The sequence below is a fragment of the Lactuca sativa genome, chromosome 5 (genome assembly GCF_002870075.4).
Source record: "Lactuca sativa cultivar Salinas chromosome 5, Lsat_Salinas_v11, whole genome shotgun sequence".
Lineage (NCBI taxonomy): Eukaryota > Viridiplantae > Streptophyta > Magnoliopsida > Asterales > Asteraceae > Lactuca > Lactuca sativa.
This window is the reverse complement of record NC_056627.2, coordinates 152,820,273-152,892,361: the sequence shown is the minus strand read 5'-3', so window position 1 is coordinate 152,892,361 and position 72,089 is coordinate 152,820,273. Positions and strand designations below refer to the sequence as shown.

General features: G+C 37.1%; 1 protein-coding gene and 1 non-coding gene across 2 annotated transcripts; both read left to right on the top strand.

Moving 5' to 3' along the window:
• Positions 1 to 36,713: 36,713 nt before the first annotated feature.
• Positions 36,714 to 55,292, top strand: LOC128134238 (uncharacterized). Its single transcript, XM_052771748.1, has 2 exons — positions 36,714 to 37,160; positions 55,194 to 55,292. Exons 1-2 carry the CDS (start codon positions 36,714 to 36,716, stop codon positions 55,290 to 55,292), a joined length of 546 nt encoding a protein of 181 aa, XP_052627708.1.
• Positions 55,293 to 68,212: 12,920 nt separating this feature from the next.
• LOC111890480 (small nucleolar RNA R71) lies at positions 68,213 to 68,319 on the top strand. The gene has a single exon (XR_002849882.1). It is a non-coding gene; the product is annotated as a small nucleolar RNA R71 (small nucleolar RNA).
• The last annotated feature ends 3,770 nt before the right edge of the window (positions 68,320 to 72,089 follow it).

Sequence of the window (72,089 nt, the reverse complement as noted above, 5' to 3'; positions counted from 1 at the left end):
GGTAGAAGTCCTCGTATGACTTTTGGAGATCGGCTTTCATAGTAGCCATCATGATGCATGCCACCTTGGTGGCATCCCTTTCATGTGCCCTAAAGTCAGCGATTTCTTGAGGAGTAGAAACTGTCTCATCAATCTCCTTAGCTCCTTATCGAGGACATATTCTTTGTCCTCGTAGCGGGTAATCATTCGGATGTTTCTGATCCATTCATTGAAGTTGGATCCATCAAAAGTGACTTTCCCACACAAGTTCATTAGAGAAAAGGAGCCATTAGGATTAGAGCCAGAAGCGGTAGTGTTTTCAGACATTTGAAAAGAAGAAAAGATTACTTTAGATATTGAGATAGTCCTTAATAAAACACCCAAATGTAATATTAAGGCTATGACCCAATCACAATATATTATACTTAGAAGAGGTATGCCATAATCTAAGTAATAACATATTTGAAAGGTAGGTGAATGACGATTCACCAATTTCCACCATGAAAAACGAAATATTGATATTAGATTTTTAATTGGTTCTTAGAAATTTCTAGATTCTTTGAGATTCATTGAACTTTTCAATGGCATGTTTCAATCTTGAGTGTGCCCTCCAAGTTTTGTGGATAGGATGTCGAGGATCACAAAACGAGGTGTTAAGTAACCATGCAAATCACATGATACCCTTAATGTTTATCACTCAATCGATGTGCCGGTTAACCACACACGCTCCACCGATACTATGATAAACTTTAAGTCACCCTTTACCTACCTTGTTAAGTTCATGTTAGTGTTCCGGTTAACTACACACGCTCCACTTATGACTTATACAAAAGTGTAAAGTGTAATTTCATGGATTAGCACCTTATTCACATTTTCCTAAATTAACTAAGATTGGGAATTTAATAAAACATTTAGTTAATTTATAATATTCAACATACTTTTAATGAGAATTTATAAGTCCTTGTCTACCCGTTCGGCTAACGACCCGCCACCGATCAAGGAAGAGGTGGGTGAGAGTGGACACCCATTAAGTTGCCATTTTATTGGCAACAACCTTATACCCCCCCCCCCCCTTATAGACCGGCTTCGTGAATGAGGCGTACTAGCGGTAAGACGACTTGATCTTATACATATATATATATATATATATATATATATATATATATATATATATATATATATTATTAGCAAATAATATTATAAAGTATAAGGGTTGAATTTTAACTTTTAAAATTCTAAGGGTTGGATCTGAAGTTTTAATCAAGACTTTACTTGTTCCAAAACTTGAGGGCAAGTTTTGTAAATTTTCAAAACTTTTCAATTCTTGTAACTTATGAGTTAATAGAGTATTAAAAATGAAGACTCTTCATTTTTATAACTCATGTGTTCTTTTAATGGTTTTTTAACAAAGTAACTTTGGATTTTCCATAACTTGAGGACAAGTTATGGACTCCATTAAAACACATAATGATCATGAATTAATCTACCACATAGGTTACAAACAATTCCTATGATCATCTAAACATCATAAGAACAAGAACATGAATATGAACACTTTAGAGAATCATAAATTACACTTAAAAACTTGTAATTTTGATAATTGTCATTGTAAATGAATTAGCATAAACATTACACGATCTAAAACATGTTTTCAAGTACCAAAACAATTTAGGGTAATGTTTCTAGTCCCTTTCCAGCAACAAAAATTGAAATTCTGAAAACTGCAGCCTCTACTCGTCGAGTGCACGAACTGACTCGACGAGTAGCTTGCATTTGGTCATGGACTCGTCGAGTCCCCCCATGGACTCAGCGAGTTCATACGAGAAGAAAGAAGAAAATTCGATTTTTTCAAGCAGTTTGCACAAAATCAAACAACCAAACCTGGCTCTGATACCACTGATGGGTTTTGAGCATTCTAACACTTCCTAAGTATACATGCAACCCTAATAACCTTGGATCTATGTTTGTCTAATAATCATGCAAAGCTATTTTCCGAGGTTATGAAACTACCTAGCATACATGGGGTACAATTTTCTTTGTATAAAAGATAGAACTACGTACCTTGTTGTTGAAAGTGTTCCTTGAAGCCTTGTGAGCCTAGCACCTCAAGTATGATGACTCAAATGCTTCACACAACACCAAATGCAAAGAATAAGCTTGGGAGAATACTTTAACACATGCAAAATTGGCCAAGCCCTCTTGTTTCTTAGTGTAGCCGATTTTGGGGAGAAACACATTGCTTATATAGTGTGTTGCATTAGGTAAACCCTAATGTAACATGACTCTTCATTTCTTGATCCATGGGTTAACTCCATGGAGCATCCATGGAGCATCCTATGGGTGGAACCCAACTTGACAATCCATGGAGCCTCTTAGCCCACTATATAAGATATGGAAGATTTACATAATCTACCCATATATCTAATTAGTTATCTTTTGATCACTTAATTAATTCTAAATTAATTCTTGATCAAAACTAATAAAATAATATTATTAATATATTAGAACTTATAATATACTAATAACCATAAGTGTTATTTCTCTCATTTAGTTTATTCAATTGCATGATGCCATGGAACCCAAATGGACCATGTCGGGTCGGGTCAAGTACATACCAGAAATAGTTATGGACTTAGACACCTTATCCAACAGTATCTTCTCGTGGGATCTTTGATGCTCTACCTTGACTTTCCTAAAAGTCAAACACCGCTCCACAAACCAAGCTATATCCCTTTTCACACAAGGACACCGATAACTCAACTTTATATCCTTATACATCTTCTTGGCCCCTGGATAGATAGAAAACTTTAACTTATGCGCCTCTCTAAAACTATCTATCTCACCCACCTTATGTCGGAACCCAAACTCTACTATATTGAGTCAACAACCCCCGATTGTCTCTGATAAATAAGGGAACCTGTCGTCTGATCCATTCGGTCTTCCAATTTTCCTTTTTCAATCCCTCCACCTAAGCCTTCTTGATCAAATCCATCAAAGGCATGGTGATAATCATACTCAAGCAGATGTCCATGATAGAAGAACACATGGCCTTGCGGCTTAAGGCATCGACCGCCACATTAGCCTAAATCATAATCATTTACCATATCCGACCATCTTCACTGCCGCATATTCAAATTCAGTTCGTCAATCAAATACCTCAAACTCTTATGGTCGGTGTATATAGTACATCAAACCTCATAAAAATAGTGTCTCCAAATTTTGAGGGAAAAATCCATAGCCCCCAACTCCAAATCATTCATATGGTAGTTCGCCTCATGAGGATTAAGCTACCATAAAGCGTAAGCAGTCATGTGACCCCTATGTGTAAGAACCTCTCCTAAACCCAAAATAGAGGCGTCATAATATATGACGAAATCATCCAAACCCTCAGGGAGCATGGGAATTAGGGCCTCACACAGTTTCTTCCTTAGAGTCTCAATAGCCAACTCCTGATAATGCCCCCACCAAAAAGTTACGTTCTTCTTTGTCAAACGGGTCAAAGGAACTACAATCTTGGCAAAATCCTAGATAAATCTCTAATAATACCTTGCGAGACCTAAGAAACTCCGAATCATAGATGTGGTCCTCAGAACCTCCCATCGCATCACCACCTCAAACTTTGCCGGTTCGACCAATATACCCTTCTAGTTGTTGATGTGCCCCAAAAATTGCACCATACGCAATCAAAACTCACACTTGGAGAACTTGGCATAAAGCCTCTTTCTCCTCAGGGTCTCTACTAGCTCTCATAAATGTTCGTCGTGGTGGTCCTTGGTCGTGGAGTATACCAGATACAATCACAGACCGATCCAGCATCAGCCTACAGACTCGGTTCATGAGATCCATGTACAATGTTGGTGCATTGGTGAACCCGAATGGCATCTTCACGAACTCGTAATAACCAAAACGATTCCTAAAGGCTGTTTTCTGCATATCATCCTCCCTGACCCTCATCTGATGGTACACCGATCGCAAATTAATCTTGCAGAACCAAGATGCACCCTGAGGCTGGTCAAACAAACCGTCAGTCCTATGGAGTAGTTAACGGTTCTTCACCGTTAACTTATTTAACTCCTGGTAATCAATGCACATTTTGAGTGAACCGTCCTTTTTCACAAACAGAATTGGTGCTCCCCATGAATCTGCTTGGACAAATAAAAACCTTGTCTAGGAGCTCTTAAAGTTGCATAGACAACTCCTGCATCTCAGGTGACGCCATGTGATATGGTGTCTTGGCTATCGAAGTTGCACCAGGTACTAGATCACTCCGAAACTCAACCTACTTCTCAGGAAGCACTGCTGTTAAATCCTCAAGAAACATATCGGGGAAATCCCGGATAATGGGTACCCCACTTAATTCTATCATGTCATCATCATGAGTGTCTACAACAAAATCTATGAACCCGGAATAACCCTACTGCAGATATCCCCTATCCCTTACAGTTGAACAAAGATTTGGCCCATGTGAAGCTCTCTCATGAGGAATAACCAGTTCTCCCCCACTTAGGGTTCGAACTCTCACCAAGTACCTCTCATAATCAATAATGGCCCCATTAGGACCCATACAATCCATCCTGATGATAACATTCGATCCTCTCAAGGGAATCGGCACCAAGTCAATAAAGAATCTCTCACTAAACAAATTCAGGAGGCACATACGGAAAACCCTCAAACCACTTACATTACGGTCATCCGCCATCTCAACCTCTAGTTGGGAATCCAAAGTCCTGGTAGGATCGTAATACTTCTTGTTAACTGCAAGAGATACAAAATATTAGGTAGCCCCCAAATCAAACAGAACATGAGAGGTCAAACCGTTGACCACTAAGGTCCGTATACAAGATCAAAATAATCATAAGCATAAACAACAATGGCAATAAGACATAGAGATAATGCGCATACCAATAACCACATCCGATATTGCACATGCCTCATCGATCATCTGCTGAAACGTCATGCCTTCACTGTAGGAGCCTCCGCCTTGCCCTGGTGGCCATCAGTAATCCTCAAGGTGGTTGGTGCAGGCACCGCCACTGCTCCCCTGGAAAATCTCGGACAATCTGCCTTCTTATGGCCAATCTAATTGCAATGGAATCAAATTAGAGCCATCTTCGGGAAATCTCTGCTCACATGGTCTGACTAGATACAACTAAAACAACCTGAACCCGTCGCTCGACAAGCCCCATTGTGCGGCATGCAACACTTGCCGCAATGGCCCTGCCTCTTCTAGACTCTGGTGCAAGCATCAGAGGTCTTTGGCCATTTAGTCTGGCCCACCGCTGTCTGTATCTGTTCCGGCTTCCACTTCGACCGGAGCTCCAACTCAATCTCCCGCTAGTGGGTCTTCTCGATCATATCATTTAGGGTCTTGCACCCTGAAAAGTTCACAAACTCCCTAATATCCTCCCTTTGCATATCATGATATCTCGTCTTTCTACTCTCCTCATCCACAGTGTACCGTGGGACCAACAAAGCCCTCTCCCTGAATTTAGCTATAATTTGCACCACGATCTCAATAGTCTGGCAAAGGTCTGGCAACTCCCTCGCCAACTGCTTCACCTCTATAGTTGGTACAAACTCCTTTTAGAATCTATGAACAAAATTCTCCCAGATCATCACTACCACCGCCAATGAACTTACAGATATGGTAACCTCCTCCCACCAGTCTCATTCACTGTGCCTCAATAAGCAGGATGCAAATCCCATATTTTTCCTTCAGGGAAAATGATTGTCCGCTGGCATTCTCTACGTTATCGATCTAGCAACGGCTAGCGATGGTGTCCTTTACCCCAAAGAAATCAGGAGCTCCACAAGCCTTGAACTACCAAAATGAGGGAGTTCGAGCTCCAACCTGACCCGTAGCAATCTCAGCTCGAAAAGACCTGAGCCTCTCATCCATCAACTCTACAATAACCTCCTTGATGGTACCGAACAACACAGGGGTGGCATCCAAGATATCGCGAGAGTAAACTTAGTCGAAATGAACCCGCGCAGATGCACATTAATTGGCTTAGCACCTAAACCCGAACCTGAACCTCTTTGAGTAATCATCACCATCCTCCAAACTTAAACATAACATATAAAAAATCAGCACATGACTCAAGGGCATTCCTCTAAATAGACCTCCTTAGAGTTTCCAGGTGCGTCTTAAGTACGGGTCATGTGCTTCTAGTAGTACGGGCTAAATACTACCTTTCAAACCTAGCTGTACCTTCCTCAAGGTCAGTCCTGATTCCTCTAATCCACCCAATAAAACCATAAACTAATCCTATTATATATATCATATGTATCCTCGACTCTGCTAGGAATTCTCAACTCCCACCACTCGCAATACCAAGAACCTAAATCAATAATGTTGGTTTCCCAATGCATGCAAGTTATACACAAAATAGGATCACATAGACTGTCAAATGATGATTCTACCTTAAGCCCACAGCCAAACAAGGAAGACGAAATGAGGCCCAATTGATCATTTTAGGGCTATAGAAACCTAATCATATACAACATTGAAAGCATACACCTAGGAATTAACTGATCCGATATCAATTCCAGGTAATACATAGCATCACGTTCCACTAGACTATAATGCATCACACAAATCAGGAAATTCCATCATATGATTCCTGTAGGTATCCTTTTCCCTAATCTAGTATGCAATTCTCATATCAAGCATACTACTTATGATACATAGGTATGGAGAATTTAGGAACAACTTACTTGAGCTCGGCTGATCACATGCATCGCACTCCTTCTTATTAATAAAAATCCTTTTAAAAGATTTACCACCTTTTTATTAAGAAGATTATCATTTCCTCAATTTGATTTCTGACACACCCAAAAGTATGCAAAAATCCCTCATACCAAGGCTCTGATACCAATTTATAACGACCTAAAAATAGTACTAAAATTTTTCATTTAAAAACTATTAATTTCCTTCATTGATCGTACTGAAAACCATCAATCATTATAGTATTCAAAACATCAGAGTAAAAATACATCAAGCGCGGAAATCATAAAGGGAGGATGTTGCGCCATCACGTCCGCCCTTGCCTTTTGAATTGGAAGTACTTGAAACCACAAACATAAACTGTAAGCAATAAAGCTTAGTGAGTTCCACCAAACTACCACATACCACAAATAAAAGAAGATAAATGTTATGGGCTAAAGCATACTCATATAATCATTTCCTTCCACGGGTCAAACCATGGTCTTTCCGCTTAGTGCCAAGGGCCAAATCCTGGTCTTGTATACAACTGCAAGGGGCCAGATCATGATCTTTCATATAACTACCAGGGGCCAGATTCTGATCTTTCTATAATGTCTGGTTCCTGGTATGTATTCAATTTAAAATTATTCACTTTTATATTGAAACTCAACGAGTTTGAGGCCCCAGATTCGTCTAGTGGAGATGAATTGGACCACAGGTTTGGAAACCTACTAAACGAGTTGGGGGCCTCAACACGACGATTAGGTTGGCAGAAATGAAACCCTAATTTCAGGGTTTTACATCCTATTTGAACAACATAACCCCAATGTGTTGGCCTTATCTCCATCCTCCATTGTCTAAAACCCTAATCTAGAAACCCTAATCCATTTTTGGTGATTGTGAGCTAATCTTGTGCATTCTTGGTGAGTTTGATGAAGAAGAAGCTTAAAGGAGGAGCAAGAACGTGTGAGAGGGGAGTAGTGTCACACCCCCAAACCAGACGGCGAAAACGGCCGCAGGTGGAACACTTCATTTGTAGTATCACAACACATGCATCATAGTAATCAAAGTACAAACAACCATTATATTAAAAAAGTAAAAGTATTTACATATGTTCAATCACTGTATATTGACACCAAAACAATTACAGCAAAATACAAAAGATATGACTCAAAACGGCTCTATCTTCTCAAAAGCTCGAGGAGTACCTGTTTATTGTTTCCTTGAGAATACAAGTAATTTGAAAAGAGAGTATCAACATTGTGACATCCCCAAAATCTCGGCCAGAAAAGACCGATTTTCATTTATGCTTTTAAAATAATTTCAGAGTAAATCCTTTTGATTTGAAAGAGTTGCGGAATTTGTTCCCAAAAACAAAACATGATAAATCAATGTTTACCAAAGCATTTCATAAAAGAAATGTATTTTCATTATATAATCAAAACTCGGGGTGTCATGTTCCGATACAGACCAATAAGCATAAACGATAACATTACAAGTCATTCAACAAATATATACATATACAGACTTGTAAACAAAACAACTGATGGTTCATCCATCTCATGCCCTCGTGCCACTTCCTGTAATACAAATAAAACTGAGTGGGTCAGGCTTGGGAGCCTTGTGAGCATATAGGGTTTTCAACCCACAATAAATAATCATATTTAGTTTTCACCAACCAACAATAACCCAATTACCCATTCCCGTTATTCTCACTTTATGTCCCTAAAACGACTAACATAAGGGACCTAGTATAAGAATATTTCATCGGGGCGACAACACATGCTTCGGGGGTTCCTCAGCAATATAAGTCAAATAAGGCAACCATGAGGGGGATGGAGTATAGCGAATGAACACCCAAGTTCATTAACACCTACAGGTGGCGAACCTGCTAATGTTTCCACAAGACTATCTAGAAAATATGTGGTCATCATCTAAACTCCGCTAGATGACTAAATCAAACAACAACGAGGCCTCTCATCTGTTTATTACACACCAACTATCTACCCATGTTCTACCCAACATATTAGTAGATAAAATATACATTTTTATACATAGTTTTGAAAACCTGTATAGCATGCTTTAATCAATACATATTCCACATAACAGATGAGGCACACACACACATAACACGTATTTCATAGAGAATAAATCATATCTATGAGATAGAAGAAGGTGAATACACATTGATACACATATAAACAACAATATACCATACACATAGCACGTATTTTATAGAAAATACTTAATATTTATGTGTTAGAAGATGATCAGAAGATGATCGGACGGCACTACGACTTGCAGAAGTAGTAATCCTCAGCAGATCTGAAAGATCTTCACAAAAATCGAACTTCTCGCGGGCAGAGCTTCGGCTCGGGAGCCGCACTTCTCAGGATCTTCGGGATCTCGGGACTTGCCTCGGGGCTCGAGTATGATACCGGGGCTTCAGGGTATTTCTGGCACGCAAAACGATGCAAAACGGGAGAGAGAAGAGAGAAAATGAACAAAAGAATCGGCTGCCTTCGGATCCTATTTATAGGAGGCTGGAGCCTCGGAGTACGCGGGGCGTACTGCTTCCGAAATCGTCACTGCATGCGTCATCCGAGCCACTTTCTGCGAGTGTCGACACCTTCGGTGTACGCGGGGCGTACTTCGGATCGGATTGCTGACTCTTCTTCAGATAATGCCGGATTTAAAGATTTAATTTAAATTTAAAATATTTAATAAAATTCGGAAATTCATATCTTCTTCATACGAACTCCATTTTCGACGTTCTTTATATCCACGTGAAGGTGAGACTATGCTCTACAACTTTTGTTTAGACTCTGTCGGCTAATTTTGTCTTTATTTTTATTATTTATTTTTAATAGGCCGCGACAGAAAAACTTCGTTATAAATTCATAACTTCTTCGTTTGACGTCCGTTCTCGCCTAACTTTTTATCGCTTCGATACCAACAACGAGACCTTCGATCCTCGTTTAGATTTCTTCAGCTAAAAACCGCTCGATGTCAAATCGAGTATTTCGGGCTGCACACCGCTAAGCCGAAACTTCGATAAATCATAACTTCTTCATACGAAGTCAGATTTGGGCGTTCTATATATATTCGGAAACCTCGTTTCAACTACTACAACATTATTCGAAGATATTAAGTTTATTTTACACTTAAATTTTGACGCTTATTTTTATTCTTAATTAATCAAACCACATAATTAAGCAATTAAGCACAAAACACACAATACTTAAATAATACAATCTTATTATTTCAAAACGGGTTACAAAGGTTAACCTAGACTATTATATTGCTAAAAATGGCAAGCCCGGAAACACAAGCGTTACAATAAAGTTGAGTGACTGCATAAGTATTTATGTTTAAAAGTATGTTTTCTGTTCCTTGAATTGTAATATGTTCCAAAAAATCCTATATTTTTTGTTCTATAAGAAAAGTAGTTTTATTCTCATAAAATCGTTCTGTTTGTAAAACATTATTCTATCTTTGTATCCTTTTTGTAAAACCTATAAAAGTGATTGTGTCTGGTTCCACTAGTTGTTATTGTAAACTGAAATGTAATACTATAAACTATATCTCTGTAAACTAGTACTATGAAAATGTAATCATGTTTAGTTAATTATACACTCACATATTGTTAATATACTTTTAATGAGTTATTATAACCATACTATGACTAGATGTCCTGAAACAAACGCTTTGAAGACGTTTAAACTGTTGATATAAATTGTCACTCATAAATGTGTGTGACCGACTGTAGCTAGTAGCCCGAGTGCAGGGTTGTGAATCCCAATATAGATCTATACACACTTGTTTCGATCCCCGACTAGAGATTCAAGTTATAATGTTAGGACTTTAACTATGTTGTTCAGATGAGTAAACATTCTGAACATATTAGCTCATAAAAAGCATATAAATGTTATGTGTATAATGAAAACACAGTCATTCTAAAATAAATGAGTAAAAGTATTTTACCTAGTTTTGTATGCTCTAAATGTACTTGAAAGTTATATACCCTTTTTTAGTTTTGACTCAAACCCTTATTCTTGTACACTAGTATAAACCCATATTCTTGTAAAATAGTGTACTCTAGTATACTTGACTCATGATTTAGTGTTCTTAAATCATAAATTCTAACTATTATAATTTATATGGACTTTATATATTGATACTAACTGTTCATGAATGCAACCCTTGCTCGACATGTTACAAAGGGTATTTGAAAATGAATGAAATAACCTTATATATATATATATATATATATATATATATATATATATGTATACATATATATATATATATATATATATATATATATATATATATATATATTTATATATATATATATATATATATATATATATATATATATAATTAAAACTGAAACGACAGTCGGAAAAGAACCGATACAATAAATCCACATCCAAACAAAGAAATTGAAATAAAGTGAGTTATCTGTCTTAAGTCTTTTAAATCTTATATATATATATATATATATATATATATATATATATATGATTTTTGGAAAAATATATAAGTTTATAAAGAGTTTAACATTTTAAAATACTTTTGATGACTTGATGTTATTTTATCACAATTTGAAATATTTGTTTGCAACACAAAATCCTTGTGTTAGACTTGTATCCCCCCCCCCCCCTCTGAAAATAGTAAAAACCATGAAAATACAGAGGTATGAACTCACATCATAGGTGGTTGTTTGGGCAGCATTTCGTTTCATAGAAAGGAGTTTTCTTGTTGTAACAAAGAGTTTTTGATGAAAAGTCGGCTTTACTTGAGCAGAGTTTTCGCTACAAGATTGAGAACTTTGGGGCTTGCTTTGGGTGTCAGATATGTCACTGGGGCTTCAGGATAGTTTACAGAGGCTAGAATTTGTGTAGAAAGGAGAGAGGTTTTGAAAAAAGTAAACAAAACCTAGAGGTCTTGCATCCTATTTATAGGAGGGCTTCTGGCCTCAGTACGTGGGGCGTAACATTCACGTATCCGGGACGTACTAGTGAAATCATAAGTTCGTTGGGCGTACTTCGTGTACGCGGGGCATAGTAGTTGCATCCATATCCGAACTTCGGAGGTGGCAAGTCTACGAGGCACGCGTCAAAGCTAGTATCATTAAGTTGGGCGTAATCTTCTCATACGCTGGGCGTAATGGCCACCTAGCTTCGAACATGTTGTTTGTGCGAGATACGTATTATCTTGCAAAGAAAAGAGGCTATGTGGACAATCCAAGACCTAGTATTTGAGTACGCTGGGCGTACTCTATGTACGCAGGGCGTACTTCTCTTTTTCAACCTTCAAAAAATCATATCTTTTGCATATGAACCCTGTTTTTTACGTTCTTTATATCCACGCGTAGGTGAGTCCATGCTCTACAACTTTTGTATGTCGGCTAATTTTGATTCTATTTTTAAAGTTATATTTTTAACAGACCGAGACATGAAAAGTTTGTTAAAAATTCATAGCTTCTTCATCCGACGTCCGTTTTCGTCTGACTTTTTACCGTTGGATTTCTTTTGATTAAACTAAATTTCGAGTTTCGGGTTGTGTACTATTGTGTCGAAATTTAGATAAATCGCAACTTCTTCATACAAAGTTAGATTGAGATGTTCTTTTTATGAATGTTCTCGGTTTAACGAATTCTACGTCTTTCATTTTGATTGTTAAGGCTAGAAGGCACTCGATTGTAAACTCACTTTTTATGACACACAGTGTCGTACCAGTTTTGTCGCGGATCTTTGATTGGTCATTACTTCTTTGTTATAACTCGGATTTGGGCGTTCTTTATATTTTTGGAATCCTTGATAAGATTTCTACCACCATATTCAGCCCAATTAACTTTATTTAACATTTCATTTTTGATGGTCGATTATCTAAATGTACATAGTATACGAAAATTTCTCTTTATTACAAAGAATTACAAATTGATCTATACTATTACGTAGATTTGAAATAACGGTTTGTTACATTATCCCCCTGTTAGAGACAATTTCGTCCCAAAATTAGGACTATTGTGTTACAGAAAGACTAGGGAAAAAGATGTGGATATTTCTGTTGCATTTGATCCTCCCGCTCCCAAGTGAATTCAGGTCCCCGTTTTGCATTCCAGCGAACCTTCACTATCAGGATACGGCTTTGTTTAGTTTTCTTAACTTCCTTGTCTAGAATCTCTACGGGTTCTTCCACAAAGTTGAGGCTCTCGTTTAACCCGATTTCCTCGAGTGGGATCACAAGAGTCTCGTCGGATAGACACTTTTTCAGATTAGAAACATGGAAGGTAGGATGAATGTTACATAGTTCTTGGGGTAGTCGAAGTTTGTAAGCTAGAGGACCGATTCTGGCAATAATATAGAATGATCCTATGTACCTTGGATTCAGTTTTTCATGCTTTCCAAAGCGTATCATGGCCTTCCAGGGAGAGACCTTCAACAAGACGCGGTCACCAACCTCAAACTCCAAGGGTTTTCTCCTTTTGTCAGCATAGCTTTTCTGTCTATCTCTGGAAGCTTTAAGTTGCTCCCGAATTTGTACAATTTTCTCCATAATTTCTTTAATAATTTTCGGACCAGTGAGAGTGTTGTTTAGAACTTGACCTCTAGCTAACTACGTATCACCCACTTCAGCACAGCATAGAGGTGATCTACACTTGCGGCCATAGAGTGTCTCGAATGGAGCAGCATTTATGCTATTGTGATAACTTTTATTGTAAGAGAACTCAACAAGGGGTAAATGAGTATCTCATCCCTTCCCAAAGTCTATCAAACAGGCTCGCAACATATGTTCTAGATTTTCAATCATCCTCTCACTTTGCCCATCCATTTGTTGATGGTAGGCTGTACTCATGTCCAGCCTAGTTCCCAAAGAGTTTTGTAAAGACTTCCAGAAATGAGAAGTGAATCTACTATCTCAGTCAGAAATAATAGATATTGGTACACCATTCAGTCTAACTATTTCCCTTATGTAAGTTCTTGTTAGCTTCTCCATGTTGTCGGTTTCTTTTATTGTTAAGAACTGTGCGGATATGCTCAATCTATCGATGATTACCCAAATAGCATCATACCCACCCCTTGTATTGGGTAACTTAGTTATAAAATCTATCGTAATCCGCTCCCACTTCCATTCAAGGATTTCAAGTTGTTGCAATAGACCTGAAGGTTTTTAGTACTCTACCTTGACTTTGGCACAAGTAAGGCACTTGCCCACAAAGGTAGCAATCTCAGCCTTCATGTTAGGCCACCAGTACAGTTTCTTAAGGTCCAGATACATTTTGTATTATCCTGGATGAATGGAGTATCTGGTTTTGTGCGCTTCATTCATAACCACATCTCTGTAACCACTGAACATTGGTGTCCAGATCCGGGTTTTGAAACAATAGAATCCATCACTTCTGACTTCGGAATTTTTATCCATCCCTCTAAGTGTTTCACCTGCCATGTTTTCGGTTTTTAAGTCCTCGAGTTAAGCCTCTTTGATCTATGTGGATAGATGTGAATAGATCGTCATGGTCAACGACTTTACTCGGCGTCCCGAGTATTCTTTTCTTATAAGGGCATCAGCTACAATATTGGCTTTACCAGGGTGATAACGAATCTCGCATTCATAATCATTCAGTATCTTCACCCACCGTCTTTGTCTCATGTTCAACTCCTTCTGGTCGAAGAAATGCTAAATACTTTTATGGTCCGTGAATATTGTGCATTTCGTGCCATATAAGTAATGTCTCCATATCTTCAGAGCAAAAACCATGGCTCCTAATTCAAGGTCATGTGTTGTATAGTTGACCTCATGTGTCTTGAGCTGTCTCGAGGCGTAGGATATAAGCTCTCCTCGGTGTATAAGAACACATCCATGCCCTTGGTTAGAAGCATCACAGTACACTATAAAATACTCTATCTCTTCAGGAAGAGACAAGAGCGGTGCACTGCATAGGGCTCGTTTCAGCGTTTGGAATGTTGATTCTTGTTTTTCTCCCCAACTAAAAGTTATACCCTTTTGTGTCAGGGTAGTAAGTGGTTTAGCAAATAGGGAGAAGTTCTGGATATATCTGCGATAATAGCTAGCAAGACCTAAGAATTGTCCGATTTCTATAGGTGTTTGGGTGCTAACCAGTTCTCAATTGCCTTTATTCTGGAAGGGTCCATGTGAATTCCCTCTTGACTGACTATGTAACCCAGGAAATTCCTGATCCAAAATTCACATTTTGAGAACTTCGTATAAAGTTTCTCTGTTCTCAGGGTTTCTAACGCTTGACGAAGATGTTGGTCATGCTCTTCTTTGCTTCTCGAGTAGATAAGGATGTCTTCCATGAAGACTATGACCAATTTTTCTAGGTACGAAGGACTCACTCTGTTCATTAGGTCCATAAACACAGCAGGTGCATTCGTCAATCCGAAAGGCATCAGTGCAAACTCATAATGACCATAACGAGTTTTGAATGCTATTTTGGGGACGTCTTCCTCCATAATTCGTAACTGGTGATACTCGAATCTTAAGTCTATTTTTGAGAAGTAGCTCACAACTTGAAGTTGCTCGAACAGATTGTCGATGCGAGGCATAGGATATCGATTCTTAACGTTAAGTTTATTTAGCTCGTGATAGTCTATGCACATGCGGAATGTTCCATCCTTTTTCTTCACAAACAAAACCGGTGCTCCCCATGGTGAGAAACTTGGTTTTATAAAGCCTTTCCTAAAGAGTTCGTTTATCTAGCTGGACAATTCCTGCATGTCTGATGGTGCACGACGATAGGGGGGATTTGGCTACAGGGGTAGCCCCAGGGATTAAGTCGATTCTGAACTCGACTTTTCGTTCAGGTGGCACCCCTGGGAGATTGTTGGAAAAAATGTCAGGAAAGTTGCAGAATTAGGAATGCTCGCGATGTCTTTCACTTCTTGCTTTTTTTCTACCATATGAGCTAAGAAAGCATGGTACTCCTTGCATAGATACTTTTGTTCCTTGATACAAGAAATGATCTGGAGGTTCAATATGGTTTTGTAACTGTAGATGATAAGAGTTTCATTATTCGGCAAGTCCAGGCATACGACTCTTTTGTAACATAGGATGTCAGCATGGCTAGAACACAAGAAATCCATACCAATAATGACGTCGAAACTTTTAATAGAGACCGGCATAAGGTCTATTGGGAAGGAAAAGTTATTCATGCTAACGGTACATCCGATGTATATGTCGTTACTATATTCAGATTTCCCATTGGCCATTTCTACTGTAAAGGTTTCATTTAGTGGTTGGGATTTTGTTTTAGTAGGTGCTCGAAACTATGGCTCACGAAGCTCTTCTCAGCACCACAATCAAATAGAATGCATGCATAAGTATTTTTGAGAAAAAATGTACCTATGACCACCGTAGGGTCTGCCACAGCTTCTTCGTGACCAATTGCTAGTATTCTTCCAACTCCAATAACATTTATAGCTTTCGGACAATCTCTTATGAAATGTCCAACTTCACCACATTCATAACATACATGACCTACTCCAGCGGCAGGTACTTGGTTAATCGGTTGGGGTGGTGATTTACAGAATCGGGCAGTATGCCCTTTTCTGTTGCAGTTCAGACACTATATTTCTCGGCAATTTCCGTTGTGGTAGAAATTACACTTGTTGCATTTAGGGAGTTTACCAACATAAGGCTTAGCTGGTGTGGGGTTAGCAAGAACATCAATAGGTACAGTGGCAGCATACACTGCCACTAACTGTTGCTTTTTCGAGGGCTCATGAGAAGATTGGCCCTTCCTTTTATTCCAGTTTTCTTCTTGATGTTGTTGTTGTTATTGTTGTTGTTTCCCTTGGGTTGTTCTTGTTGGGTCAAAATATGGTTTATACTTTGCTTTTCTGGGCAAATGAATTTTTCTATAATATTTTCGGAGTTTACAGTCATGTTTACGGTTGAGTTTACGGTCGTAAACACCTTACGGCCGAAAACCCTTTTACGGCCCAAGTTCAGTTAGCCCATACTCCCAAGTATAAATATTGGTGTTAGCGTGTGAGGAATTGATTGATGAACCCTAGAGAGTTTACGACCAGAGAGACAGAAGAACTATTATGTGTTAGTGTGTGTGAATCTCTTGTATCTGGATCATCATTCTATTCATTAATACACTGAGATTCATCATCTTCTTCTTCTCCTTCTCTTCTATTTATGATCTGGCATCATTCTTTGATTGGGATTCCGCACTATCAAATAGATCTGATTGATACACAGGCAAATTAGGGACTTACAATTGGTATCAGAGCCAAGTTGTATCAGTCAATTTTTTCAGATTTGGGGCATTATTTGATCTTATTTTCGAAATATTCTTGCGTTTTTGGATAGATCTTTGAAAAATAAGGGGGGTTTGTTCTTCGTGTTTTTCATAAAAAAAAAGGTTTTTGATCGAGTTTTGGAGCTTCAAAGTCGAAAAATCGGTGTTTTTGGTCGGAGTTTGCGGCCGGCGGCTAGGGTGTCTAAGTTCACGGCCGGAGTTTGCAGCCTCGGCCTCGGAGTTTACGGCCTCGCAAGAAGCAAACTCGCTCAACAGCCTCGTCCTCGGATCGCATCACCTCACTTAGCGTATATAAAAAATTAGGAAGCGCATTTGGAGCTGCAAGGGTTCGAACTCGAGACCTCCGGTTCAGCAAGCTCGCGCCTTACCAAGTCGGCTAGCAAGCCTTTTGTATCATCCCTTCAAATCTTTAAACTTAACATCTCATTCCTGCTTTCAAATTTCGCAATTTGTCATTTTTATCCCAAAAATTCAAAAATTTTACTTTTAAAATCCTTTTTCAAACCAAAAATTTTAAATTTTAATTTTTGACTTTTTACTTAAAATGTTGACTTTCACTTTTAAAATTTGACCTTTGACTTTCTGATTTAACTTTTAAATTTTCAAATTTAGCTTTTCGGTTTGACTTTTCAAGTTTGACTTTTTAAATTTGACTTTTAAGGTTGACTTTTGAGGTTTATAGTTAAAGGGCAATTTTCTTGGGTTTGACTTTTAAGTTCTAGTTGTGCTTTTAATAGTTTTTGAAGTTTATGAGGGAATTGAAAACATGAAAGAGAGTCGTCAGGAGATGTTAAGACAAAATTTTAACATGTTCGATTATATCCCTGGAGAAACCCTGGAAGCTCAGTTGCAGCGATTTACTACACTACTACTGAGATGAATATAGCTGGGATCTCCTTGTCTAAGTTTGAGATAAACAAAAAGCTACTGAATTCACTTCTGAAATCGTGGGATATGAACATGGCTATCATCAAGAAGACAAAAGATCTCAATCATCTTAGTCTTGCTGATGTAATTCAAGAACTTGATGCTTTGACGTGTAGAGAAACAATGAGTTCTGAAAACATTCCGGTCACTGAAGTTACATGTACTCCAGCTTGTGAAGCTACGATTAAATTTCTTCGAGAACAAATTTATTTATTAAAAAAAGAAATTGAGGACCTGAGATATGAAGGATATCAACTCAGGAAACGACAGAAACCCCTGAAGGCTGAGTTAGAAGCAAAAACCAAGGACTTTAGGAAACTTCAGGAAGAGTATAGCAACAAGTGTGAAAATTATGATTATGTTAAGAGACAACTTGCTGTTGTAACTGAAGAACTTGACGCTTTAAAAATTAAGTGAGGAAAAACTGATGTCAGTTTCAAAAATTATATTGCGTCAAGTCAGATAGTCGAGTCCTTATATGAAACCCAATTAAAATTCAAAGAAAATCAAAACAAGGGTCTAGGGTATGATAGTGTACCTCCACCTTATAATCATAACTACACATCCATCCGTATGACACAGGATGAAACTGACAGGGAGCCACATCTTCGATATGGCAAACGAGCTGGATTTGTGTCAGGAGGAGTTATTAATGTTGAAAATACTGATGTTTCTGTTACATGTGCAGGTAAAGTAGCAGAGGATGAGAACAAGGAGAGTTCTTCTGAACAAACAAACTACCCCATGAACTCTAAATCTGTTGCTTCTAATCAACATGTCGTTGGTAAATATAGGCCACCATTTCAAGCTAAACAGAGTGCCTGTTGCAACTGTGCGTGTGGGAAAAATAAGAGACAAGGCAAAGATACGCCACCAGGGGCAGGAATAAATAACTTCACAGTGAAGAAAAAGACTTGTTTTCACTGTGGAACACCTGGACACATTGCCAGAAACTGTCCAAATCGCGCATACGTTCCCTACTGCGCACAAGGTTGGCAGAACGCGCCAAGAGGGAGATTTTTCAAAAGATACCCCTCGATATCACGATCAGACAATGCCAACTGGAATGCCATGAAGGACAAGAATTCAACTCCTAAGGCCAAGCATCTGAATCCCAAGGGCAAGAAGGAAATGTCAGCCAACAAGCCCAGTTCAAGAGATGCTCCTGTGAAGTCAAGACCGGTTAGGTCAAAGTCAACTCAGCAGTCGGCTTCAAGTTCCAAATCAAGTACTGAGCCACCCATAGGACCGAAAAATAAATGGGTTAAACCCAACTACAAATGGGTTCCAAAGGCTCACTCTCCCAAATCTCCTAATGCTTCTAACGTTTCTACATCTTCTGTTTGTGATAAGCAGGATATGTCATGGGAGAGAGTATTGTTCGTTGATGACAAAGGTCGACCCAGTTTCAAAATGGACTGGGTTCCAAAGACCAACTAATCCCGCTCTGTGTTGGAGCAGCTATGGAGGCATATCATCGGACTTCGGTTTGTTGGTAGTGTCTGCTCCAGGCACATGATAGGAGGCATCTCTCAACTGTGCAACATTTTGACCTTTGCTTGAGAGCATCTGTCCTTTTGCGGGAAGGGAAGAAAGGAAGGGATCACTCATGGGGTTAGTGCTTAACGACATGAAGAATTTTCGGATCTGTTCTGAGATTACGCTTGCTGTTCTCAGTCCTTCTGAATGCAGATTCAATCGGTGACTTACGGTTTGAGTTTTCTTCTCTATACTACGGAGTTTTTCTTAAGCTGATTCACTTTAAAGACTAATTTTTTTAGGATAGTTTAAATCTGCGCATTTACTTTCGTTTCTCTCCAATGCACAAATTTAGGGGGAGAAATAAAAACAAAACAAAAATTAGAAAATTTTAAAAAAAATCCAAAAACATTAGAAAATCAAAAACTCAAAAAAATATGGTGTAAATGAAATGTGCTTCCAGGAGATGTTTTGGGAAATGAAATTAGCAAGTGATAACAGGCAATCTGAATCGGCATTACGTACTTAAGTTGAATCGTCTATGCTCTGTGTTTGATGCGCTGGTAGGCACGAAAGATTTTAAATGGACTTAACTAGGGAGAGTTGAACCTAATGAATTTAAGGACTTGACAAACTTTGACCTAGTTAGATCCGTTTAACCTGATGTCACGATGCTCAGATAGGTTGAGCAGGGAGATATACATGGGAATCTACCGGTCACATTAAATAACCCGTATCTACAACTGTGGATTCACTTTTCCTCGATGTGCGGATTCTGTCCTTAATTCCGGTTAGATGGGGGCGACTGGTAAATTCCGATAAATTAGGTCTGTAAAAAATCATTTTCTTTCTTTCTGTCTATTAGCCATATGTTGTCTCCTTTGCGTGACTTCCAATCCGACCTGGTACACAACATATGCAACCTTATTTCTCTGCACGCTATATATATGAAATTCCTCTCATCTGTTAGCCATATGTTATCTCCTTTACGTGACTTCCAATCTGACCTGGTACACAGCATATGCAACATTATACTTCTCAACCCCTCTGAAACAATAACTAATAGAATTCTGAATCTATCCTCTCTCTGAATGGTTTTCTGCTCACCTGGTGTAAGGAGTACTCTGGAAGCTCTTGATGGCTGGGGCATATCAGGAAGCGGGAAACATGTTCTAGTACACTTAAAATTGAACACATACAGATTGTCTGTAGATCTCGCTGCTCGATTTAGGTGGACAACAATATCCCTGGTTGTAGTCAGTTAAATGGTCTTAAGAAAAAATTATTGAAGAATTAGAACCAATCATGATAATAAAGTTATAATTAGATATATGCATGTATCATGTCATTGGTAAATTGTCCAAATCTTGTCACAAATGTTAAGTTTCGTGTTTAAGTGGACCACAATACTTGCGATTGATCAGACGAAGATGTGAAGATAAGGGTACCGACAAGTGGAATAAGGTTGTCCAACAACTTTGATCCCAAATCACTCTTAAAGTTAGATATCATTTTGTTTTTGTTAAGTTTGTTCATAGTGTTCTTCTAATTTAAATAAAAGGGGAGAACTAAAAAAATTCAAAATAAAAAATAGTGTTATTTATGTTTTACTTTTTGTTCTAAGTTTTCTTTTAGTTTTGTTTTGTCTTGAAAAGTGATTTCAGGTGAAGATGAAACTCACGGAGTTTTTGTTGAAGATTTATGAGCCAAAGGCTTCGTCCGTGAGCATCGAAGAATTCTCATTCGAAGGAGCAACAAATGAAGATCATTCCTTCAACATTCAATCCTTTAACCCCAGAAGCAAGGTGAAGCAGAAATTGAAGATTATGTAACGGATTGCATTGAAGCCTCCTCAATCAGTCTGCTACTATCGTTGTACCTGCTAAGGTGATCCAGAAGATTATTTCTCTCTGAAGATTGTCAAGCTGAGAGCGCTATCTTTCAAGAATCAGTACGTCAAGCCTCCTCACCCAATGTGCGTTCAGAGTCAAATCCTAAAGAAAACCTCAAGTGCTCAAGATGAAGTCATTCAATGAAGGTTCATATGTTCATCCTGATGCTGTGAAGAAATCGAAGGTTAAAGCTGAAGCCAAGCTCCCATTGAAGATTGACAAGAAGAGCCAACTACTTTTTAGGGGGAGCTTGTTGGATCAATTTAAAAAAGAAGGCTATAAACCAAGGGGGAGATTGTTGGGTCAAAATATGGTTTATACTTTGCTTTTCTGGGCAAATGAATTTTTCTGTAATATTTTTGGAGTTTACGGTCATGTTTACGGTTGAGTTTACGGCCGTAAACCCTTTTACGGCCCAAGTTCAGTTAGCCCATACTCCCAAGTATAAATATAGGTGTTAGGGTGTGAGGAATTGATTGATGAACCCTAGAGAGTTTACGGCCAGAGAGACAGAAGAGCTATTGTGTGTTAGTGTGTGTGAATCTCTTGTATCCGGATCATCATTCTATTCATTAATACATTGAGATTCATCATCTTCTTCTTCTCCTTCTCTTCTATTTTTGATCTGACATCATCCGTTTGATTGGGATTTCGCACCATCAAACGGATCTGATTGATACACAGGCAAATTAGGGACTTACAGTTCTAGAGCGATAACCATAGAGTTTTGACGGGCTCCTTGGTCAATAAGTGACTGTGCCAGCTCTTTAGCACTGTCAAAAGTAACAGGTCTGGAAGCGATGACACTTCCCTGAATCTGATGTGACAGTACCCAGATATACCTTTCAATCGTTTTGCTCTCTAGAGAAACCATGTTCGGACATAGGATCGCCAAGTCGTTGAACCTAATAGTGTAGGTTGTTATGTCTGAACCAACCATAGTAAGACCCCAAAGCTCTTGTTCGAGCTGCTATATTTCACCTCGCGGACAATATTCCTACATCACCATTGAGTTGTGGTTCTCCCAACTTATGGAGTTAGCCACTACCAGTATCTGTGACTTAACATGGTCGCTCCACCATGTTAGGGCGCTATCAGCAAAAGTACAACTAGCAAATTTAACCTTGCTGCTTTCCAGACAGGAACAGATTTCGAAGACTGCCTCTGTTTTCTCAATCCATTGCCTTATCACCATAACTCCCACGGTACCGTTAAAGGTCCTAGGTTTGGCGTTTGAAAATTCCTTGTAGTTACACTCTCGATGGTGCCCCTGAGTTTCACTCTGATTGGATGGGTGTGCGTCATTCCCTAATCCACTTGCGCTGGTTGTGTTTATATGTGACATAGCAGCTGCAACAGCTATAGTGACCGCCGCCTGAAACGTGGCAACGTCAAATTGAGGAGGTGGTTGCGGAGGTGGTGTTGGCGCTTCATTAACATTGACATGTCTTGGGTTTCTCCATGGAGGCATCTTTCACTATAAAAGTTAAAAGATGAAAAAGATGGTAAGATATCAAGAGTGATCATGAATGTGATATCTATGAACTAAAATACTTAGTTCAATATGAGTCTTGTAAAGAATTGGTAATAGAAGTCTATTACAAGTACAACTTGCAATAAGATTATATGAATTTAAGTGGTTATTTTTCAAGGAGTATGAAAATGCATGTCGATTGTATTGGTATATTAAGTGCATATAGTCTAGAAAACTTGACCTTAAAGCAGGTCTACAATATACCACAACACTAGGAAAACATCGACATCAAACCGACTTATCAAAAATGAAATTTTCGCGGTCGTACTGAAAAACATGTAAAATATCGCTAGAACATAGACTTAAACTATAACCAAAATTTATGAAATAAGATGTTTGTGAAAATTGTAATAACTCTTATTGAAGTAAAATGCTTATCATTTTATTGACATATGGTTTGTACATATAGTAAAAAGTAGTACATACATTTGATATCTTAATTACAGTAAAACAGAAATATAGAAGTAGTGTAAGCACCACTTTCGACTAGTACGACTCCTAGTACTAGGCACTGCCACATGGGATTCTCATTCCCTTAAACGCCTCTCCAATGTAGTTTGACGTTCTTGAAGTGCTCTTATTTTAATTTGAGCAGCAATGATTTCTACATGGAGCATGTCTGCGTGGTGTCTGGTTTCATCGTGATCTCTGTCTAGACGATGAAGATTCACAACGTTTTCTTGGGAGGCAGCAGTAACTTCTAGGATTTGGTTGATTGATATCCGGGATTGATCAACCTGACAGGAAATACGGTGAACTCTAATAGGGAGGGCCCTGTCATCCGATCCTCCAATACTGATGTTATAAAAATCTTTGTTCATTCCAAATGGAGGGCGTTGCCCTTGTTGTTGGCTCCACCTATGTAACTCTTCACCCCATGCTAGGTTGGACCATGAAAATGTTGTCTGGCTACTGGACGTTGTACTACTTGCGGTGGATTATATACCTCTGGTTCCGAGGCTGTGTCATCTGAATTTTCTTCTTCACTATCCTCCTCAGGATCCTCTTCAGGATCATCTTCTATCTGACCATAATTCCCCTGGTTAGATACGATTCATAGTAATGATGTAGTTTTACAAAATACTCCTATAGTATTAATTTGTGTTTTGCTCTAGAGTTTCTTCTGTATATGTAGTTGGTAAGTTTTAGAATTGCTACAACACTACCTTCACTCCCAAACACATGTTGGTCCTATCTCAAATCAATATATTTGATCAAGATATATTAATCCCAGATATGATTACATAAATGTCCAAGTTTGACTGTAATGTCCAACATCCAAATACTTTTGAGTTGTTATGACTATGATATTGTTCTTATATGTATGAGTGTTAGTATACTTCTTGTAACAATATTTAAATTTTTAAAAGCATACTTGTAGTCAGAGCTCTCATCACCAATGTATTTATAGTTTGTATATCTTTTATGGATTGATATACTATGTTCACTATTAACAATGCTCTAATACCAATTTGTCACACCTCCAAACCAGACGGCGGAGTAATTTGAAAAGAGAGTATCAACATAAAATTGAGTGAGTGCATAAGTATTTATGTTTAAAAGTATGTTTTCTGTTCCTTGAATATGTAAATTATTCCAGAAAAATCCTATATTTTCTGTTGTATATGAAAAGTAGTTTTATTATCAAAAAACCGTTTTGTTTGTAAACCATTGTTTTGTGTTTGTATCCTTTTTGTAAAACCTGTAAAATTGAATGTGCCTGGTTCCACCAGCTGTTATTGTAAACTGTAATTTAATACTATAAACTGTGTCTCTGTAAACTAGTACTTTGAAAATGTACTCATGTTTAGTTCATTTTACACTAACATATTGTTAATATCTTTTTGATGAGTTATTATAACCATACTATGACTAGATGGCCTGAAACAAACACTTTGAAGGCGTTTAAACTATTGATAACAATTCTGACTCATAGGAGTGTATGCCCGACTGTAGCTAGCAGCCGGAGTGTGGGGTTGTCAATCCCAACATAGATATATACACACTTGTTTCGATCTGCGCCTGGAGATTCTGGTTATAATGTCAGGACTTTAAGTGTGGTGTTCAGATGAATAAACATTTTGAACATATTGTCTCATAAAAAGCATATAAACGTTACGTGTATAATGAAAACCCAATCATTCTGAAATAAATGATTGATAGTATATTCCCTTGTTTTGTATGCTCTAAACGTACTTCAAAGTTGTATACTCTTGTTTAGTTTTGAATCAAACCCTTGTTCATGTACACTAGTATAAACCCATGTTCTTGTAAAATAGTGTACTCTAGTATACTTGACTCGTGAGTTAGTGTTCTTGAATCATAAATTATACCTATTATATATTATATGTACTTTCTGTATTGATACTAACTGTTCATGAATGCAACCCCTTGCTTGACATGTTACAAAGGGTATTTGAAACTGAATGAAAAAACCTTTATATATATATATATATATATATATATATATATATATATATATATATATATATATATATATATATATATATATATGTATAAGATATATAATTAAAATTGAAACAACCGTCAGATAAACAGCTAAGACCCTAAATCCACATCTAAACAAGGAAAAGGAAATAAAGTGAGTTATCAGTACTAAGTATTTTAAAGCTTATATATAGGGATGAGCATGGGAACTGGGTACCCGCTTTTGGAACCGGAACCGCCATGGAACTGCCAGTTTTGGAACGGGAACCGCCTTAAGCGGTTCCGGTTCCTAAAGTTATGGAACCGGATTAAGTGGTTCCGGTTCCGGTTCTCGTTTTTTCGGAACTGCTACCCGCTGGGTACCCGCCGGAACTGGTTTATATATATATATATATATATATATATATATATATATATATATATATATATATATATATATATATATATATATATATATATATATATATATATATACGTGTGTGTGTGTGTTACTTAGACCGGTTTTGAATATATTGGTCTGATTTTCTCTATCTTTGGTTCGAGTTGATTTGATTTGGATCGAACTAAATTGCGATTTTATCAACAAAAGTTAACAAAATTAATGTAACCGGGTTACCCGCTCCCGGAACCGAAACCGCCGGTTCCGGGACTGGTTCCAAACATTTAAGAACTGCCTAAAGCGGTTCCGGTTCCGGTTCTAACTTTCTAGGAACCACCGGTTCCGGTTCTCGCCAAATGAGGTAGTTACCCGCCTATGCTCATCCCTACTTATATATATATATATATATATATATATATATATATATATATATATATATATATATATATATATAAAGAGAGAGAGAGAGAGAGAGAGAGAGAGAGGTAGATTCAAATGTTTTTCAGATCTATTGTGTCCTAGAATGCACCAATAGAAATTTAGTATTAATTATATGTATATTAAATGTTATCCATACTTATAACTCATTTTTATGGAAACTAATTAAATTCGTCATTAATGTCAACAATAATATTCTTTCAGAATAAATTCATATCTAGAAAAATGAGAGTGTATTGCAGCAGAATGAGAGTGTATTCTAGTAGAATACACTCTCGTTCTTCATATTCCATACAACTTTATTGTATTTTAAGTGATTGAGTCTTGAAACAAAGTACGAACTCATATATAAAAACCTAGATGCAAATTCATTCTGAAAGAATGTTATTGCTGGCATTAACGACAGATTTAATTAGTTTCCATAAAAAGAGAATTATAATTATGAATATCATTTAATATACATATAATTATGGAAATCATTTAATATCTATAATTATTTAATAAAATAATTATTTAATTTACTAAATTTCTATTGGTGCATTCTAGCACACAATAAATGTAATAAACAAAATAACCTAGCCCTATATATATATATATATATATATATATATATATATATATATATATATATATATATATATATATATATATATATATATATATGATTTTTGGGGAAAACTATAAGTTTATAAAGAGTTTAACATTTTGAAATACTTTTGACGACTTGATATCATTTTATCACAATTCGAAATATTTGTTTGTAACACAAAATCCTTGTGTTAGACTTGTATTGCCCCCCTTAAAATAGTAAAAACCATGAAAATATCGGGATATGAACTCACATGATAGGTGGTGATTTGGGCAGCGTTTCGTTTCTTAGAAAGGAGTTTTGTTGATTTAACTGAGAGGTTTTGATGAAAAGTCGGCTTTACTCGGGCAGAGTTTCCGCTACAAGATTGAGAACTTCGGGGCTTCAGGGCTTGCTTCGGCTATTAGATATGTCACCGGGGCTTCGGGATAGTTTAGAGAGGCTAGAATGTGTGTAGAAAGGAGGGAGGTTTTGAAAAAAGTAAACATAACCCGGAGGTCTCGCATTCTATTTATAGGAGGGCTTCTAGCCTCAGTACCTTGGGCAAAATATTCACGTACGCGGGGTGTACTAGTGAAATCCTTAGTTCGTTAGGCGTACTTCATGTATGCGGAGTGTACTAGTTGGATCCTTATCCGAACTTCAGAGGCGGCAAGTGTACGAGGCACGCATCAAAGCTAGTATCATTTATGATGGGCGTACTGGCCACCTAGCTTCGGTCATGCTGTTTGTGTGAGATACGTTTCATATTGCGAAGAAAAGAGGCCACGTGGACAATCCATGGCCTAGTCTTTGAGTACGTTGGGCGTACTCTATGTATGCGGGGCGTACTTCTCTTTTTCAAACTTCAAAAATTCATATCTTTTGCATACGAACACATTTTTTGATGTTCTTTATATCCACGCGTAGGTGTGACCATGCTCTACAACTTTCATTTAGACTCCGTCGGCTAATTTTGACTTTATTTTTAAAGTTATATTTTTAACTGTTCAGGACAGGAGAAGTCCGTTAAAAATTCATAATTTCTTCATCCGACATATGTTTTCGTCTGTCATTTTACCGTTGGATTTCTTTTGATAAGATCTCCGATTCTCGTTTAGGTTGTTTTGGCAAAATGTTGATCAAACTAAATTTCGAGTTTTGGGCTGTGTACTGCTGTGTTGAAATTTAGAAAAATCATAACTTCTTCATACAAAGTTAGATTTAGACTTTCTTTTTATGGATGTTCTCGGTTTAACGAATTCTATGACTTTCATTTTGATTGTTAAGGCTAGAAGGCATTCGATTGTAAACTCACATTTTATGATACACAGTATCGTGTCGGTTTTGTCACAGATTTTCGATTGGTCATTACATCTTTGTTATAACTCGGACTTGGGCGTTCTTTATATTTTTGGAATCCTTGCCACAATTTCTACCACCATATGCAACCTAATTAATTTTATTTAACATTTCATTTTTGAGGGTCGATTATGTAAATGTACATCGTATACGAAAATTTCTCTTTATTAAAAAGAATTACAAATTGATCTATACTATTACATAGATTTAAAATAACGGGTTGTTACAAGTAGATCTAGAAGTTGGGCTTCATTTCTGATTCATCTGAGGTATAAAGCTTCAACCTTTTTCATGGCATGCTTACAACTAGTCTTTAGATGTTTTTCTTCATGTTTTGGTCCAAGTATGTTAATGGTTGGGATTTGGACGTCCTATTTGGGCAAACCATTCAGGTCTAAGGTCTGGAGGGGCCTTCATGGCATAAAGGTGCCAATTTTATAGCCATGGAAATCCTATGCAACCTTTTAACCATCATTTCAGCTTTCTAAGCCCCATCAGATCATGCATGCGAACAATCTGGGAACTTTACGTGACGATATTGTCCCTTGAGTCCAGATCTATGACCTCATGGTCTATCTTGAAGTTTTGATGGCTTTTGGAGTTGGATCTAAGCCCTTTTGGGTTAGGATTTGAGATTTAGGTGTTGTGGTAAGGTCCTTAATGGGTAAAGTTGGAAACTTTATCCTTCTAGACGTATTTCTAGCTTGGAACCAGAAGATAGGGCCTTCATTTGCTGAATATGGACTTAATGCATTAAGAAAGTTGCCAGATTGAATAACTCGAGGAGTTCATAATAGAACTCGAGAAGTTGTTCTGGAAGTGTCCCGACTCTTTTGGAAAAACAGGGAATCGACGAGTTTTAGGAGAAACTCGACGAGTTGGATCGTTATATCACGATTATGTGATTTACGGAAACTTGACGAGTTGAAGAGTAATTCGGTGAGTTGAGTCAACTTGGAATATTGACTTTGAATTTGACCTAGGTGTTGACTTTGATTTTGACCTGGCTGTTGAATTTAACTTTGACTTTAACCAAAGTTGACCCGTAAGGGGTTATCAGTATTAAAGGGTACTTAAAGGAAATATTTTATGTATAGGAGCTTGAGTTGGGTTGATATTCGAAGCCGAGGATTTTTCAACTACATTCTAGTATTCGAGGTGAGTTACCTCCCTATATGAGTGGGTAAAAGGCACCAATGTTGGCCCACTGGTAGTTGTTTACAGTAGATATGATTGTCTTTGTGATAACTGTCTGGTACACCACAATTTGTTGATATTTATGTGTTGTTATGCTATGTTATTATGTGGTAGTGGTAGGGGTGAAATAGTCTTCGTAACTAGTTGAAAAGACCGAAGGGGTAGGCCAGTACCCAGATATGCTAGGCAGTATGTCATTTATTTGTTTATATGCTAGGATATTATGGTTGTGGTAGGGGTTCAATAGTCCCCGTTATCGGTTGAAAGAGACCGAAGGGATAGGCCAACACCCAGATATGCTAGGCGGTTACTGGTTGAAAAAGACCGAAGGGTTAGGCCAGCACCCTGATATGATAGGCATTTACCGGTTCAAAGAGACAGAAGGGGGAGGCCAACACCCAGATATGCTAGGCCGTATGTTTATTGTATGGTATGTGGTATGATGGAGGAACTCACTAAGCTTCGTGCTTAAGGTTTTCAATTTTGGTTTCAGGTACTTCTTCTTTGAAAGGAAAGGATCCAGCATGATCGCAGCACATGAAACTATATTTTTCGTACATGAGATCTTTGGAAGTTATACTATGATGTTGTTTTCTTCTAACATATTTTGATTATGACATATGATTTTGATACTAAGGATGTTTTTAAATTATTGGTTTTATAATTACTTAGTTAAAATCGAAATTTTTTGACATGAATTTTGGGATGTTACAAGGTGGTATGAAAGCCTTGGTTTAAGTGATTCGGACACACCTTCGGGGGTGCTTGGACTCAAATCGAGGAGTTGAGAGAATTTTACAAGAGAAATATTTTTTCTAAAAATAAGATTAACAGTTTTTATAAAGAACAGGGAGTGTGATGCGTACAATTAGTCGGGCTCAAGTAAGTTTTCCCCACGATACCCATACATGTTATATTATGATTTAAAGTATGAATATGTGAGCTGCATGCTAGATTCGGGCTAAGGATCTAGGAAGGATGCCTTTCATTCCTACTGTAAGTGCTTATTGAAATGCATGTTAGTACTAATTAGTCAGCGATATGATGGCATGATTAGAGTATGCTTTATTTTGGTTTCTAAATGCTCGAATGATGCTTGCTTTATGCTTTTAGGATTCCTATTAATCTTTAATTAACTAGTAAATGAATACATTAAGTTACATATTACAAGGACTAAATTCAGAAGGTTAGGTCTAGCCTTATTTTCGCAGATCTTGTCTGAGTCCAACCGTTGTAGTGTAGGACCTCTCATTCGAAAAATTATCTGGTCTTAGTAATATATAATGGTGTTCGCGAGCTAGTTACTGAGACATAGCAGGGACTTATTATGCAGATGATGGTGGAGAGTGGGTTGGAGATTACTCTAGGGCAAGCCTAGGAAGAAATTAGTGACAGGAACTATTTCATTGAGAATTGCATACATGGATGGGAAGCGAATTTGGTAAACCAAGGAAAACCAAGGGTAAAGTACGGCTATATGTGGAAGATATTATGGGCCCGTACTACTGAAAGCAGAGGATCCATTCTTGACTCTTAGGGAGCTGCAGGGAACCAAGAGTGGCAGAGTGTGATACCTCTCGATGATATGTATGACCCTGAGGATTGTGTGTTTTGTTTCAGAGTGGTGGTGACATGTCACAGAGCAGGAGGTTCAGGTTTTGGGTCTGGGTCAGGTTCAGGTACAGGTTCCGAACCAATTGATGAAGGATTGCGCGATTTCATTACATCCAATATTAGGAGAGGCATCCTTGAGTCGACCCTGATGATTTTCAAGTCGATCAAGGACAATATAACTGAGCTGATGGAGGATCGTCTTAGGTCATTCAGAAGTGACATGGAACCTGCCAAGTTAGGGACTAGTACGCTCTCATTCAAGGATTTTTGGGGATGCAGAGCACCAGACTTCTGTGGGGTGAAAGTGATGGGTTTTGAGCACTATAACATCCCTATGGTGCATATACAACCCTAATGCTTTGGATCTAAGTTTTCTCAAGTTATACATGCAATTTCATTTTTCTAAAGCATGAAGCCTAACTTGCATACAACTTTGATAATGAAACATAAAAAGAATAAGATGATTGCCTCTTTGTTGTAGCTTGCAGAACTTGGCCTTACAAGAGCTTAGCATCTCAAATGTGATGCCTCAAATAAGTCACAAAACACCAAGAACATATGGAGGATTATGAGAGAGATTTAGGAGGCACCAAAATCATCTAAAGTCTTCTTAGAATACTTTTGTGTCGATTTTAGGGCTTAGGGGTTACATATATAGTGTAGAATTCCAAGGGTTACTTGTAAACCCTAATCCATTCACTTAGGCTTTTGATCCAATAATTCATTTGGACTAACAATTCATCGACTCTCACATAAGCTTAGTGCATCACTAATCAATCATGGATCATTAGCCCAAACTATATGTATCACTGATTTACATAATCAGCCCATGTAAATTTAATTAGTCTCTTTTGATCACTAAATTAATTTCCAAATTAATTCTTGATCAATACCAACTAAATAATATGATTTCTCCGTTAATATATTATTCTTATAATATATTAATAAATCACAAATAACCTCTTTCTCAAATATCTTTCCTATCAAATTTCTCCGGTGATTGTAACCCACATGGACCATGCTACTATCGGGTCAAGTACATACTAATTATAGTTATGGGCTAAGACACCTAATCAAACAGAAAGACTTTGTTGTCGCTACGCGATGGATTGCAGATATTGAGTCTGCACCGGTGACAAACTTCTGCCTTGAGGGGTCGAAGGTCATATTTGTTGTCAGGTGTTTGAGGGAGTGAGGTAAAGACCGGTGGGAGGCAGTCGTTGATACTTTGGGAGCCCCAGCCATTGAGGTCATTATCTGGTCGGATTTTGTGTCTAGATTTCAGGCAGATTTTACGCTAGCTGTGAAGGTTTAGCACTTGGCCAGTGAGTTTTTGGATATGAGACAGACTACTCAGACGGTGGCGGAGATTACCACCAAGTTCAGGGAGAGGGCCTTGTCGGTGCCCCAGTACGCGGGTGATGAGGAGATGAAGAAAATATGGTACCATGATATGTTGAGAGCTAACATCTGGAAATATGTCAGCTATTCGGCATGCCCAACTTTGGATGATATGATAGCTAGGGCGCAAGACAGAGTAAGGATGTCAAAAAGTCCCGTGGGGCCCCAGTCCCGTATGAGGGGTAGTTGTTTAAAAAAATCGGGGGCAGGGGCGGGGGCGGGGGCGGGGGCGGGGACAAAGTTAACCCCCATTTTAATTTCGGGGGCGAGGGCGGGGAAGGGCAGTCCCGTCCCGAAACCCCCACGGGGACCCCGTTAACAAGTTATATATATTTATATTATTATGTGTATTGATTATATAGATATAACTAATCCTTGTTTTCTAAATAGTATTTGAGATTTTGAGTTATTAAACTTGAGTTGTATGAATTATGATTGTATCCGTGTACCCTAGCTGTGTAGGGTTAATTCCGACTGCATCTTTTCAGTTTTGACATAAGGTGATTAAGGTTCGTCGTAACTCTTAAGGAGTTATAAGGACTAAGAAGTAATGACGATTCAGATTCCTTCCAAGTTCTCGACTTCCCACTGCTAACGTCGCTTCTCACGTCCAATCGTTGCTTCAATTTGTTCACGTCGTCAGCACTACAGAGTACATCGTCCGTCTCCTTCATCCCCCTTCATCTGTTCATCAGCAACACACGGTCAGCCGGTCAAGTACTTGTCTTAGTCATCTATAACATTTTATGATGATCTTGATACTAGAACTGATTAGACAGATTAGCATAACATCTTCTTATCTTTATTTAATAAGTTGTTTGTATATTGATCATAAACATATGTTCACTGATCGATATATTAATATTAGTGTGTTATAATCATGCTTTTTATTAAATTAAATTATTGATCATAAAGAACTAAAAAGAGTGAACGCATGTAGAATTGAACTTCTAGAAGCAATAGCAATTGAAGGCTGAAGCCGATGACTTTAAATTATGAATAGAATTAATTTGAAAAGTTTGTTTATCTGCAGCTCCATTAGGTTCACAATTTTTTTGCTTTCCTTAACCTTTTAATTGAGCTTTTACTTACATAATCCCTTGATGTTAGCTTGAAATCTTCATTTGTCCTTTGAAAAGTTGAAAACTATAACATTTTATTTAGTTAATTTCCAAAAACTGATTTGCATTCCATACAAACTTAGGATATATATATATATATATATATATATATATATATATATATATATATATATATATATATATAGCAAATAATTGATATCACTAACACAAAAATTGTAATTTGATTTGAATTGTAAAAATTGTTAATGTTTTGTGATGTTGTGAAATCAATTCCAGGCTTCAAATATCATGACTTCTACTGATCAAACTCAGCCACATGAATCAAATACGGTTCATGACACCGCCAATGCTACTGATCAGGCTGCGGAGAATGATAAAAAAAATAAAAAATAAATAAAAACCCTAAGATCTCCGGTATGGGCTCATTACGAACTAAAAAACATTAAAGGGACTCAAAAGGCGATTTGCATTCATTGCAATAAGGCATTAACATACAACAGCAACACTGGAACAAAAGGTTTATTGGGTCACCAAAACTCATGTAAAGCAGGGAAATCTCAAAAACAAAAATTGATGATTTTCAAAGTCATTTAGTTGGAAAAAAGTCTAAGACGGATGAAAGTGGGGGATCAGTTTTAGCAACCTATTGTTTTAATTATGAGGATTCACGAATGGATCTTGCTAGGATGATAGCGCAGCATGACTACCCACTTCGTATTGTTGAACATGAAGGCTTTAGAGTTTTTATCAAGGCCTTCAACCGTTATTTAAGTCTATTACTAGAAACACGGCTAGGAGTGATGTCTTGAAATTGTATGATGAGGAAAAGGAAAAGCTAATGCAATTCTTAGGGAGTATTCAAGGTCGTATTGCAATAACTACTGATATGTGGACTTGCAACAACCAAAGAAATGGATACATGACTGTGACATCTCATTTCATTGATGATTCATGGAAATTGCAAACCCGAATTTTGAGGTATTTATTAATATATAGATATATGCTTAATATAATACTATGTTTTCATTATATTAAATTCAATCTAATTTATTGATTGGTAGGTTTATATATGTGCCTTGTCCTCATACTGCAACGAAGCTAACGGGTGTGTTGTTAGATTGTTTGATGGAGTGGAACTTAGATAGAAAATTATCAACTTTAACCGTTGATAACTGTTCAACAAATGATTGCATGATTGAACTGATAACAGAAAAAATGCCTTCTGATAGGTTGATTTTAGGTCGAGAGATATTTCATATGCGATGTGCAGCGCACATTTTGAACTTAATTGTGAGAAGTGGGTTGGATTCCTTTAAGGGGATTGAGAAAGTCCGTGAGAGTGTTTCTTTTTGGACAGCAACACCAAAAAGAATGGAGACATTTGAACAGAATGCAAAACATTATGGTGTTATTTGTGAAAAAAAAAATAGCCCTTGACTACAAAACTCGTTGGAATTCTACATACTTGATGCTTGCTACTGCCGTGAAATACAAAAAAGTCTTCTTTAGGTTAAAAACCTGTGATCCCCACTATAAGAGTTCACCTGATGAAAGTGATTGGGAATTGGCTAGTGAACTTTGTGACAGACTGAAGATCTTTTATAGTGTCACAGAATTGTTTTCGGGAACAAAGTATCCTACCACTAACATTTTTTCCCTAAAATTTGTGAAATAAAGTTAGCTTTAAAGAAATGGGATGACTCCATGTTCATTGAAGTTAGTACAATGGCATCAAGTATGGTCACAAAATTTGATAAGTATTGGGAAGAAAGTTATGGGGTGATGTCTATGGCTACCGTCTTGGATCCTAGGTTTAAGATGAAAATCTTCGAGTACTTTTTCCCTTTTATCTATGGCGATGATAAAGCAAAATTTCATATATTGAATGTTAAAGCAATTTGTGAGGGTATATATCAAAAATATGATTCAAGATGTGTGAGCCCAACAAGCAATGATGATAGTGTCCCCACTTCTACTATAAATGCAACTCCTAGAGTTGAGATAGAATCATTAGATGCTTTTTTTCATGGAACTCTTCTCGTAGTGTTGTTTGTGGGAAAACAGAGTTAGAAGTGTATTTAGAAGAAAACACTTTACCAGGGAGTCATGATTTTGATATTTTAGCTTGGTGGAAACTAAATACTATTAAATATCCTACTTTGAGTGTGATTGCATTAGACAGATTGGCTATTCCCATCTCTACTATTGCTTTGGAGTCTTCCTTTTCTACTAGTGGTAGAATTGTTGGTCCACATCGTAGTAAACTTCTTCCGAAAACAATTGAAGCTATAATATGTACCCAAAATTGGTTATCTGGTGGGAAAAAAGCTATGCATTTTTTTATTTGTTATTTGTTTGTCATTTCCATACTAACTGTTGCTTACTATAATATTTTTATAGGTAGTCTTGTGGATGGTGGTGATGACTTAATTCTTGATGAAGATGAAGAGAAAGATGGAAAGTAGAATGATTTTGTGTTATAGTAAGCATTAATGTTTCTTTGAATTTATCGTGCATTTCTTTGGTTTGTAACTTTGAATTTGTTGTGCTTTTCTGGAACTTTAATCAGATGATAGATTTGAATATATTGTGGTTTTTTTGGAACTTTACCGTAATCGATCATGTTGCTTTGAATTTTTTTGGTTTGTAACTTTGAATTTATTGTGTTGTTTTTTGGGGGCTGGGAAACGGGGGCGGGGGGGGGGGGGGCGGGGGGGCAGGGGTGGGGGATGCAGTCCCCGTCCCATTTGCCCCCGTTGACATCCCTAAGAGAGAGGGAGATTGATATATAGCACATCAAGAAGAGGAAGTCAGAGACTGGGCAGACGATTGGGTTTTGGTGAAGAAACCCAAGGGATTCAACTCGAGGTCGTAGGGCCATCAGGACCAGAGCCACGATGGGAAATGCGGCAAGATGCATGAGGGAGTTTGCAGAGTTGGGGGATCGAGTTGCTATAAGTGCGGCAAGTTGGGGCACTTTAGAAGGGATTGTATTGCCCTACCCCCACCATTCAGACATCAAACATGCTTTGTTTTCACAACAATCAGCAAGGCCATCAAAAGGCCAACCGCCCGAGATTGGTATCAGGTGCGCCAGTGTTGGCACCAGCCCTAGCAACCCTACGGATCACAGATGACTGCTAGGGCAAGTCAGATGCTCATGTGGTGAGGAGCCGAGCTTTCCAGCTGACCACCAAGGAAGCACGTGTTACACCATATATGGTGATGGGTATGTTTTAATCTCCATAATTTTTATTTCATGTCAGTTTTTTTATTTATAGTCCATGTATTATGTTATAGGATCGTTCCATGTGAACGGTATTCATGTGCTGGCATTATTCGAATCGAGGGCTACCCGATCATTCGTATCTCTTGCACTCAGCAAGAGGTTTTCCGAGTCTACGAATATGTTAGATTGTCCTTTGGAGTTCGAGATTGCAGACGATCAATCCGTTCGGGCATCAAAGATTTATAGAGATTGTGTCTTGAGGATGTATGATGAGTATTATCTCGTGGATTTGGTTCCCATTCCTTTGCGTGGGAACAAGGTTATCATAGGCATCGATTGGTTGAGCCTTAATGGGGCAGTGATCGATTGTGCGCAGCAGTTGGTTCGAGTTAGGACCCCAAGTGGGGGAAAGCTAGTGATTCAGGGTGAGAGACCACAACGTGAACCGGTCATGTGTTCTGCAGTGAGAGCCAGACGTTACCTTCATAAGGGATGTTCAGGTTTTTTCGCCTATGTTATGGATACCCGGGAGAAGGGTAAGGCAGCCATGGATGATGTGCCAGTTGTGCGGGAGTATCCAGACGATTTCCTGGAGGATTTTCTTGGGATACCTCCGGAGAGGCAGGTAGAGTTTAGGATTGACCTAGTTCCTGGTGCCGCTCCGATAGCCAAGGCACCATATCGATTGGCTCCTCCCGAGATGCGGGAGTTGTTTACATAGTTGCAGGAGCTGTTAGACAAGGAATTTATCAGGCCGAGCAGTTCGCCATGGGGAGTCCCGATCCTGTTTATGAGGAATAAGGACGGTTCATATCGGATGTATATAGATTACCGGGAGTTGAATAATGTAACAGTGAAGAACCGTTACTCCTCCCGAGGATTGATGACTTATTTTACCAGCTATAGGGTGCATCTTGGTTCTCCAAGATTGATCTGCGATCGGGTTACCACCAGTTGCGAGTCAGGGATGCCGATGTGCAGAAGACAGCCTTTCATACTCGCTATGGTCACTATGAGTTCATGGTGATGCCGTTTACGCTCACCAATGCTCCTACCTCATTCATGGATCTCATGAACCGCGTGTGCAGACCAATGTTGGGTCGGTCTGTGATAGTTTTTATCGATGACATCTTGGTGTATTCCAACACTCAAGAGCAACAAGAAGAGCGCCTGAGGGAGGTGTTGGAGACACTGAGGAGGGAGAGACTTTCCGCAAAGTTCTCCAAGTGCAAGTTTTGGTTGTGCGAGGTGCAGTTTCTGGGGCACCTCGTCAACTAGAACTGTATATTGGTCGATCGGAAAAGGTAGAGGCCGTGATGAGAAGGGAGGTTTCGAGGTCTCCATCCGAGCTTCGGAGTTTTCTTGGTCTGGCAGGTTATTATCGGAGATTCATCTTGAATTTCTCCAAGATTGTTGTTCCACTGACCTGACTAGACAAGAAGTCGGTGACATTCCGCTGGGGGCCTGAGCAGCATGCGACTTTCGAGACTTTGAGGCAGAATTTGTGTGAGGTGTCGATATTGAATCTTCCAGAGGGCCTTGTGGGTTTCGTAGTCTTTTGTGATGCTTCTATGACAGGCTTAGGCGCAGTATTAATGCAGAGAGAGTGCGCCATCGCTTACGCCTTGAGGCAGATGAAGCCTCACGAGACGAATTACCCGACACACAACCTGGAGTTGGGGGCAGCTGTTTTTGTCCTCAAGATTTGGCAACACTACCTCTATGGGATCCATTGTACTATCTACACGGAGCACAAGAGCCTGAGGTACTTGATGGATCAGCCAAAACCGAACATGAGACAGCGACATTGGTTGGATGTGGGGAAGGATTACGACTATGAGATCCTTTATCACCGGGGAAAGGACAATATAGTGGCAGATGCTCTGAGCCGTAAGGTGGTCGTGGCTCTAATTCAGGATCTTTACCTGAGGATGATAATGATTACTCCATTGTTATAGAGGATTCGGGAGGCTCATGTCGAGGGTATGAAGGAGGAGAGTCGAAAGTGTGAGAGGATCATAGGGCATGTAGCTTCATTCGACTTTGGCAGTCGTGGATTGTTGACCCTGCATCTTAGGGTCTGGGTTCTTTACTGGGGTGGTGTGTTCCAGGTTCATATGGAGGAGGCACACAAGTCAAGATTCTCCATTCACCCCGAGGCAACGAAGATGTATCGGGATCTTCGCCCTGACTATTGGTGGCCTGCATGAAGCCGGACATAGCTTGGTATGTCTAGCGGTGCTTAACTTGCAGGAAAGTCAAGGCCGAGCATCAGTGACCTCATAGAAAGACATAGCTATTGGAGATTCTCATATGGAAATGGGAAGACATCACTATGTATTTCATCACAAAGCTTCCCATGACCTCTTGTGGAGTAGATTGTATTTAGGTCATCATGGATCGATTGACCAAGAGTGCACATTTCATACTGATCCAGGAGAGTATTTCGGCCGAGAAGCTAGAAAACACCTACATCAGGGAGGTAGTAGCTCGGCATGGGGTGTTGGTTTCGGTGATTTCTAACAGGGATGTGCGGTTCACCTCCAGATTATGGAAGAAGTTTCATGATGAGTTGGGCACTCGTCTGCAATTTAGCATGGCCTTCCACCCGCAGACGGATGGTCAGAGCAAGCGGACCATTTAGACTTTGGAGGATATGTTGCGGGCATGCATCCTAGACTTTGGTGGTAGTTGGGATAACTACCTTCCATTGGCAAAGTTCTCTTATAACAATACCTACCATGTCCGCATTTGATCGGCCTCCCTTTGAGATGCTTTATGGGAGGAAGTTCAGGACGCCGATATTTTGGGGTGAGGTAGGACAGAGGGTCATGGGGTGTACCGAAGTGGTACTCAAGACGACAGAGAAGATCCAATAGATCTGGAGTAGACTCCAGACGGCCTAGAGTCGGCAGAAGAATTACATTGACAGGCGTCGATCGGACCTGGAGTTTCAGGTCAGGGATATGGTCCTTCTAAAGGTGTCACCTTGGAAGGGTGTCATCCGCTTCAGAAAACAGGGAAAGTTGGGCCCCAAGTATATCGAACCTTTCAGGGTTATATCCCGGGTGGGCAAGGTGGCATATAGGTTGGATCTTCCGGAAGATTAACTCGACGAGTTGAAGAGTAACTCGGCGAGTTGTGTCAACTCGGAATATTGAATTTGACTTTGACCTGGGTGTTGACTTTGACTTTGAATTTGACCAAAGTTGACCCGTAAGGGGTTATGAGTACAAAAGGGTACTTAAAGGAAATCTTTTATGTTTAGGAGCTTGAGTTGGGTTGATATTCGGAGCCGATGATTTTTCAGCTACATTCCAGTATTCGAGGTGAGTTACCTCCCTGTACAAGTGGGTCAAAGACACCAATGCCAGCTCACTAGTAGTTTTTTTTAAGTAGAAATTCTTGTATTTGTGATAATTTTCTGGTATGCCACTATCTATTGATATTTATGTGTTGTTATGCTATGTTATTATGTGGTAATGGTAGGGGTGAAATAATCCTAGTAATCGGTCATAAAGACCGAAGAGGTAGGCCAACACCCAGATATGTTAGGCAGTATGTGATTTATGTGTTTATATGCTAGGATATTATGTGGTAGTGGTAGGTGTGAAATAGTCCCTGTAACCGGTTGAAAGAGACCAAAGGGGTAGGCCAGCACCCAAATATGGTAGGCGGTTACTGGTTGAAAGAGACTGAAGGGGTAGGCCAGCACCCTGATATGCTTGGTGGTTACCGGTTGAAAGAGACCGAAGGGGTAGGCCAGCACTCGGATATGCTAGGTAGTTACAATTTGAAAGAGACCGAAGGGGTAGGCCAGCAGCTAGATATGCTAGGCAGTATGTTTACTGTATGGTATGTGGTATGATGGGGGGAACTCACTAAGCTTCGTGCTTATAGCTTTCAATTTTGGTTTCAGGTACTTCTTCTTTGAAAGTAAAGGAGTCGGCATGATCGCAGCGCATCACACTACGTTTTCCGCACATGAGATATTTGGGAGTTATACTCTGATGTTGTTTTGTTATGACATGTTTTGATTATTGACATATGGTTTTGCTATGGAATAATAATATGGTTGTTTTTAGACTATTGGTTTTATAATTACTTAATGAAAAATGAAATTTTCGGTCATGAATTTTGGGATCTTACACTTTCATACAAATTCTAGGGTCTAGATCTTGGTATATCATATACTTATCACAAGGCATCAACCATTCTACACAACAAAGTAATGGATCGACATTGGTGACTTCAACCCATGGATCTAGTAAGGAAACTCACCTTAACTGCTAAAAAAAACTAGATAAATGCTCGGGCTGCTGGACTGGAAAAATCCCCTCTTTGACCAAACAAATAAATATCTGATTATTAAATAGGAAATTACCCATAGCTGAAACTCTACTTTATTTGTCAAATATCTAAGCTAAAAGGGCCAATTTATCCTTTTCATTTAATCCCAAACAAAATCCTACGCCCAATCCTAAAGATCATCTAAAGTCCAACATGGGCCCAATTTTGGAAGTGACCCAATGCCATGAAAGTCTATGGTCCAAGCCCAACAATCAGATCCCAACGATTCAAGGCCCAAAATGACCAATAACACTAGGTCGTATGCCCTGTGTACAAACTGGTACGCCTGCGTACTCGACTGATACGGGAACAGATCTGCGGCTGAGGTACAATATGCGCAACGTATTAGGAATTATGTCCCATGTAGCGCCCTATAGAAAAACTCATAATAAAGTATTAATGCCTTATGACCCTACGTCTAAATTTTAGAGCTAAGATTAATAAGACCCCTAAGGCCATAAAGTTGCAAACTTTATGCCTTCGCATGGCTACAAGAAGCCCAACACTAAAAACCTAACTTACTTAAACCTTTCCTACACCATAACTCTTGCATGGGGACAAACCAAGATACAAGATTGCATTTTTACGACTTAAAATAGCATGAAATGTCTAAAAGGACGTCTTAAAGTCTTTGGAATACCTCATACTCATAAAGACCTATATATTGGGACAAAAGAGGAGAAAATCTAAGCTTAACCAAGATATAGAACAAAATAAACCAAGGTTGGAGCTTTATACCTCAAAATGGTACAAAATGAAGAGAAGATGATGGATCTAAAGTCTTGAGAGCAAAGCCTACTCCTTGAAGATCCTTCTTCATGGACAAGAAATCTCACAACTCACTCTAAATGCTCAAAATGCTCAAAATCGGCTAAGTTTTGCAAGAAGGGTCGATCTTGTGATGGACGTTGATAAAAGGAAAGGTCTTGGGGCTATAATGGTGCTTAAATAGTGAAAAAAAACCCTAAATATTAGGGTTTTGGTCTAAACTATGTTTTCCTTGTGTACTAGCGTACGTGTAACGTACTGGCACGGGTCTTGGTACGCCCAAGGCACCAAAGTGTACCCCCAGCGTACACAAGTTGCACCAAAAAATCACGAAATTGCCATCAGGGACCCATCTTGCAAGCAATTCATAAATCAAGGGTCAACAGCAGATGCCTAGAATATTAGACGTTACATGGAGGAACCTTAGCATTTTCATCTAGCACTAAAATTGAGTTAGCCTCAAAAGCAACCTAACAGAAATGATTTATATTTGATTTTCTTGACAAGTGAATCCATCATTTATGTCATATCATGTATAAGAACTGGTATATGATCATGTGATGAGCATATCATATGATACCAATTCGATACATAGTTAAGTTACTAGATGACTATAGAAATATTCTGAGAGTACATTAGAAGAACTAAAAGAATATATAAGATATAATTAGTTTAGAATAAAATCTTCATGTAAAGAGCTACATATGATTCTAATTTCTAATATATATATATATATATATATATATATATATATATATATATATATATATATATATATATGAATTATAATTAGATTATGAATTCAATGTGGGATAAAGAGTAAGTTTAGTTGGAATGAGGTCCAAGCAAAAAAAATGATATAATCTACTACAAAATAAGAATACACTACTTTGAAAGTTGAAATCAAATATTATTGGATGAATGGGTTCATTGAAAAACTATGTTGATTTCTGCAATTCAAGGATCACATATAATTTTTTATGACTTTGAGAGTATACTTAATCGAGCTAAGAGACTCTATATCACAAAATAACATTAATGATATACTCCATGATATTGAACTATACCTAGAGCGAAGTCAAATATGGAAATAATATTATTCGTAAAATTCACACAAGTTAAGATGGATTTTGATTTGGATTTAGTATTCGGATATTGGAACATTGTGAAAACAACTATTATATATGTTTTGATATACTGGGATATGATCATAACATCAATACTTGTCTTTTATTTTAACATGTTTAATCCATGAATAATCTTATAATTCTAAAAGTTCATTGTCGGTTATAATTGTGGGAGAAATTATGAAGTAAGATTAATATGAAATGGATTGGTTGACTTTCATCTGATGAAGGTAAGCAATATGTTGTAATCAAGTTTCATAGGTTCTTGTTAGAGAACTAGCATTGAACTGACCCGCATCAAGATCATATCAGGGATCGCAATCATGAGTGACACTTGATTAAAAGGTATTAACTTTGTATCCTTAACACGTGAGATACATAGTGGGACTTAAGTAAAGGATGTGTTGTGATTTGATATGGTCAAATAGTAGTCCTTAACCGGGCAGTTATAAAACCCATTTCCTGGTATGATGTGAACTATGCAAGAGGCTTATGTAGTCAAGATGTGATTTGTTCATCTTATGTGTTGAGAGTTAGACATCTAAGGCGCCTAACCAAAAGTTGAACACCCAATGAGATTGATAGCGATTCTTAACTCCTGTTCAACATGATGTTTGTAACAAAGGGATAAATGATAAAATTACCTTATACACCAATTATAGCGTTGAGCTTTTTGGGAATTAGGTATTGATAGAATGGCACAAAAGTTCTATCTTGATGGGGCAGTGAAATTTCGCTAGACGTTCACCACTGTCTATATCAGTCTAATACGAGTCTTGTGAATGTGGGAGATTGAAAGATCTAGTATGCTCAAGAATCACATTAAATTGATATTGTTAATTAACATATGATACTAATGGATCACACTAATATCAACTTGATACAATTGATTATTTATTAGAAATTGATTTGAATAAATACTCAATAAACTCTTATAATTAATTGAAAATATTTTATTTCTTGGAAATTATAATTTTTCATTAGCTAGTAACATAATATATCATATGGTATGATTTATTAAGTCATGTATGTTATTTTAGACTAGAAAGACTTTTGTCTTTTAGCTAAAAGCCAAAGTTTATATTTTATAAAAGAAGCTTATAAAATTTATAAACTTTTGTCTTCTTTTATATCTTTATAAGAAAGAATAAAAGAAGCATGACCATTTTGATTTGTTGAATCCAAAGCATAGATAGTTCATAAAAGGCATTGGGGACAAGTTCCTATTATAAAACGAGTGTTTAATTGGTTAAGAACTCATGTGTATTATTTTAGCTTTAAGAGAGGACTCAAAGGTATCCACATTCTTCATCAACTTCCAACCTCCCAAGAGGACCCAAAGAACTACAAAGGTTATTACTTCATCTTCTTCTTTGGTGTTTGTATTCTTTCCAAAGTTTGAAAGAAGATCCATTGTGGATATAAAATGGTTTTATGTTAGCCGAAATTTCTAAGTCTTTCGTTGTTGAGTCTTATGTTTTTTAAACAAGTTTTTGAATTAAAATCCAACTGGGCAATCCCTTGATAAGCAAATCTTAAACTAAACCCGCTAATATAACCTTATAACCAACCCTGCTGCCATTACCCACCGAGAAGCAAATTCACCACCTACCGTTAAAACAAAGATCATAAAATCTCCAACTCGCAAAATAATCATGGCAAAATAAGTAACACTAAGGTAAGGGTAAGGGTATGCATAAACCGCAAGACCAGCCGCACCACATAATGCGGTAAAGAATTTCGTGGTGCGGTTTATTCTTTGTACTTTTGTCAAACCACACTATGTGGTGTAATTTGCATACTATAATTACAAAACTCGGTTCAAACAACACCGTATCGCATTTATATATATATATATATATATATATATATATATATATATATATATATATATATATATATATATATATATATATATATATATATATATATATATATATATATATAAGGTCTGGTATACCGATCACGACTCATCAGGACACCTTAAAATTTTGAAAAAAAATTCAAAAAATACAACTTATAAAATCGAGCATAGTATTATATTGGAGAGAAAAAATAAATTGAAAAAAAAAATTGGATCCTTAAAATTGAATCATGAATCATAAAAAATGAACCGTGGATCATGAAAATGATCCATAATTCAAATTTAATGATATAATTTTTTTTTTCTAATTTTTTTTTTATCTCCAATATAGTATTATGTCCTCATGAGTACTCAGCGAAGAAAATAGTTCTCACATGATTTTATATATATATATATATATATATATATATATATATATATATATATATATATATATATATATATATATATATATATATATATATATATATATATATATATTACCAAACCTCCCAAAAGTCCAAATTACAATCATATTGTCCATATTTCTTTCATCGTGGAGATTAATCTACACACTTAAAAGACTATAGTCTACATTTCATTATCGTGATTAAATGTTGTAAAGACTTAAAAGACAATAATACTCAATTTCTAAACCACACATCACAACAAATCAATAGGATTTTTGTATTTCTAAAACTCACAAGCCAAATAAACGCATTAGCAACATTTACGTATTCCAAAACTCAAAAGTTAAACTATATGCCATACAATATGTGACGTTTATTGTTTACAATTAAGACTAAATTATAGAAATGGTCCCTGTGTTTTTGTTGAATTCATAATTTTGTTCCCTAAGTTTATAATTTAACAAGTTACATTCATTTGGTTTGTGAATATTATTTCTTGTTCCATATAAAAACATCAAATTACCATTTCTTTTTTTTTTTTTCTTTTCACTTTATTATATATATATATATATATATATATATATATATATATATATATATATATATATATATATATATATATATATATATATATATATATATATATATATATATCACTGTTGTTAAAATCCCGACTAGGTCCCGCTTAATCTCCAACTAATCCCTAAGCGCTACTCGAACGACTAGAGGGCGTCTAACGATTAACCTTGCATACTCAACGAAGTTGAGGGAAACATTAGAAATGCTAAAATTTTAACATTTTGATAAGTTCTATTTCAACATAAACTGTTTGATGAATGATTAGTGTTGTGTTAATCTTACTAACCTATTTGGTTATCATACTAATGGTATTTACGAACTTTGTTAAAATATTCTACATATTTAATTTTGTAAGATTCAACAAATTAGCAAATAATGGTATCCAACTAATTTCCGCCCAACCCATTAATCTCATAACCGTAATATCATATTTTATTATGATATTAACATTTCTTACAACATTAATATATATATATATATATATATATATATATATATATATATATATATATATATATATATATATATATATATATATACTATAGTTTTTTATCTTTATTTAATAGAATTAGTATAGATTATTTATAGGGTTATTTTTATTTTTTTAAATCAAATCTCTAAGTTATATAAAATCATATTATTATTAATTTTTAGGTTTATGTATTAATCTTTATTTTGGTGATTAATTTTTTTTTTTAATATTTTTGACGTTTTATTTGAATATATTATTTTATGTTGTTTTTTTAACCTTTTGTCCGTTTGCATTATAAAATAATTTTCTTTTACGTTTTGCTTGAATAGACAAATTAAAATAATAACCATGATCTTTTTGACGTTTATGTTTTGTTTGTTTACAACGTATAATGATGTTTTTTACAATTGTTTTGAATAAACCAATCAAAATAATAAACCACGATGCTATAAATCGTCCAATATAATTATTTAATGTTGTTATTTAGGTATTTTTTTTTGTTTACATCATTCACTTATTTGTCAATATTTTATTTATTTATTTTTAATAGGTTTTATGGTTGTACGTGTTATTTTTTTAAGAGGTTTTATAGCTTTATATATTTTCGTTTACATCATTCGTTTATATGTCAGTGCTTCTTCTTCTTTTTTTTATATATATATATATATATATATATATATATATATATATATATATATATATATATATATATATATATATATATATAATTTTCGTTAAATGAAAAAGAAAAAAACAAACGTTAAATAATTGTATTGGAACACAGATAGATATCTAGGTTATAGTTTTAATTTGTTTATTCGAAAAGAAAAATGTCAAAAGAGTCATTATATAATTTAAACGAACAAAACTTCAAAAAAAAACAACATTAAATAATATATTGAAATAAGACATCAAAAATATTAAAAGATTTTTAATACACAAAAGCAAGAATAAATAAACAAAGTAATAAATAAATAATAATAATATGATTTTATATAATTTAGATAGTTGCTTTAAAAAAATTATGACTAATATGTATTAATTCTATAAAAATAAAAATCAAGAAACAATAATATATATATATATATATATATATATATATATATATATATAATTTGTTAAAATAAAAGAAAAGGTAATTTGGTCTTTTGTATAGAGCAAAGACCTGAAGTGCAATATTGTAAAACCATAGGGGTATAACCTATCAAATTTTAAACTCATGGATTGAAACTATAAATTTGATCAAACCACATGGACCATTTCTAGAACATACTTTACAGATTAATAAAATCAAAAAGTGTTTGAATTTAATGATTACCATCAAAGTTATAAATTTGAATACCCTATTAAACCTCACAAATCGCATGTATACCATGCAAGCTGCCTACACAAAACCATATATTAGAATGCGATTTTAGCTTTTGCGGTGTGGTTTGCGGTTTTCCAAAAACTAAAACTGTGTATGTGGTTTCCGGTTTCTAATACACTAATACTATATATATGGTGCGTTTTTTTATGTTATAAAACATCCCGCGAACACCCCTAAGTAAAGGTGAGCGGAGGGTGAAGTAGGGTCGGGTAGGGTTAGGAAGAAATGAGGAGTAGGGTTGGAGTTGGGCGTGGATGTAGGGATAGGTGTAGGTTGAATTGGGTAAGAATGGGTGGATGGTATAAGGTATAGGGGAGGGGGTTTAGGAGGCAAGCGATGGGATGGGAGTGTGTGGATGAGGGTGGTATGTTTGGGGTGGGGGTTTGTGTGAATTTGGAGGTCGTGATAGGGTTAGGATAGGGTAGTGAGTGGGGTTGTTGGTGTGGGTGTGGTGGTGTTATTAATAAGCAGAATTGCTTATTTTTTTTCTTTTTATTTAATTAATCTAGAATATTTCTAATATTTTTATTTAAGAAAATGAGTAGTAAGATTCATCCTTATATTCTAAATATAATTATTATTTTTTTTCGTTTGAACATTATATATATATATATATATATATATATATATATATATATAACATCTTGTTTCTGATCGTCTGTGATTAGGGTTCGTGGGCTGCAAACCGAGCATGAGTGAGTCTCGGGGTTGTGAGAGTTGCTAGGAGTTTAGGGCATCTCGTCACCTATCCGAGGGTATGGGGTTCGTCGGAATCGGGGTTATGTCGAGGCAGCGGAGTACGTTGGGCGTACGTGTGTGTACGCTTAGCGTACTCATGCGCGTGACATTTAAGCTAAGCCACCTAGTACGCTGGGCGTACTAGGAACAAAAGAAAACCCTAATTAATAGGAGTGTCCCTATATAAAGAATGAGATGGCCTGATTCCTGGCCACCATCCTCATTCAATAAACCCCCTAAACCCTAATCCACTTTCTTGAGCTTGTGTGTGTGACCATTGTGAGCTTATAAGTGTTACCATGGAGTTTTTGGAGTGAAGAAGGAGCATGGAAGAGAATAGAGATGGAGTCCAGGCTTTGGATCTAAGCTTTTCTATGGTTGGAGCATCATTTGGAGGTATAAAGATCAAAGCTTTCCCATCCTTTTTGTGTTGTGCATGATATGGTCCATTTTAGGGCTTTTGGTCCCAAAGCTTGAGGCTTTATGAGTTGTTGCACTCCAGAGCTCAATATATGTCCTTTTAAGTGTTTCTAGCGGTGAAGATCCATAAAAATGTGGTCTTGAACGTGAGAATCAACTCATGCATGAGATTTGAGCATTTTGAGTTATGAGAATGAGAGTTTTATGTGTTTGTCGCCTTATCAGCCATGCAAAGGCTTAGAGTCACTAACTTTACGGAGTAAGAGATCATAGGGAGTCCAGATCTGAGAAATGACTTAAGGTCTTAACGGGTTAAGACCAAGAGAATGGACTAAAGCAAACCTGGACGTACGCCCAGCGTAAGTTCCAGTACGCCCCGTGTACTGGGTTGGAGTCCCTAATCAATTTCATGCATGCGTAAGTACGCTGAGCGTACCAAGAGAGGTACGCCCCGCGTAACTTCACTGTAGGCGTTTGGGTTGGATTTTATCATGGGTCGTGAGGGTTTGGCCTGAATCTTTGGGCTTGTGAATTAGAGACTATGAGCAGAGAAATATTATAATTTTGCCTTGGGCCCTTGTGTTGGTCTTGCCATTTAGTTTTGAGAGTGGGCCTCAGGTGAGCCCATTTATTATTGGGCCTTTGTCGGCCCAATGGGTTTTAGGCTTTTAATGGGCTGGTTAGTGGTCTTCCTTTAGACCTAATGAGTGAGAGTCTAGACTTAGTTTCTAAATGGGTTAATTGTGGTTTTGGCTCAAAGTTAGAGGTCGGTGCGTAGCAGCAGCGTTATAGGGGTTGGTCATCATCCGAGGTGAGTCTTCTCACTATACTTTACCGTGAGTGGTATTTTGTGTGATAGAGATGTCTTATGTGCTTATATGTGTATCATGAGATCCTGAATTATTTCTTTGTGATTTATGTTGTGTAGTATTGAAAGTTACAGAGATAGGATCGGAGGGTCCACAGAGTTAGGACCGGAGGGTCCATCAGAGTTGTGGAACTGGAGGGTTCCACTAAGACACTTTGCCTAGAGGGTCTTACAAAGCTATAGCCTCGAGTGGCTGATTATATGTGTGTGGTATTTTAGGGAGCTTACTAAGCTTCGTGCTTAACGTTTTATGTGTTATCTGTTTCAGGTTCTCTCAGAATCGCTGGAAGGCACCAGCTCCATTGTACACACTAGAGAAGGAGTTATGATTTGAGGATCCTGGATTATCATAATATATATATATATATATATATATATATATATATATATATATATATATATATATATATATATATAAAGAGAGAGAGAGAGAGAGAGAGAGTTGTGTTTTGTAAATAAATTAAATGCAGTTTTCGTGAAACGTGACATGAGAATTATGTGTTTTTTAAAAGAACATTTTGTTTGAAAAGCTATGGTGTTACAAGTTGGTATTAGTGTCTTGGTTTGAGGGATTCGGATGCACCTTCGGGTACATCTAAACTCAAACTGAGGAATTGAGAAAGATTTTCAAAGGAAATTATTTTCTAAAACGAGCAAGAGTTTTTAAGAGGAAAAACGAGAAGGAGTAGTGTGTACAATCAGCTAGAGCCCGAACGGTGATTTCCCAAAATACCCTTACTTGTTTTTGTTGTGAGTTATTATTGAGATATTAGCGATGCATGCTAGAAGATATGCTAGGTATTTCATATCTTGGGGCTAGAGTTGCCTGATTTGTGATGTCTTAGCCTATGAATTTTGCTATCTGTGGTGTGCTTTGAGTATGTGCGGAGTAAGAGTATCCAACATGAATCTTTTAAAGAGAGAGGGCTTGGAGTAGAGGAGTATCTAGGAGAGATACCTAGATGAATAGTGGAGGAGCCTACTGAGAGAATAGTTAGATAACCGCGTGGGGTAGGGTTACTGGAGTTCGGTGACACCTCTTGAGCGTGAGTAGAGAAAATAGAGTTGTAACCTAGAGTAGTTTTATGTGCTGGTAGAGGTCATTCGATGCCCGAATGCTGCTTGCTTCGTGCTTTGTGGAATTCTTGATGATGGGAGCCAGCTACTAAGTGAATATGACGATATGCAGGAGGTAGGTGGCTGGCATCATGAGAAATTCTTCAGCAGCTAATGGCGGAGAAGTGTGAGAACCTAGGAAGAGCCTAGGAAAGTGACTTATTCAAATGAGTACGCTAATAGAGGAGAGTGTTCGTGGTAGGGCGAACGTGTGTAACGGGATTGGTGATCGGGAAAGTGGAGCAACTACTTAGGAAATCTGGGAAGATCCGTTTGGAAAGTATGGGTAGATATGGAAGGTAGTATGGGCCAGTATTACTGAAAGCAAAGGACCCATACTCAAACAGGGAGAATTCTAGAGGTTCTGAGTAGTAGATTCAGAAGAGAGATAACATGGTTCAAGTACCATGATTTGTGGCAGAGTGAAAGGAAATAACATGGTTTGGGTACCATGATTCGTAGCATATATGAGTGTAACATGATTTTAGCAGCAGTTTCAGGTGGTTAAAAGGAATATAACAGGGCGGTGGCCCTCGTTGTTATGTCGTGTATCGGTTGTGAGAATGAGGTACCATGCTTTGATGATGATTTATGTGGTGGGAGTCGGGTCGAGGAATCAGAGACGTGGTGCGTGATAGGGCATTATTTCCGGACTGTGGGTCAGGATTTTCGGAACAGTTAAGGTGTCCGGAGGAATATCGGTCTAAGATTTCGAGATGTCTAGAAGCAGTCACACTGGGAGGATTTTAAGGTTTTTGTCTGAGTTTCGGGATATTTGGAGTTGCTTGGTTTCCATCAGGAGGATCATGGAGTGTTTACGTGGTATGTTCCATGAGTCAAGTGTGATGTACCTGGTGGAATAGCCTATGGAGTAAATTATTGGTATGTCCATTGGTGATGGTTAAGACCCTGAGTGGGGGAGAACTGGGTAGTCAATTGGGAAGATCAGCGATTCGTTCAAGTGCGGTTAGGGAACTGGTTATGGAGATCTGTGGTGCGGACACTTGAGACCTGGGTTATTGGTGGATGAGGCAGGGTGCAATAGCTGAGATTTGCAGGTATAGGTATAGATTGTAATCTATACCCCAGAAGAGGGAAACATTTGGTTTGTCGACCAATTTTAGAGTCGATATTAGTAGTTCCTTTGGGTAGTGATCAGTATAGGGTGGAGCTTCGGATATTGTCAAGGTGTTTTCAGTCGTTGACAATTCCCCGTGTTTCAAGTCGTGAGTTGAAGTATTTCGATGTTCAGAGTTGTAGGAGTGGAAGATCACTGTGCGTGACAGGACATCGTGAGTTTTAGTGATGGAATAACGGGGTATCTAAGTATGACGCCCTAAAATTTTGAATTATTATGAGATTTGATTTGTAAGTGGAGTATCGAGTGACTATTATTCCAGTGGGAACCCATCAGTTAATTGTCCCTAGAGCAAGACTGTCTAAGGGTGTACCTGTGTTGAGATAAGTGTCTGGCTTACGAGAATTTTCATTAGGAGTGGTAGTGCATAAGTTGGGTGAGTGTAAGCACCTATCTATGTTGAACTATGGAGCATGAGTTGGTGAACTCAGTGTGGTGATATGTGATGATGAGGTCATGGGGTGATAAGAAAGCAAGTGGATCCGGGTGGAAGTATTCGCTTGGGATTATCAGGAAAAACCATGGAGTGAGCCCATGGTGAGTCAGTGAGTGAGAGAGTTTTGTAAGACTACAGAGATTCGTAGCATCCGTGAGTCAACAAAAGAGAGTGTCGTGATACTGCGGGGAGCCATAGTACTCACTGATCAGAGAGAGAGAGTGTGTTGTGATACTACAGGGAGCCATAGCATTCACTTAACAGTGGGAGTGGGTTGTGATATTGCGAGAAGCCGTGGTATTCATTACTCAGTGAGAGAGTATCGCAAGACTACGGGAGAGACCATAGCACTCGGTAGCCAATAAGAGTGAACACTGTTCTGCCGAGGGGGGTGTAGTTTTCACTAGTCGGAGTATGGCGCAGAGGAGTTCTTAGGCTTAGGTAGCCTTACTGTTTGAGTATTTGGGAGCCTGGTTGTCGAACCAGGGGTGAGACGGAGGTCTCCGTGTCAGTTAGGAATTGATATATCCCAGGTTGACTGGGGATTGTCATAATCGAAAGGAATTGGGGAGAAGGTTGATGTGTGTGAACTCAACTCGTTTTCAACCTACTTTTAATTATAAAATTAACACACAAAGGCAGTGGACCTATCAATTGTGGTGTAGCTAAATAAGTAGGGTATCGAACTCAGGGAACGGAAAATTAAAACTAATAACTAATATTATCTAAAATATCAAGTAATGGAATTAGGGTTTTCTCTAGTTTTACAAGACTAGAAACTTAAATAGACTAACTACCACGCAATTTAACTAACTAGTAGCTAAGCAAATAATAACCACTAAATTCAATAGTTAAGAGGACTTCTGTTTAGGTTCGACTCAATTGATCCCATGGACGATTTTATAGTAAATGTTTCGGATTAATTCTTCATTGGTTACCGATTAAGGAGATTAGATTCACATTCGTTATTACTAATCCTTAGAAAATAGATTAACTCAAGCAATGACCAGTTGTTTAAATTAATGAATTTCCTAGATATTGATTCAGGTTAAGTAAGACTTGTAGTGGTTAATTAAGTTGGTCATTCAATTAACCTTTTGCTGATGTTTCGTCATACAAGCTCACACATTAACTTACCTATCTTCTACTTAATTCTAGTTTCACGTTCGTTATTCCTAGACATACAACTATGTGGTCACATAAATCATATGAAATTAATAACTAAGAGATGTTCATACAACTTAATTACTGATTTATTAACAGAAGAATAGTTATGATTAACATCTAAGGTTCTTTAACAAGCTTAACAAAACATAATCACCATTAAAATTAATCCTAACCATAAAATCAATCCATGTTCACAAAATCCTCTACCCTAAATATAAGAATAAGGGTTTAGTTCATAATTTCAGTAAACACAAACTCAAAAACGAAATTAAAGAGTTTAAACATGATTCAAATCAAAAGATTACTAAGAATAAACTAAAGTTGCCTTAATTCTCTTCAAGATTGAATGTAGGTTTGATTCCTCAGCTTCTCACGACCTAACAGCACCTTCAATTGTAATTTTGCCTCCTAGGGTTCCAGAGAAGTCCCCCATCTCGATCTCCAAGTCCCTATTTATAATATTCTAGAAATAGAGGTGACTCGTCGAGTCCCTCATTAAAAATTCGTGTACGGAAAGGACTTACTGAGCTTCGCGAATCTTCGACACAACTCTTCGAGTAGCCGTCCATAATCGTCGAGTCCTTCTTGTTTTTGGCATTTTTCTTCCTTGTTTCAATTCCCAAACTTCCAATCGCTTCTCCTGCTTCCTTTAGCTTCCGAGCATATTTTTTGGACTGCAAATATAATTCCAATACTATTAAGTATCTTTTGTCCATAAAATGCAAATAATTAGCTGAATAATGATAAAAATTTATACTAAATCCATAGCTAAATATGCACATATCAAAATACTTCACACTTGACTTTTGCTTGCCCCCAAGCAAAACAGAATTTTAGCACACTAATATTATATATGATAATACTAAACAAACCCAACCATTATGCCAAGACCGCAACGCATGCATTTGTGTCTAAAATTTTTCCTATAGACCCCCTCAATTCTAAATACTTACAATCCTCATAAACAATCACCCACTTCTTTTGAACAACTCTTATTTTATGCATCCCTCCGAATCCATTCGTAGAAAACATTCTTAACCTCAAGGTATTTTTGGTCAAGCAACCCAAGCATACATAATCTAGAAAATTACAACTTTTCGATACCACTATGGGGCTATTGGAATTCTTCACTTCTTTGATAATTTGATTATTAATTCTTTGAATTTACCACCTTTTTAATTTTTGGTATCTTCAACTTTTTGAATCTTCGGAACTTTGATCTTTTGATCTTCACTTTGATTGCTCCAAAATTCTTACAACTTTTCTTGTAATTCTCTCTTCTTTTTTTTTCACATGTAACTCACTTTTTTTCACTTAAAACCTCCATGCTTAAGCAGGGGCACTCAACTTCAACCCTTATTGGTTAAAGATAATAATTTTCCTGGATACATTTCTGGTACACGATGCTAAACGTATTGCATCCCTCAAACTAAGCGATGTTGTGTTTTTGTCCCATGATTTCACTAGAATAAAGAGGGCCACAAATGCACTAGAACGTGTATAGGCTCAACTAAATATTTGGGTCTGCAAAGAATCATCAAACATAATACTAGCATGATTCCTAATTGCTTTTACCAGAATTTTCTAATTTAGCTCTAGAAATTTTAAAATTTTAGAATTTTAACTAGCATAACAAACCCCCTACCCCACACTTAATTTATGCAATGTCCCCATTGCATATTACGCATAATAAAAAAACATAAAAGGAAAGAGAGAATTGGAACAAACTCCCCTTGGATAGTAGTCGCGAGGTTGATATTCTTCAATTTAGCTCCATCTTCAATCGACTTTAGACATGGGAACAGCTCATCCATGTCTCGGGTGTCAATTCTCGTGTGGTTTGCTCCAAATATGCAGGAAAGATTCTCAGAAATCTTCAAGAATTCATCTCCAAGAAAATGCAATCCAACAGTGTACAAAATAGCATCAAACCAACAACTTATAGAGGTGCAATGATGAACGACTCGTCGAGTCAGCAAGACAACTTGCCAAGGTGTAGCGCGAAAAGTCAAAATTCGTGTAATTATACAGGGACTCGTTGAGTCTAGTAAATGCACTCGGCGAGTCCATCGCTGGGTCACAAAAACAAATTCTGCTCTACATCCAACACTTGGTATACTTAAAAAATATATTCTTTTGTTCTTCAGTAATTATTCACTCATTAACCTCTCTAGAACCGGACTCGATACTTAGACTCAATACTTTGCCCTCGCTTGACTCTCTTCCTTTTTCTCTCATTCTCTAAACCCTTTGCATGTATTCCCTAATTCAACCTCTGAAATGAACCAAAACAAATATGAAATCAAGCAAAATAATTCAAATCCTACATAAAAGTTTATACACACCAAGCAAACAAATAGAAATTTTTTTAAAACAACCAAACACATAAAAGGATAAAAATTCAATCTTCATCTTCCGTGTCTTCTTCCGCATCTTCCTCTCTAACTCCACTTCCACTAGCATCACTTCTGCGTACATTCATCCTCTCCTCCCAAGTTGGTAGATAAGGAAGTTAGCCCTCGTCCACATGTTGGATGTTGAAGTGGATAAACATTTGGATGAAAGACCAGTTGGAAAAATCCATGCCTCTTCCCAAATCATCTTGATATTGTCTTCCTTCAACATTAAACCACTCCAGGGGTATATCATCTTCCACCGGAATAACCGGTGGATCGAGATGTGCTTGCCCGCGTCTTGGCCTCACTCTCCTTCCCGGCTCCTCGGGTACGATCACGACATCATCATGCGGAATAGCATAGTGGCCCCCTCCATAATCGTCAATAATTCTAGTCCTTCGAAAAAGAATAGGATTAAAGGGAGGGTTCGGGACCATTGTCATCAAGTTCCATGCTCCCCGTTCTATCAAACCATATGATTTGGCTAGGCGGGTCACAAACATCCCGCCATATATCTTGGAAGTTTTGTGATCCTTCACCGCCCCGTAAGCTAAGTAAGATGCCATGTAGTAAGGAAGATTGTAGAAAATGTTTGGAGTAATGATACTCCACAAGTAGAAAACATCAAGGTTAGGAACCTTTTCATCATCTTTCCGCATGTTTATTGTATTTGCAATAAGGCGGTGAATCAGTCTATGGGTGGGTGATCTAATACTACCCTCTTGAGCGGATTTTGGGATTTAAACCTAGTTAGCAATGGTATTCCACCAAGTGGAACCAACAAAACCTTCCAGGAACTCCTTGTGACATTGCTCAAGAAAGGAGCCAAAATCTGTAATGGTGACCAATTGTTGGTCATAAATACCAAGTCTGCAACCTAGTTCCACCATACTACACTGGCGGAATTCACCACCAAGACAAAAAGTAACCACTCCCGGGTTATAGTAGTCGCCCCCTCCGCGGAAACTGATAGTTGAGAAAAACTCTCAACATAGCTCCATGAACACCGGCTCTTGAATGCGGAAAATCTGACTCCAGCCATCACATGTAATAGTCACCCCATCATGCATGTATACTTTGACAAGGTACGGGGCCAACTCCTCTTCATAACGGACTCTCCCCAGCCATTCCCAATCAATTGCATTTGGGACACAAACCTCCTTTTTCTTCATTTCAACCAGCTTCTTCTTCCATCTTTTCATTGTAGATTCCGACTCAATTCTTGGAAAATTTAACCAAGAATGGTCACCTTGGTTACCCCTAGAACTTTGTCCACCTCTTGAAAACATTTTCTGCACAATAGCAAACACATACAAACTAGAGAACATGAAAATGTTAAAATTAAATTTTTAGGACTGCCTCAAGAGCCGACTCATCGAGTCCATGAACAGACTTGGCGAGTCGTATGAACTGCTCGAGTCACAAGTTCGATTTTGGCCGGATCATCCAGCAAAACTCATAATTTCTTCTAGGGGTTCATCTCGGAATGCAAAATAAGTATAAATTAACAACCAATTGCATTTATAATATCCTAATTAGACAAAGATTAAAAACCCTAAAAGTCTAATCTGGTCAAAACCGGGTTTCCAACCAAAATTGGTCCATTATTTTGCAGAATTTGAGACTATGAAGATTAAGAACAAAAGATCATACCTTGTGAGCAGAAAATGGAAGAAATCAAGGGAGATGAGATGGATGCTTGAGAGAATTTTTGGCACGTCGAGTAAGGGGTATGATGGCCGTTTGAGGTGAAATTGTTTTACAATTAGGTTAAAAACCCTAATTTTACCGAAATGTAAAAGTTATTTTTCTTCCAGTAAATCGAACTGACTCGTCGAGTCAGAGTATGGACTCGGTGAGTCATGTCGCGAATTCGTATTCATTCTTGCGTAAGGACTCGCCGAGTCAACATGGAGACTCGCCGAGTTTATTAATATCTGGAAAACATTTCTTTTTCTAAAATTTTCCTTATTTAATAATAACACCACCACACACTTAAGCCTTAATTACCCTCAAGAAATCATTTATGGATAAAAATGAAGATTGAAATAGGAAAATCCTAAATAAAACCTAAGAAAACGAAAAAGAAAATGGAAAAAGAAAATAAAAGCAAACTCTTTTGACGGGTTGCCTCCCGTTAATCGCTTCTTTATTAGGAATCTTTAGTTGGACTCCATTTTGCTCACGTTACTGTTGCTTCCTCCATGAGAATCTCCTTCTTTAACCTTTGTACTTTGTATTTCGTCTTGTAGAGATGGATTTTCCTTTTATAACCCTTTCTCAAGTCTTCCATCCTCTTTTTCGCAGCACTTTCTTCAGCTTTACGCTTCATCCCTTTACCATGCTTGTTCCTCTCCATTCCTTCCTTGCTTGCCTTTTTGTTCATTATGGAATCCGGTGTTGTGAAAGCTAACACTTCGAACATAGTATAGACATTGGCACGACGCTTGGTCCTTTGTCTTTTGGTCAAAACTTCTTCTTGATCTAGCATTGGTGATTCAATTGAAGAGTGGTGGCTATCATCATTACCAGCTTTTGAATCACTTTCATCTTTTGAACTTCCCTTATTCTTCTCTTGGACAACCTCATCACCTTCCATGATTCCTTCAAGAAGTGCAAAATGTGCATTCCCGATATAGATAACATCTTCAATATCCTCATTTTCCTCAAGAAGGTTCTCAAAGTGATCAGGTAAAAGTTGCACATCTGATGCAGTAAGGGTACTAATGGGTTGCCAAGTAAAAATTGCACCAAAATTTAATTTTTCGAATGTACTCGTCGAGTCAGCATGTACGACTCGGCGAGTCGGTGAATTTTGAACACTTTTTATGCTTTCTTGATAATCAACTTCCTTGATCAGCCTCTCTATCTCCTCTAACTCTCCCTTGGTATCAGAAGTATCCTCCAAAGATAACAAGAATTGATTTTGATCACCTCTTGCAAATATGCAAGCTCCTTTTCTAACAAATCATCATCCAAATCTAGTGACGAAACCTTGTCTTCTCTCGACCCTTCTTGCGTATCTTTTTCCACAGCTTTAAAAATTACTGATTCACCACCTACTCTTAATGTTAGCGTAGATTCACTCATATCTAACAAAGCACAAGCAGTATTCAAAAATGGTCATCGAAGGATGATTGGTACTTTATGATCCTCTTCTTTATCCAAAATTATGAAGTCAACCGGAAATACTAGCTTATCAACCTTAATAAGAAGGTCTTTACACACTCCCATTGGATGTATTACTGTCTTGTCGGCCAAGTGGATCTTCATGTGAATAGGTTTTGGAATCGGGAGGTTACTCTTTTGGAAGAAAGAATATGGCATAATGTTAATACTTGCCCCCGAATCGGTCAATGCTCGTGTAGTATTGATGTTCCCAAATTGGCAAGGCACAGTTATGCTTCTCGGATCGCCCCTCTTTTCTGGCAGTTCATTCAGCAATACTTCAGCAACTTCTTCCATATTTTGTCTACTAGTAAATGGCTCTTAAGCAAAGTTGCATACTTAGGTGTTTAAAGTATTGTTTCTACGAATGGAATATTTACTTGGAGGGTCTTTATATGCTCCATAAATCTTCTATAGCCTTGAATCTGGTAATCAGGTACAGCTCAGATCGGAAATGGCAAATGGGGCCTATAAGGTTTCAAAAGAGAGCAGTTTTTCTCATCAGACCTCGGACTCGTCAAGTCCATGTTGCTGACTCGGCGAGTCGAGTCGGGTTTGCTAGAATTCCAGTCAGTTGCCTCTTCTGTTTGCACCTTATTGGTTTTCTTATGGATAGAGGTCAGAGGAGTGAAATTTTTTTCAGAATCAGTGGTAATTACATTTAGATGTGCCATTCTTGGATTTTGTTTGGTATTGCTAGGAAGTTCACCGGCTGTTCTTTGATTAATTTGTTGTGCAAGCTGACCTAGCTGTTTCTCAATGTTATGAATAGAGGCTTGCTGATTCCTAAGCAAAATTTGTTGATCTTTCTGTTGGATTAGTGTCTAAGTCCATAACTATTTTGGTATGTACTTGACCCGATGGTGCATGGTCCTTTTGGGTTGTCTTCACCAAAGCAACTTGATAGGATGAATTATGGAGAGAAAGGATTAAATATGATTTATTAATATATTATGGGAATAATATATTAAAGGAGAAATCATATTGTTTAATTAATATTAGTCAAGAATTAATTGGTAATTAGTTTTGTAACTAAAAGAGATTAATTAAACTTAAGGGACTGTAATTGTAATTATAAGATAATTGTAATTTGGGCCATGGATTGCTTTATATGAAGGAGTGGACGAATTCTATGGGGAAGTCCATAAGAAAACGTCCAAGGACCTTAATTAAAGGAGTCCATGGGTTGCTTAGGGCTTAAGCATCCAAATTAGGGTTTCCTTGTTAGATAACCCTAATAGCCTCACTATATATATGACCCTTATGACCCAAAAACGTGGTGAAGCATTCTTCTAGGGTTAGAAGACGTTTAGGGCAGCCTCCATCCTCTTTCCTCTTCATCCTCTTGCTTATGGTGTTTGTGAACCATTAGAGGAGTGACATTTGTGACTCTAGGCTTTCTAAAGTCAATACAAGGAGATTTGGGATTGTTATTACTACATAACAATCAAGGTAACATCTTAAACCTATTCTTATGTTAATTTGATTACTTGTATGCTAGAATTAGGGTTTATAGTCTTGGATAACTTGCATGTACAATAGAGAAACCTAGATCCAAGCATTAGGGTTTGTATGAGTACATAGGATGTTCATAGGACCAAAACCCAACAGTGGTATCAGAGACTAGACTGGTGTCTATTGTATTGATGCATTGTATGATTGAAAAAATCATTTTTTGTGTTTCTGGAGGCTGGACTCGCCGAGTCCATGCTGACTCGACGAGTCCATGCTTGACTCGGCGAGTCGGCTCATCAGAAGGAGGGAAAACCAGGATTTCTTGTTGTTTTTGCTTAAGGATAGTTACATTATCATATTAGATCAATATAAATCCGATTTTATGATATATTTGACTATATTCTTGATCTAAATGAAGATATTTATCAATTAATAAAATATTTGTTTCCCTATGTGATAATTGATTAATTATTTTGATTCAATTGATAAATTGTTTTGCAAGAAATCATTAAACAAATCAAATATGGATAATTATGTGATTACTTGTTAATTTAGATTATTTGTTATTTGATCCTTGTGTTATGAAAAGTTTCATATTTTCTCCTTTAGGTTTTATAGTTTAAATTTGAACCCAAAAGTTTTGTTGTTTTGAAATTTAAATAGTTAAAACCCTAATGTTTTGAAAAAGGTTTCAAAACTTGCCCTCAAGTTTTGGAATTTAAATTTTGATTAATTGTTTAATTTTGATGTATATTTAAATTCTAAACCCTAATGTTTTGAAATGTTTCAAACCTTGCCCTCAAGTTTTGGAATTTAAAAGTTGATTAAAAGTTTAATTAGGAATGTTAAATTCTAAAACGCTAGTATTGTTTTGAAAAGTTCAAATCACACCCTTATGGTTTTATTAATTAATTAAGGTGTATAATTAAAAGAGGTTTAATAAATCCATAAAAGTTTAGGTTTACAATTTAATTGAATTAAAAGTATAATTGTTAAATTAAACCACCTAGTATTTTAAAAGTGTAAAATACACCCTATACTATATATAACATTAAAAGTCTAACATTATATATATATATATATATATATATATATATATATATATATATATATATATGTATATATATATATATGTATGTATGAGTAAAAGTCAGTCTTACCGTTAGTAGGCCTCATTCACGAAGCTGGTCTATAAGGGGTGTTTAAGGAAATTGCCTATAAAATGGCAATTGAATGGGTATCCACTCTCACCCACCGCACTCTTGACTAGTGGTGGGTCGTTATCCGAACGGGTAGGATAGGACGAAACCTTCCATTATAAGTATAATGATATACAAAAGTAACTAAATGTTTTACAAATTCCCAATCTTAGTTACTTAGGCAAAAGTGAATTGATGCAATTCCATGAAATTACACTTTGTGCCCTTGCGAAGACGTTAGTGGAGCGTGTGTGGTTTACCGGCAGACTAAATGGTTCTAAGCAAAGGTAGCAAAGGGTGACTCAATGTTTGTCATAGTTCGGTGGAGTGTGTGTGGTTTACCGGCACATCGAATAGGTGACTGTAACATATGAGGGCACCATGTAAGTTTGCATGGTTATTCACACCCGCTTTGTGATCCTCGGCATCCCAGTCACAAACAAGAGGGGCATATCGAGATTTAAACATGCCATTGAAGTGTTCAATGAATCTCAAAGGATCTAGGAGTTTTCATAGATTTAAAACCTAAATTTCTTTTTCGTTTTTCATGGTGGAAATTAGTGAATCGTCATTCACTTACCTTCAAATGTTCTGCAATTTGGGTTACGGTATCCCTCTCCCGAGTTGTAGAATATTGTGTTGGGTCCTAGCCTTAGTATCTCATTTGGGTGATTTACTAAGGACTCAATCAATCAACTAACTTGAATTCGTTTTCTCCCGTTTTGTAGATGTCAAAGTTCGACAACTATGGTCTTCCCAAATCCCGTGGAACAAGCTTTCCACATGAAGATGGTATTCCACGATTTGATCGAGGAGCAAGAAATCATGCTTCACTTCCTCCACCTCCTCCAATTATTCTCCCTAACCCACAAGTTCAAAGGCTTGAAAAGTTCAAGATCACTCAAGCCCTTTTGGCAAGTAAACATAAAGAAGGAAAGCCGATGTGTGCACACGGCCTAGGGATGAAGTCACACATTGATAGGTTAAGAATGTTGGGATCCGTTGTCTGTGAGGAAATGGATGTTGATTGGGTTCTTCATTCACTTCCTAACTCATATAGTGAGTTCGTAAGAGAGTACTATATGATGAACCGCGACGTGACCCTTATAGATCTCACCTATATGCTTATTGCTGCTGAATCAGAAATGTTTTGGCGCAATGGAAAAGCAAAGTTGATTGGTGAATCTGCCTTTAAGACCTCTATGGATATAGACAATGGCAACGAAATACATGCTATGATCGAGAAGTTTGATCATAAGAGAAAGGCAATGTTTGAAGTAGTTTCATGTCATGTTCCAAAAGAGTCAATTTGCTTTTATTGCCAAGAGAAGGGGCATTGGAGACGAAGCTGCCCCATTTACCTAAGAGATCTAAGAGATGGGAGAGTCGAAACGTATGGCTCTAATATAGGTAAAATCCATTAACTAACTCTTTTAAGCTTCTATTCTAGATTCTTAATACATAATGTGATAAGATTACAGTTGATGTTTTGTAGGATCGAAGAAAAGAAAGGAAGCTTAAGGGAAGAAGTGAGCAGAATCTAACCGTGAAGGAATGGATTTCGATTGCATTTCTTAAAGATTAGATTATTGAGCTACTACTTGGAGTTAGAATAAGATTGCTAAGAAATATGTATTAGCATAGTTTTTCAATGAATTGCATTGTAAGGACAAAAATTTTCCGCAATAAAATAAATTTTGATTTTATATTATTTATTTATCCTTGCAATGGCATGCATGAAAATTGATGTTTGAGAGTTTCTAATATTAGCAATAATGGATTTGATTCTTAATTATGTTGTTTGTGGAAATGTCGAGAACTTACCAAATAGGGAGAATTTCTCATCGCCCAAGTTTCAATTGGATAGAAACTTGGAATCATGCAACTTGGTTGCACGATGAATGAGAAATTTCATATTTGGAAATTAGACTAATTCATTGACAAAGTGTCAAGTGAAGGACTAGGAGATCAAGTACACAAAGTTGCGTGTTGATCAAGTCCACCATAAGAGTAACAAGATATTCGTCATGATTTACTAAAGGTTTAGTAAATGTGATTATAATTACAAGATTAAGTGTAATTCTGAATTGATTGAAAAAAGTTTAAATCAATAGCAGAACGAATAAGAAGAATCAAGTAGGCAGAAAGATAAAAGTTTCTCCATTCTAAGAAGAAGGGAGAGTAGCTTTTATGCTTTATTATAGGTCTTAATGATTAAGAACCATATCTCAATTGATCCTTTAAGTGAGTCTTAGTACAATTGTATGTCTAAGAAGAGGAATCAAGAATTGAAGAAATGGTTAAATCAAGAAGTTAATCATACTTCGTTCCAAAACAAGTCTTAGAGTTAAGATTGTGACATTGAGTGGGAAAGTATTAAGAAGGTTTATAACATTCATCAAATGTGGAAAGTTGTGATTTCTTGGATAAGACAAAGACCAACTAAGACCAATTTATGAAGTGTTTTCATAAAACTACACTAACTCTTGAATATTTGGTTGTCAAGAAATGTTTTTGTCAAGGAGTCAGTGGGAGTCTTAATGGTCTTGAAAGGTTTCAAGAACAAATCAAATAAACCTTATCGATCATCACTAGCATATGAGTTGAGGTTTACAACCTATCGTGTTGACATTATTTTGTTTCTATGCCAATCCAATCGAGTTAATTATGCATGTGAGTCCTATGAGTTCTCATTTGAATGCATAAAAGGCAAGGACCTTGATCAATGAAAGTACATTGATAAGAAAAGGTGAGCTGCTTAACTACTTGGAAGACATGGTGGGCAGCTGTGCTACCATAAGGCAAGAAATCGAGATTAAGAAAGTTCGATCCATATGAGTTTGAATTTGTCGTAAACTTTTGTTTTGACAAATTCACATGGATAGGAACGCATACACCATTAAAATCTAAGTGTAATAAGATTCCCTCCTTCATGAAAATGAGTGTGAGGAAATACTTTCACTAAGAAAGATTTTAAGAAGATAGTGATTGTAAAATTGCATTCTCGAATTCGATCATGGTTACGGTATCCCTTTCCATAATTTGAATTGTGAGGTTTAGCAATTGTTTAGACACACATATGAACTATCTAAGGCAAAGGTGTATAAGTTCAAGAAGCCTTGATAAAAGATTATCAAAGCACTAAGTATTAGAAACATGAACTTAAGAAATTCAATAAGCATTGTTTTTCTGAAAGTTAAGCTGTTTCTGAATACTTGTCAAAGCTAGTGGGAGCATAAGTGTTATGTTTATAATAATCATCATGATAGTGGGAGCATAAATGTTATGATTGTATGATTATTAAGGAAAGTATTGCAAGGTTAGCAATATTAATTATAGAAAACAAGAGTCATACTTTGCAAAGTCGCAATAGTTGAAAAGTTGTTTTGTTATAATTAATGGAGAGAATATTATGCTTCATTTCAAATCTAAAGGCTTAGGTTGTGGAATGTTAATAATATTAGTCAAAGGTACATAGTGTGTTCTTAAAATTTTGATTATGATTACGGCATTCCTCTTCACAATTCGAATTTTGAGAACATAGAAAATAAAATATTATGGCAGAAGATTGATGAAGTATCAAATCTTTATGCATTGTGTCCCATACGCTTCGGGTATAGGATCGATTGCAAATGCTATAATATTTGACCATTCTAAAATTTTCCAAATGTCTAGCGCATTTAGAGGGAAAAAGGACAAGAATCGGTTTTGACTAAGATAATTAAACAACTATCAAAGGACAATCCAAAGTTCGCCGAGGATTGGTCGCTTGTGAGTAGTTGGAAGTATAGTATTGGAAGATATGGAGATGTTTCCATATTGGATGGACCATATCGACATTATTATGAATAGATAAGATTCTACTAAGAATGAGTTATCATATGGAAATTATGGAAATGTGTCCATATTGGGAATTAAATATTGAAAATCTATGACTAGATTAGAAAGTTTTATGCAAAAGGATGTTCAAAGGAATGTACTTTGAGTGAGAGACATCATATCTAAGGAATTGTATTGTAACAATCTCCGATAGAGGACTTTATAATATCATTGGCAATAGTCTTTGTGACTTTGGTGCAGTGATATTATGAAAGGATCATTGCATAAAATGTTAGAATCTAGCATATTCTATAAGTAGCAAGAATTTGATATTCTTTCACTTATGGAAAAAGGATTTGGAGTTGTGAAATGATAATGATTGGAAATGTGCTCAATTTGATCTATTTCACAAAGTAAGAACCATACGTAAACATTGTGTGCATGATAAGAACATGGGACAAGTGTAATAATTCAAGTAAGAAGTTGATTACCCGAAACGACAAATAATAAGTAATCGATATGGTGATAAGTAAAAGATGTTTTATTTATGCTCAAAGGTTGAGGCCATATGGGATTAGTATTATTCTTGTGTTTCACTTTGCATGTTTTGACTTCCTGAATATTTTAATTGGTTTAGAACAGTCAAATTATTCGAATGGGCCACAGTCGTTCATATGTTGGAAGTAGATATGAATGAAGACTGTCATGAATTGGTGTGTGGATTGTCTAAAGAGTATTAGACATAAGCAAATGTTTGCTGCAACGTTCATGAGTGCTTATGAATATGAATTTGAGCATTGGATTAAACCCACGCTCACTTGGATCACTCCATGAATTGTATCACGAGTGATTGGTGAGACGATAACATCTTATATTCTTGAAACCGAGATGTGTGAGTTGTATCTTGCAAATCGGTTGCACATTGATAATATGTAAACGCACTAGTAACTTGGTGTTATAAAACATATTATTGTGTGTAATTCGGTGAGTGAGTGCAAGCAAGCATTGTATCAAAGTTTATCCGTTCCTTTTATCCAAAGTAGGATAAAAAGCGATATCTTTGGGCCCCTCGATGATTTAGTGATGACAAACGTAAATGCTCGGCCGGGCTAGGGTTAATTTGATTTGTTCAATTAGTCAGTCGTCATAAATCGGGAATCGAGATAAAGTACAAAGAGAATGATTAGAAATCATGTCTCATACGATATCTAGAATGGAGGAATATATGATCCCTTATCTAAAGGACACGCGTATCTGATAGGATCAGAGTTGACAACGGCTTTGGAAAGCTACGATTGCAGATCAGGATCTGAAGTCATACGCATAATAGTTATTAGACTTATCCAAGTGGGAGACTGTTGGATTAGTGTCTAAGTCCATAACTATTTTGGTATGTACTTGACCCGATGGTGCATGGCCCTTTTGGGTTGCCTTCACCAAAGCAACTTGATAGGATGAACTATGGAGAGAAAGCATTAAATATGATTTATTAATATATTATGGGAATAATATATTAAAGGAGAAATCATATTGTTTAATTAATATTAGTTAAGAATTAATTGGTAATTAGTTTTGTGACTAAAAGATTTTAATTAAACTTAAGGGACTGGAATTGTAATTATAAGATAATTGCAATTTGGGCCATGGATTGCCTTATATGAAGGAATGGATGAATTCTATGGGGAAGTCCATAAGAAATCATCCAAGGCCCTTAATTAAAGGAGTCCATGGGTTGCTTAGGGCTTAAGCATCCAAATTAGGGTTTCCTTGTTAGATAACCCTAATAGCCTCACTATATATATATGTATATATATATATATATATATATATATATATATATATATATATATATATATGACCCTTATGACCCAAAAACGTGGTGAAGCATTCTTCTAGGGTTAGAACACGTTTAGGGCAACCTCCATCCTCTCTCCTCTTCATCCTCTTGCTTATGGTGTTTGTGAACCATTAGAGGAGTGAAATTTGTGACTCAAGGCTTTCTAAAGTCAATACAAGGAGATTTGGGATTGTTATTACTACATAACAATCAAGGTAACATCTTAAACCTATTCTTATGTTAATATGATTACTTGTATGCTAGAATTAGGGTTTATAGTCTTGGATAACTTGCATGTACAATAGAGAAACCTAGATCCAAGCATTAGGGTTTGTATGAGTACATAGGATGTTCTTAGGACCAAAACCCCAACACTTTCATCATAGCATCTTTAAGCATTATTCGTTGCTCCTTCAATTCAATGTCGGTATCATTGTGCCTCTTCTCGGATGCAACTACAAACCTTGTGAAAATTTCTTCCAAATCAGCTTTCTTTTCCATAACCAGTTCCTCCTTTTGATAGAAACCCCTTTTTTTTTCTTGTATTTCTCCTCCTTTGCCTTTTTGTACTCATCATACGGGAGCCATTCCTTCTTGGGTTTCCGCCAATTATCATCATATCTATCACCACTTGAATAGAAAACTTGTGCTTTCCGGTTCCCATTCTTGTCCAAATCACAATCTTTAATGAGGTCAGGTCCTCTACAATTATCACATCCTACCTGGATAGCGTGGATGGATTGGTCCATCTTAGTTATTCTTCGATCTAAACTCTCTAGTTTAGTCATCATTGCTGCCATGCTATCGTTAACAGTGTTCACCACCCCCCGACTTAGCTCATTCCTTGGGTTATGATATTCTCTATATTGCTTAGAGAATTCTTCAATTAACTCCTTGATTTACGGGGGTGGCTTTTTTGTGAAAGGTCCTTGTGAATCAAGAAGTTGCCTTGTAGTTACATTCACTCCATCATAGAAAATGGAGATTTCTTGTTGACTATTTAGATCATGATGCGGGCAGTTTCTTAGCAAGCCTTTGTATCTCTCCCACTCCTCGTATAAGGATTCTCCAACTTGTTGTTTAAAGTTGGCAATAGCTTTCTTCAATTTGGCTATCTTTGAGGGAGGGAAAAATTGATAGATAAATTCTTCTTTCATCTTAGCCCATGTAGTGATGGATCCGGGAGGGAGTGACTTGAGCCAATCCTTTTCAACACCTTTGAACGTGACAGGAAGCATACGAAGCAAAACGGTTTCACGAGGCACATTCAGAACATTGAAGTAATCGGCTACATCGTTGACCTCGTCTAAGTGCTTATAAGCGTCTTCGTGATCTTTTCCATAGAAGGGAATCTCCTTAAGTTGAGCAAGTATGTGGCCCTTTAGCTCAAAAGTAGCTGTCGTGGGAATCACGGGTTGCACTAGTCCTAGGCCGGTATCTTCATGTATCCTCTTCTTCCATTCTCCCATGGGAACTTCATCGATATTAGCCATGGGGTTAATTGGTTCATCTTCAAACTCGCTTTCTTCTTCGGATTTAGAGACGTAATCATACTCAATCTCGACTTCTTTTGTATTGTCTTCAAAACTTTCTTATTTACTGCCTTCGCTATGTTTACTATTGGCCTCACCTGCTATCTTGTCCTTTTTTTTTTACTGAAGACAGGTTTTAGATTCTTCAACGGTGAATTCTTCGATGTTGCGGTTTCTCCTACGTTCTTATCCTTGTTTTTCCTTAGAGCGGATTCTGGGTCTTCATATGGAAGAACCAGAGTTGTGTTGGATCCTCGGGTCATATAATGCCTGCAAACAAAACAAGAAAAATGCGTAAAAATAACAGAAATAAAATAAAAAACGGAACTGTGAAACAGTGACGGACTCGCCAAGTAGCTTCGATTGGACTCAGCGAGTTCAAGCAGAAACAGAAAAAAATACTTACTAACTTATAAAAACATAAATTATTAAAACTTATCCTAATTACTAAACTACTTAAGAATTAAATTTGTGTACGATAAATCTCACACAAAGGATCGATAAAATTAGAAATTAATGTTAATTTTTGAACCGTTCCCCGGCAACGGCGTCAAAAACTTGATGTGTGTGAACTCAACTAGTTTTAAACCTACTTCTAATTATAAAGTTAACACACAAAGGCAGTGGACCTATCAATTGTGGTGTAGCTAAATAAGTAGGGTATCGAAATCAGGGAACGGAAAATTAAAACTAATAATTAATATTATCTAAAATAACAAGTAATGGAATTAGGGTTTTCTCTAGTTTTACAAGACTGGAAACTTAAATAGACTAACTAACATGCAATTTAACTAACCAGCAGCTAAGCAAATAATTACCACTAAATTCAATAGTTAAGAGGACTTCTGTTTAGGTTCGACTCAATTGATCCCATGGACGATTTTATAGTAAATGTTTCGGATTAATTCTTAATTGGTTACCGATTAAGGAGATTAGATTCACATTCGTTATTACTAATCCTTAGAAAACAGATTAATTCAAGCAATGGTCAGCTGTCTAAATTAATGAATTTCCTATATATTGATTTGGGTTACATAAGACTTGTAATGGTTAATTAAGTTGGTCATTCAATTAGCCTCTTGCTGATGGTTCTTAATACAAGCTCACACATTAACTTACCTATCTTCTAGCTAATTCTAGCTTCACGTTCGTTATTCCTAGACATACAACTATGTGGTCACATATATCATATGAAATTAATAACTAAGAGATGTTCATACAACTTAATTACTGATTTATTAACAGAAGAATAGTTATTATTAACATATAAGGTTCTTTAACAAGCTTAACAAAACATAATCACCAATTAAAATTAATCCTAACCATAAAATCAATCCATGTTCACAAAATCCTCTACCCTAAACAGAAGAATAAGGGTTTAGTTCATAATAACAGTAAACACAAACTCAAAAAAGAAATTAAAGAGTTTAAACATGATTCAAATCAAAAGATTACTAAGAATAAACTAAAGTTGCCTTAATTCTCTTCAAGATTGAATGTAGGGTTGATTCCTCAGCTTCTCACGACCTAACAGCACCTTCAATCGTAATTTTGCCTCCTAGGGTTCCAGAGAAGTCCCCTATCTCAATCTCCAAGTCCCTATTTATATTATTCTAGAAACAGAGGTGACTCATCAAGTCCAATGACCGACTCGTCGAGTCCCTCATTAAAAAATCCGTGTACGGCAAGGACTTATAGAGCTTTGCGAATCTTCGACACGACTCATCGAGTAGCCGTCCCTACTCGCTGAGTCCTTCTTGTTTTTGGCATTTTTCTTCCTTGTTTCAATTCCCGAACTTCCAATCGCTTCTCCTTCTTCCTTTAGCTTCCGAGCATATCTTTTGGACTACAAATATAATTCCAATACTATTAAGTAGCTTTTGTCCATAAAATGTAAATAATTAGCTGAATAATGATAAAAATTTATACTAAATCCATAGCTAAATATGCACATATCAAAGGTGTATGCTTAAATTTGTGAATCTTGGGTCATGAGTTGAGTACCATATTGGAATTGAGTGGTTACAAGTCTACTGTTGAATCAGACTCTCGAGCTTAAGTCTAGATTCGTTCGTGTGTTGAGTAGGCGAGATGAGGTTTCGGTTTTGTAGATGGTTTTCATTTTGAGGGATATTGGTCTTCATCTGATTTCTTAGACCATAGTGGGTCAGTTTCGTTGGTATGAGAATACTCGCAAGACGCATGGAACCAGTGGGTGGTAGATGACAAAGGTCGAAAGCGAGACGATTTCAGATGAGTTGTAGTATTCGCTTGGGGTAAAGCGAACTTCGTCACTTGTGTGTCGCGATGAGTCGAGATAGTTATTGTGAGAAGGAAGTCGATGAGACATTTTGGTTTGCAATGAGTAAGCTTTAGAGGTTCATCTATTGGATCGGGAGTTGACCTGGTGCTCAGTATTAAAGGGGAAATCTGAGAGGAAGTTGGGGCTTATGTCTATGGGTGTCAGAGGATACTTCCAGGTGAGAATAGTCTTTTCTTGTGTTTGAGGTCAGATTTGTGGGATTTATTCTTTCCGATAAGTTCTGATAGTGGTTCAGGTGGTAGGTCCTTAGTGGGTTATGACCTTTCAGTTCCTCTTGAGTTCGACTAGGATCGATTAGAGAATCAGAGTTGGTACAGTGTTCTTAGAGTTTGTTAATCCATGAGAGATTAACATGATATTTTGTGATGGTGGTATGGCAGGGAGACAGACCACTAGAGTTTTGTAGTTCGGAAAGATTCAGATCGAGTACCGCAGAGGCAGATGGGTATGTCCTTCTTCGGGGTCGGGAGTTTCTGTTGGGATCAGGTGGAAGAGACTGTTGCATTATAAGAGGTCCTTTCAGTGGTTCTTTTCGGGTTATCGGTTTGATCTATGTGTTGATAAGGAGCGATTTTGAGGGAAAAATCTAATTCAAGTGGGGGAGAATTGTAACATCCTGTTTCTAATCGTCCGTGATTAGTGTTCGTGGGCTGCAAACCGGGCATAGGGAGTCTCGGGGTTGTAACGAGTTGCTAGGAGCATAGGGCATCTTGTTAGCTATCCGAGGGTATGAGGTTCGTGGGAATCAGGGTTATGTCGAGGAAGCGATGTTGATGATTTGGCAAGATAAGTCCTTTAGTTGAAATTGATGGCAGCGGAGTACGTTGGGCGTATGTGTGTGTACGCTTAGCGCACTCATGTGCGTGACATTTAAGCTGGGCCACCTAATACGTTGGGTGTACCAGGGCCTAATGTGGGCGTACTAGGCACAGAAGAAAACCCTCATTAAGAGGAGTGTCCCTATATAAAGAATGAGATGGCCTCATTCCTGGCCACCATCCTCATTCAAAAAACCCCCCTAAAC

Excerpts from the sequence above, each read along its gene's own strand:
- LOC128134238 (XM_052771748.1), top strand. The coding sequence starts at position 36,714 with ATGTTAGATTGTCCTTTGGAGTTCGAGATTGCAGACGATCAATCCGTT. Across the intron at positions 37,161-55,193 it reads GGATACCTCCGGAGAGGCAG|GAAAGATTCTCAGAAATCTT; the intron begins GTAGAGTTTAGG and ends CCAAATATGCAG.